Consider the following 71,912-nt stretch of genomic DNA (forward strand, 5'->3'; position numbering starts at 1 on the left):
CAAAATACAACTGGTTGATGTCTAAGTATACATCCAGTAACCCAGCCCTTAACTCCAAAACAAAGCAAACCCGCATGCCTTAAACAATTCTAGTGGTTACGTTTATCCCTTGTCCTGCCATTATTTCCTTCCAAGTAGACCAGTACCATTCCTTTTGGCCTAGTTGATTTGCCACCTTGCCACATCTGCAGCACCAATTCTTCCTTGATTTGCATTTCCCAAAATGCAGCCTGCCACACCTATGGCACAAACGACTCTGTTTCTTGCTGGACCACAACTCTTCGGGTGTCCTCCTCCTTTAGCTCCACGAGTACTCCTGATAGAACTCTTCCTTGAATCGGGTCCACATAATAGCCTCCTCGCTTCCTAATTCCATCACTAGCGAGTTTCGCTTAACGTACCACCATCGCCTTGCTCCTCCAGAGAACTTGTAAGCTGTGTACTTGACTTTTTGCTCCTCAGTGCAATCCATAACTCGTAACAGTTCCCCCAAGTTCGTAAGCCAATCCCTCGCTTCTCCAGAGTTCAGGTTCCCCTTAAACACATGGAAAGGATGCTCATAAAACTCCTTGAAAGAGCAACCCTTGATTCCACTCGGAGTCCCTTCTCCTCGTACGTTGACCAAAGGGTCCACCAGAAGACTTGCCATAGTTTCTAATGCTTGGGTGGCATCCAAAACATTCCTTGTCTTTTCATCGGGTTGGGATGGCCTCTTACCATCATTGCTTCCAATGCCATCATGCAGTGACATCTTTGCAGTCACAACGATCATCAGCCCCTACTTCAAAGCATCACGTCGCGTCTCACTTAAAACGTCAAACCTAATTGCAAACCTATCCTTAGTAAGGGCCTAAGCTACTACCACCTTATCCAATGTCCTAATGTAGATCTAAGCTTAAAACCTTAAGTAACTATCTTAGTGCAAATTAAACCTAATCTCCAAAGTTGCATCATCAAAGCGGTCCTAGTCCTGACTTCAATACCATATCGAATTCCTAAAATCCTCAAGTCCAACATCCTCAAGATCATAGGTATCACAACTATGTGTCCCTTGTATACATTAAATCCATCCTATGCTCTAGTAGATCATCTCCTACAATCCACAAAGCCAAAAGCTCTGATAAATCTAGACCTAATACTTAACAAATCAATTTCTATGATCCGAAGGGCAACTGCTCTGATACTAACTGTAACGCCCTAGAAATTAATTACTTTCACGGTTTGTCTCTCGGCCTTATCCCTAGCAGAACAAGACTCAGGGACCTCTACTCCTCAAAAGAGAGGATACTAAATAGTGGAAACAAAAAGATTCTATAAACATTAATCATTACAACCAGAGCATCTACCAAAGAACATCAAAGTAGCTAAGACTATACATATCATCATCTTTACAAGGGATTCATGCTATAACTTAATATGCAAACATACACCAAAGCTCCTAGGTCTAGAACATAACTCAAAAGTACTGATTACCATGAGTACCCGCCTAAGCTTACAATATGTCCTCAAGCATCTCCTGAGTCGAATCCTCCACAATAACCGGCTGCTTCGCGGTATCCACCTCTGCTAAACTATCTATAACCGCATAGTTGTACATATAGAGAAAAAGGAAAATAATACCAAGGTAAGTCCGACGACTTAGTGAGTATAAATGCACATGGCGTACCCGTCATTAAATGGTAAACTCAATTATTTATGAAACACATGCAACATTATGAGATGACAGTTATCATGGATGTGATATAGATATAATATATGCTTATAATCATGAGTAATAGTAATAGTTCAACTGTATGGTCCACCCGAGATATTACCCATTCTCAGAAAGGTTGGCGCTGTCCCGAGGGACCTGTAATACAACACCTGTGCCTCGGATATTCTACACTACCATCCATCCCATTAGTGCCACGACCGAGTCCTACCTTGGGTGGCATACACCACTAATGATGTCCATCTTATAGTGACCATCCATTAGGGAATGGTTGCGCCTGATCACGAAACCATCAGATCCAAAGCCCACACACACGCACACTTGACCATAAAGTTAACCTGTATAGTAAGTCTATGGCCGCTATCCCGCACGTACCGGTGTACCATGTCATACAATACAATTAATCTTATCAGTATTTTACATGCATAGTTTTACGAGTCTCATCATTATCTTGTTAATCAACATACGTTTCCGCAAAAAAGAGTTCACAGTAGTTCTAAAATGTATTTCATGAGAGTTACAAAATATGCATGTTTGATATATATATATATATATATATATATATATATATATATATAATAGACGTGCAATGCGGGAAAAGTAACAATAAGCATGCATGTGACTACAACAGCTAACCGTAACCGCCTAGGCGGTTAGTAATTTAACCGCCTCCGCTAACCAGGTAGTAGTTAACTGCCTAGGCGGTTAACCGCCCGGTTAGCGGTTAACCGCTTTGAGATAACTGTTTTTTTCTAACCGCTTTTTTAGGCCTTTTTGGGCTTTTTTGGGCTTTTTTTTGACCAATTTTGGGCTAGTTTTGGGCCGGTTTTGGGCTTACTTTAAACTTCTTCTTTTTTTGCTCATTTTTAATTAACTTCTCTAGGAGAAATTTTAAAATTGAATGCATTATGTAGTTAATATCATGAGGAATATTAGATTACGTGAAAAAAAAAAAAAAAAAGGAATAATTGAACTTTATGCTTTCAGAAATTGATTATCATTTTCAATTAACTTATTTGCAAAAAAAAAAAAAAAAAGATACTGTTGTTGACAATCATGCTGGATGCATATTGTCAAAGCATGGTGTCAATATGGAGGAAGAGAGAGAGAAATCTGGACTTTTCAGAGCTTTTGGTTTATGGAGGAAGAAAGAGAACTGCACTGCGTGAGAGAAAGTTGAATTTTTTTTTAGAACTCATAAGTATCCCAGAAGGAAGAAATCTTAGTACGAAGGAGGAAGTATTAAAAAAAATCTTAGTACCTGATTCAAAGAAATCTTAGCAAGCTGCAAATCTTAGTACGGCGTCATGCTATGATGTTCTGTCAGAGGTGAGGCTTGAGAGGCAGAGGCAAGGAGCATAGGAGGCTGAGAAATAGGTTTAGGGTTAGAAAAATTAGAAAGAGAGGAATATATAGAAGTGCAAAACGACGTCGTTTTGCACTTCTATATAATAAAAAGGGTAAAGTCCACCTACCCCTCTCAAACTACCACCCAATTGACAATGTCCCCCCGAAACTTTCAATTGTGATAATGTCTCCTCCAAACTACCAAAACATTGTCAATGTCCCCCCCAAGACTAGCAATAAGACAAAAATGCCCCTATAGATTTCTCAATAAGACAAAAATACCCCTATAAATTTAAAAAAAAAAAATTTATTTTTTTAAAAAACAAAAAATTTTAATTTAAAAATAATATTTAAAAAAAAAACAATTTTTTTAAACAAAAATTTTTAATTTTTTTTAAACGGAAATTTTTATTTAAAAAAAAAAAAAACTATTTTTTTATTTAGTTTTTTTTTAAAAAAAAATTCATTTTATTAAACCAAAATTTTTTTTTTAAACGTAAATTTTTATTTAAATAAAATTATAAAACAAAAATAAAAATAAATAAAAAAACGAAAATTTTCAATTTTTATATATAAAAAAAAAAATTGAAATTTTTTTAATTTTTTTCTTATAAAATTGATTAAAATAAAAAATAAAAAAAATTGGCCAACGTTTGGATTTTTTTTTTTTTTTTGTTAGTTTTAGGTTTTTTCTAGAAGTTTTTAGTTTTAGTTTTTTTTTTTTTTTTAATTTTACTAAGGGTAATTTCGTCATTGGAGGGAACATTGACAATTTTTTGTAGTTTGGGGGGGACATTGTCACAATTGAAAGTTTGGGGGGGACATTGTCAATTGAGTGGTAGTTTGAAGGGGTTATGTGAACTTTCCCCTAATAAAAATATAAAACCGAGGTTTGGGGGAATCGAAACCCGAAATTCTAGGTGAAAAAAAGGCACAATTACCACTATGCTACAACAACTTATTCTGATTTATTATATATATATATATATATATATATATAACAGTTAGCGGGTAGCGGTTAGCGGGTTTCCAAAACCCACTAACTGCTAACCACAACCGCCTAGGCGGTTAGCGGTTTTTCCTAACTGCTTTCAAAGCGGTTAGGCTATTAGCAGTTAGCGGTTATAACGATTAGTAGTTAGTGGTTGCAGTTAGGTGGTTTTAAATTTCACCCCTAATAAAATTCCCTTGAGGCTCAATAACCTCAAATATTGAGAAAAGACCTATCATGAGTTCTAAATCCAACTAAAACGAACTTAGAACATGACAACATAGTGTTGGGAGATAAAGTGGTTATGAAGCTTTTACCAAGAGTACATTAATATACATAGTTGAACACAACTCTGTTGTGCCAAATACTACCTAAATTAATAGATAATATTTAGTATGTTTTACTCGCAAGTGCACAAGATCAAACAATAGTTTAATGCAGCAAGTACGAGATCGATCCCATGGAGATTGTTGATTTTGTTTTAGAAATAATTAAAATACCAAAAATTGTCACGAGATTGATATTGATACTAAGGAAAAGAAATAAAGATAAAGACAAGGTAAATGTAGGGCTTTGATATCCACCACTAATCATACTTAGATAATATAACAATATGCCAATGATCCAATCATATTATGAATACTTAATGTTTGCCAACCTAAGGGTATGGGTGTCTACTCCTTAAGCAATTTCCCTAAAAAATGAATTAGGCATGGGTATCTACTCTAATTCCTTTCTTTCTTAAAGGATTTAGTATGGGTTTTTGCTAAGTTGTTCTTTAAGAAAGCATAAATTTGTGGAAATCGACAAACACATGAGGCCTAGGGCATGGGTGTCTACCCTCGGTTCCCACATTGATTAACCCAAGAACCCGGTGTGGATTTCTTTTGTTACTCTTATTAAACCTAGGACTTGATCATCCAAATTGCTTTAATTAACTAATCCATACCACATGCATATAATGGTCAATCACATACATATGAGGAATTCAAGAAAACAGGAATTAATCAAGTTAAGCAGCACAATATGATTATTACAGAAGCGCCAATATTGAAATATTAAATAAGCATAATTAGGGCTTCAATCTAGCTCTCCTTAAGAGTTAGTTACACATAATTAAAATAAAACTAAAAAGAAAAGGAAAAGAAAGAACCGAAAACCGCTCATAGAAGTAGCCTCCAATTCCTCTCTCCAAAGAGATTCTTCTAAAGGTTTAGAGGTCCTATTTATAGGCTTAAGAATACTCTAGAAAACCTAGAAACCCTAGTAAAATCATAGGGTTTAGTCCTAGTGCAACTAGGACTAGAAAAACCCTAATATGGAAAGCAAAGGGAGTCTGGCCGCAGCTTCTGGAATTCTCCAGCGCACGGGTGCGCTCGATCACAGCCCGTGTGTGCTCGATCGCATCTCTTCGATTGATCGTATGTCTTCTGCGCTCGATCGCAATGCGATAGAGTCTTCTCTTGTGCGCACGCCTCTCTCTTCATGTCTGGACCTCTCTGGAAGTGCGCTCGATCACAGGTCCGCGCTCGATCGCAGAGGACCTACGATCGATCGCACTACCAAAATGCTTTTGCTTGCTTCAAGTCTTCTAGCTTTTTTTCAATTTTATTCTTTAAGTCCGATACTTCCAGGAATGCTTTCTTTTCTTCCAAAAACCTATAAAACAAAGAAAATATAAAAAGGAAGTAAAATAGCACAAACTAACAACACCAAGGAATTAACACATACAAGTTTAAGGGCAAAAATATGAATATTTTGGCACTTAACAAACTCTAGCCCAAAAGCCTATGCTAATGGGCTAAGGTCCACTTATGTATATTAAGCACTTTTTCCTTTTGTATTTTCTCAATGTGGGACACAACACTCACAAGTGCACTCACAACAATCTCCCCCTCACTTGTGAATCTCTTCACATTGACCCAACTCCCCCTCACTTGTGAGTCTTTTTACATTTCCAAGAGTGTCTCACGTCAAGAGTTACGGATGGAGACACAACTCTAAACCCGACGCATCCAGACACCCGTCCTAGGAAAGTAACTATGGCTTTGATACCATTTGTTGGGAGATAAAGCGATTATGGAGTTTTTACCAATAGTACATTAATATACATAAGTGAACACAACTCTAGCCCAAAAGCCTAAGCTAATGGGCAAAGGTCCACTTAGGTATATTAAGCACTCTTTTCTTTTATATTTTTTCAGTGTGGAACACAACACTCACAAGTGCACTCAAGTAGTAGAATATGAGCCACTTGTTCCAACACAGAGGCTATCGGACGACTAGCCAAAGTGGCGTTCCGTGGAACACTTTTGACCGTATGTCCAAGTCTATGGACGTACGTCTGCCCAGAAGGCTCGTACGTCCGCTCAAAAGGTTCAGGTAGAACCCCATTTGGTTCAATTGTCCTCCTATCCTCCCAAACCAATTCTAAAGCTACCAAAAAGATTCATAGGACCTCATATCTCAAAACAACACCTCCATGCAAAAGGAATAAGCCCAACAAGAATTAAACGCTAACCCATGCTTAAACCGAGATTAAGGTAACAATATAACTAGAAGCTACAAACTACCAACTAAGCTAACTATGAAAAGCACTTAAACAACATAACGACTAAGGAACAAGCTAAGCTTAGAAGATTACCTCCTTGAAGCGAAACCTCCAAGAATCACCTCTCCTTCTCCAAGAACTCACAAAATCCTCACAAAACACTCACACACGGGTATCAGGCAGCCTGGGGGCAAGAATGGGCGTGAAAGGGTGAGGGGTAGGGGTATTTATAGGTGAGAAAAAGCAAAGGGCGCTACCAACTATTTTGAAAAGTAGCGGACGTCCAGTACTATTGGAGCGTACATTTGGTACTGTTTACCCAGCGATCCAAAGGCTGTAGCATACGTCCAAGTATTATCCAGGGGTTAACCCAAAAGTAGAGTATGTCCAGTACTATAGGGGCGTATGTCTGTGTACTATTTGCAGAGTACGTCCAGTGGTCCCCAAGCGTACGTCCTCACTTAAAAACAAGAGCATACATACGGTGGTCCCCCTACGTACGTCCTTACTTACAGACAAAAGCGTACGTACATTGGTCCCCAGGCATATGTCTGGTCAAAAAGTCTAAAATTTTTGAAATGCCCTTCTAGTTGTTCCTAGTAACCCAAAGTCCAAATTAGCCCTCTAATTAAGCTACCTAAGCTTAGTTAATTATTTGGGTCACTACAAAACCGTTCTATGCAAAAGCTTGAAATTTGTAGAAGTACGGTAGGCTTGGTGGAGCCCCCCACACATATGGGGGGGAGATTTGTTGGAGTGGTCTCTCTTTATGTGGGGACCAACCCACGTGGACAAACAAAGGCCCTTTTGTTTGCTATATAAAGGAACGTGCAGTGTGCATCCTCATGCGAGGAAAGAAAAAAACAGAGGAGTGTGGCACCGTAAGGAGAGAGAAAAAAAGTAAAATGTTTTTTTCTTAACTGCATCCGTCAGAGATTGAAGAATCGTTTGTGGGCCGATCTTGTTGCAATTTTAGTAGGTTGTTCCTGACGACGAGTGCTACGTATTGACGGGTGTCGATCGTTGGAATTGCTCTCCAGTCACTTGGTTGCTAATACCTACTTGGTGAGATCTTTCTTTATTCTTGTTGGAATCCACTTTATGGTAATGAATTTATATTTAATCCAAGAATGCATTTATTATTGATATGGTGATAACTTCTGGATACTTCTTTAGGGAACAGTAAAAGATTTTACTAGACTAGGTCCCGTAATTCTTACCTTTGCATTGGAGGGTTTTTCACGTAAAAATTTTTATGTCTTGCTTGTGGGTTGCTTGATTATTATTCTGCTACTGTGACTATTTAATTTGCACAAAGAATGGTAAATTAACTCCACTAAGCATCTGAAATTGGTGTCACCCTGAAAAACAAAAAAAAAAAAAAACTTACTCACCAAAGCTTTAGAAAAGTCTCTTCTCAGAAATTATCGATCAACTTAAACTCTCTTATCGATTCCAAAAACCACTAATCAACTCCTTATAGGACATTAAAACAAAAACAAAAACAAACAAGGACTTGATAAAATAAAAAGACACGTGGTACATGGTACATAGTTTTATTGACGGTAGATAAGGATATATCTAACTCTGTGACTAATCTACTTCCTTTGAATAGGTTAAAAAACAAAAGTGGAAATCTAACGACTTCGGCAATTCTGACGTGGGAAACTAGTAGTTGGAAAACCCGCCACAGTGGGAGCTGTTCCCCCCGCGCACGTTAGCACGAACCAGGTTCTCCCAGGCACATAACGTCAACTCTTTGTCTTGTCTTTAAACCGAAGGCTTTCCACATCATCGTCGTCGTCAGTGAGAGCCGGTGCACGTTAGCCAATACCTGTTGGAATCTCTCTGTTTTTTGTACTATGTGAGGGAAAAAAAAAAAAAAGAAAAAAAAAAGCGAATCTGATTATAATCAAACGGTCTCTTCTCCGTCCGGCGATTCCCTTCTTCGTCTCCCCGATCGCTCGGTCAGTTTCCCAAATCTTAATCGGCTTTAATTTCTCCTTTTTTTTTAATTTCTTTTAATCTTTATAATTCCGAATTTCTCTGTCGCCGATCTGATACTTGTTTGTTTTTGTTTTGTGGATTTCTTTTTATGGCTTCGATTTTCTGGTTAGTTAGAAAGTTTTGTCGTCTTCTGATTGGCTGCTGAGAAAGCTGGGGAAACAAGAAATCGAGTTTGTAAATTTTAAGGTTTTCTTTTAAAATTTTACTCAGCTTTCTCAGGAACCAAGCAGAAACTGGATATTTTTACTTTAATATTGGGTTCCAAGGAAAATTTAAAAATAAAAAATAGAAATTAAGAAAGAGAAAAGCTCAACAAAGTGGTTGCAGAAAGCTTTAATTTTAGCTGAATTCATTTAGATTATTGTAATTTTTGAAGTGGCAAATGTTTTGTGTACTTGGAATGAAGATAAAGATGAGAATTGAATGTGTATTGGCTTGTGTACTAGCTTTAGTGAGGCATACCAGGACAAGAAGAGATCAAAGATATGCTGAGGAAAGAATCTGTAGTGAGTGGAAGGAAACTGGTTCCATCATTAGTTGATCTTTGCATTAAGACAACGATTGATAATGTAAGGTACCTTGGTGATGTTGGTGAAACAGATATAAATCTTCTTGATCGAATTTTACCACATTGTACCGTCGAACAATTGACGCACATTGAGAAGTGTTCAGAAGTAAGAAGGCCTGTATTATCTTTGAAATTAAATGTTTATGTTATATTTAAGCAGGAAATTTAAAGTGCATATTTTTTAATTAATTCTGTAGGGAAGGGATCTTAGTCCAGTGACTGACAAGTTGTGGAAGAAATTTTATGAAAAGCAGTTTGGTGCTAAAAACACGGAGCAAGTGGTTGAGAGGATGAGAAAAAGTTCGACGGCATTTAAATGGATACAATTGTATGAGGTGATCATTTATCTTCCTTTCTTTTTCAAATTATCCTTTTTAATAATTTTCATTGTTAGATGCAGTTTTCTTTTGTAGGTAGGTTATTTTTCAGTAATTGATAAGGCAATCAATATTGCAACTTTTGCTAAGCATTATAAAATTTGGGTGATCTACTCTGCCAGGCAAAATTGGAAGACATTGCTGAGCATGAGAAGAAATCTGTTGCTCGACTTAAGCAACTATACAAGAAAGAAGATGCACGTATGTTCTTTCTAATCTCAAATAATCTGTAGAAGATCAATGTTCCTTTCCCCGTTCCCCCCTTTGAATAGAAAAAAAGAAAAAATCTGTAGAAGATCTATGTCGTTTATTTCTATTCTTCCCTGTGATTATATATTAATGTTTTATGTTGCATGCTTTAATGCATGTGATGTATTTCTTAAACTCTTGTATCAGAGTTGCAAATTATATTAGCTTCCTATAATTGCTTTGTCCATGAGGATTCAGCTGTGACCTTGTTGCATTTGTCTTTCCATTATACAAATTGAGTTCTTACATTCCATTACCATAACAATCCTTTCATAATTCATATCCTTCAAGGAGTTTCAGTTTTGCTGTTGTGTACTTTTTATTAAAATCCCAAATATTTCGGGATGAGGTATACTTGAGCTTTTCTCTCAGGTTTAGGTATTTGGAAAAATCCTATGCACCTTCAACCGATGGTTATTGAAATTATTCCACAGGTGGAGCAATTGTACTTAACTCCATTTAGGGCTCTCTATGAACTAGATAACTTGGTCTTAGGGATTAAACAGATGATTCTCTGTTCTTGAACAAGTAACACACGCTGTTGAAATGATAATCCATTTCTTTATTCACTGGGAGTCGGTGGATACAACTGGTAAAATTGAATCCATTCTTAAACCATGCATAAGATTAAGAAAATACCTAATATGGCTCCCTGTGGGATGTTGATGCAAGATAAAACCCACCGATCCTTAGTAGAACCACAAGCAAATTTCTTTTCTACCTCACCTTGTGCACCTAGAGCCTTGAGGCAAGCAGAAATCCATGGAAGTTCACTATGACTTGCCTGCAGAAGAATGAGATAGAAGTTTGATAGGTTAAAAAGAAAAAAATTAGTCCTTGGAAAAGTTCAAATCAGATTTTTGTAATCATCGATTCTGATTTTATTTTTAACTAAAAAAAAATTCTGGGTTTTATCTGTTTTCCATCCATTTTGCTTTATTTTTCTTTAAAGTCCATGAATCGCTCATTCTATGAATTTTTATGCATCATTTACTAGTTAAGGGCACATTTTAATACTTGTGCACAGATGATTTTCTCAAAATCTGTTGGACTTTTTGTAGGAAAACAAAGTCGGCAAGTTCAGCTTTGCACGAAGGTTCCACCTTCAAAAAATAAAAGAAGCTTTTGTGGAGGTAGTCATTCTATTCTGTTCTAGTTTCTTCTGTTGGTGTTGCTGAATGAGTTCAGCAATCTGTTTATTTCCAATCTATCTGTTAACATGCTGAGACTTTGACACTGTAGAGACTGCACTCTAAATTTATGTTTTAGTTAATTTACTTTTGACAATGTTTTAGTTAATTTACTTGTGACAATTCTTTTTAGGCAGTGGACCCGGCCACAATGTTTCAAACGTGAAGAGCAACTTGATGAAGAAGTCAAAAATAGATTTTCTTAACAGGTAGTCTTGTAGGGAAAGTTCCTCTTGAAAAAGTTATAAATCTAAGAAGAAAAAAATAAGGAAAAAAAGAAAAATATATTGGCCTTGTGTGATTTGCTCTCAAGATTTCCCTTTCATGATTTATTGACCTGTTCTTTTGAGCAGTCGTGAGATGAAGAATCTTGCAGCTATGAAGAAAAAGCCCTTACCGAGGAATGAAGGGTAAGAATCTCATTTATTTTAAAATTATGTGTGAGACGCAATTTGTAGATGCTTTCCAATTCTCATTCTATGAATCTATCACTTGTTGTCCCCCACAGTCGTCCCTCGCTCGTAATGAAACCAGCTCAGTTTTCTCGAAAAGATTCTGCCACGACTACCAAGCTTTTCAAGCCTGTAGAGAGAAAATTTTAGAAGCATGCCTTCTGAGTCTTGGCATTGCTGTCTTGGATAGGAATTTTCACTCCAACAATCTGGGGTTCAAATCTTCTTGGCCAGGCAATATCATGTTTTTCTTGCTTTTTTTTTAACCATTCTTACATCCCAATAAACAGTATCTGGTTTGTAGGGTATGTATATTGGGCCCTTTGAGGCAATTATAAAAAATCCTAGGTGGTTGCAAGTTCAATTATATGGAGATATAAAACAGAAGTAAATGATCAAATGACGGGGTGGTATTACGCCCACCACACCTTCCCCCTTTTTTTTTTTTTTTCTTTTTTTTTTTCTCATTTTAAGGTTATGCATATAAACTTGACCCAAAGTCCTAAGAGAAATAATTTACATTAATATATTTTTTTATCTTTTTTTCTATCTCATCCTACAAATTTAATAGAGTAATCATTAAATCACAAATTATATAAATTTCACACAATTTCAATAGTGGATGGTTGAGAGAATGAATTCTATCATTTCCCAAGCCTAAATTTGTAAAATCGAGAAATCATGTACCACTAAGCCTCTTTTAGGTTTGTGTATGTGTTGAAGATCAGTTGGTTCCTAAACTTTCTCATTGTTTTTTTTAGGGAAATTAGGCTACTAATCCCCTCTGTTTTTTTGCCATTTTGACTTTAAAAGCCCAGTTTTCAAATTGATAAATTTACGACTTACGCTCTATTTCGACGTAAAAGGTTTTCTGTCGAAAAATATAGCGAAATCATTTTTCACCTTGAAATATTTTTTGGCTTTTCGCTCATATGGAAAATCAGCTATAGCGGAAAGTGGCTTGAGACTTCCATCGAACATTGCATCGAATATCGGCAACCTTGATGGCGGCGACGAGCAGACTTTGATGGCAGTCAACGGCATAATTCCAGCGAACTTCGTCAGCAGAGGATAATGAAATGTGAGAGAGAGTGTGTGCAAGAAAGAGAAACTCAAACTCAATAAATGGCTTCAAGTTTGTAAAAATGAAACAATTTTATAGATGTTAAAATTTTTCCTGGTCAAATGAAAATGTTTTCAATTTTACCAAAATTTTTGATCATATCTAACACCCAAAAATAGAAAAACATTTTTTTTTTTCATAAATAACTAAAAAAATGCAGTTATGTCCTTCAAATAAAAAAAATAAAAAAATTTAAATAAAAAAAGGGATAAATGATATTTTGGTCCATGTGGTTAGGATTTTTGACAAATAGCTGATTGAGTTTTAAAAAATGATTAATTATTCCTTGGGATAAGCAAAACCAAATAAAGTTTAATTAGTCTTTACAATTTAAAAAGTTGACAGAATCCGTTAATGTGCTATACTAGCACCAATTAGAGTGTGATACACGTCACTTACAAAAAAAAAAAAAAATAGTAAAAAATATTTAAAACAAAATATAATTTTTTTTATTACAAAAACAAAAAAAATAAAATAAAACAAAACAAAACGAAACCATTGTTAGCCGAACCACCCCTGATTCTTTCTCGATTCATTGAGCTGCTATGTTAAAGATTTCATATAACACATAATCGTAATTAGAGCTTCTTGAAGATCACAAAAGAATCCTCACCAATGTATTCATTCATTTGCTGTGTAAGTACAATCTTCCCTTTGGCACTCGGCCTTTCACTACAAAACTCCTTTACATTTTTGTAACACACCAGCTATTGATTTAGGAATTTCTGTATAAATTAAGGATTAATGATTGAAGGATTTGTAAAACAGTGGATTGAAAATGGAATGGAAACGAATTACAGAAAATGATCAATTCGAGTTTGATCAGACTCCTTTACAAGACTAAGGCTAAATTATAAAGAACTACAAACTACAGGTTTCATAAGATACAAGATATTCGATAATGGACTTATACTGACTTTTGGTTTATATACCATTTGTCAAGCCCAAGCTGTTAAGCCCAATTGATTGCAGCTGTCAAGCCCAACTGACTAACAACTGTCCAACCTAACTGACTAACAATTGTCCTGCCCCACTTATAAACCCAGCTCACCACACACCTGTTACAATTGGTATTAGAGCACTTTCTTGGCACTAGAGCTTTGCTTTGACGCATCCAACAGTGAATTGGCACAATGTCATAAATTGTTACAAATGGTAGAGGAATGGCATAAGGAATTTCGCCGGAGCATGGAGGAATATCATGAGAAAGTTCGCTAGAACATGGAGGAATTTCTTGAGGAAAGGCGCAAGTACTGCACTCAAATGAACTATGAATTGGACAATATGCTTAATATTTGTCGAAAACTTGTAAAAGTAGAAGCAAATAGCATGCCAAACCAAAACATTAAAGGGCGTCGACTCACTAACAGCTATCCAGCCCAACTGACTAACAACTGTTCAGCCCAACTTATAAACCCAGCTCACCACACATCTGTTACAATTTTCTTTCTTAGCACTTCTTTGATAATCTTTCTTTGTTTTCATTTTAGTTCATCAATGGCTCAGTTTGAGCAAAAATGGAAAAATGGTTGGGCTGGGTCACGACAGTTGTCATGGGGCATGACCCATCCCCAACCACTACCTTAAGTGTTAAGGTGGCTCACGGTCCTACAGACACCCCAATCTAACTTGAGGGGGTGGCTCCACCTCCTTTGATTGCGATGGCCGTGAACCACCGTGGGTGGTTAGGAGCACAACTTAATTATGGCTAAGTTTTGCCATACATGTACATGCCTAGTCTACTGTTGTGGTTGGGCTGGGTGCCTGCCTAGCCACTTTTTCCCTTTTAGCTCTTTTTTAAAGGTTAAATACTTTATTCACCCTTATGATTTAACTTCTTTATTTTTTTGACTCATACACTTTAGTTTTTATCACAAGAGGTCCCTCTGGTTTGCTTAAAGTCAAAAGTGGTCCCTCTGTCAAAATTTCGTCAAAAATTTGAAGGAACACCACATTATCACCCATCACAGTTTGACACATCCCATATAATTAATTATTTTTTTAAAATTAAAAACATTTAAAAAAATATTAAAAAAATTATAGTTGATTAAATTTTAAAAAAAAAAAAAAAAAATTGGGGGTGGCTACTTTGGCCATTTGGAGGTGGCTGGCCACCCCCTTGGGCATGGGGTGGTTTCGCCACCCCCCAATGGCCAAATGAATTTTTTTTTTTTTTTTTATTCAATTTGCCCAAAGGTGGCCATGGGGTGGTTTGGCCACCCCCAGACCGGTTCTTGGGAGTGGCTGAACCACTCCCAAGGGCCTTCCAGCAAATTAAAAAATTAAAATAAAATAAAATTCAATTGGCCCTTGTAGCCACCCCCAAATTTTATTTTTTATTTTTAATTTAATTAAATATATATTTTTTAATATTTTTAATTTAAAAATTTTAAATTTTTTTTTTAATTAATTAATTATATTGAATACGTGTTAAATCGTGACAGGTACTAATGTGGTGTTCCACCAAATTTTGGATGGAATTTTCATGGAGGGATCATTTCCGTCTTTAGATAAACCAGAGGGACCTCATGTAATGAAAAGTAAACCCTTAGGGGTCAAAAAATTAAGAAGTTAAAACTACAATATGGTGAATAAGGTATTTAACCAATTTTTTAATGTTTTAGTTGAAAGGTATAATTATATTTTTACAGTCATGTTTTAGAGGTCTTGAATTTAGAATGTGACTAAATTTTGGTCTTAAATCTATCAAATTTAAACAAGGGTTTTGAAGTCAAAATAGCATAAAAATAAAAAATAAAAGAGGTTTGTGACCGGATTTCCTTTCCATTTTGTCTGACCACCATTATTATTTATTTGGAGAAACTTCACTTTAACCCCCTGAACTTTCATCTGATTTTACAAATCCTTCATGAACTTTAAATTACTCTAAATTAGAACCATTCTGTTAATTTTAGCCGCTAAAAATACTAAAAAGACAAAAATGTCCTTAATTTTTATTTTTTTAAAAATAAAAAAACGTTTTGGAAGTTGAAATTTTATACAAAAATCAGGGGTATAAACGTCATGTAATGTTTAAAATCTGACGGAAGTGTCCACATTGAGTGTAATTGAAAGTTCAAGGGTTCAAAATAAGATATTTGCAAGTTCAGGAATGGTTTGTAAAATCAAGTGAAAGTTCAGGGAGGGGGCCAAAGTGAAGTTTTCCCTATTTTTTTTTTTTTTCTAATTGAAAAAAGGAAAGAGTTACAAGGAGGGATCATTCTCTCTTAATCCGAATGAAAGATAGTGAATGACAAAAATTTTCTAAACACATAGTGAAAAACAACCCATTTAGCAAGAATTTCGTAAGATATTGCTTTCCAAAATGTACCAGACACACACAACAACACCTGCCCAACTATTTATTTAGATCAACACACAAATTTTATTATTTTCGGTTCATGTCAATAGATACCCAACAGCAATGAGAATTTTAGGAAAAACTACATTTTATCTCCTTAAAGTTTGGAGTGATTTTCAATTTGACCTCCAATATTTCAATTTTTGCAATGTACCCCGCAAATTTCCAAATTTTTTCAATTCGACCAATTTTATCCCAAAATTTTCATATTGTCCCTAATTTTTTTATTTTTTATCGCAAAAAAAATAAAAATTGGTGGTGCAAAAATGACTAGATGGCCAAAGGGGTGGCCCCCGATTTTTTTTATTTTTTATAATTTTTTATAAAAAATAAAAAAAATAATAAATTAGAGGCAATATGAAAAGTTTGGGATAAAATTGGTCAAATTGCAAAAATTTGGAAGTTTGGGGAGATGCATTGCAAAAATTGAAACAGTAAAGGTCAAATTGAAAATCGCTCCAAACTTTAGAGGAGGTAAAATGTACTTTTCCCAGCATTTTATTTTTGATCATGTCATGCTAATAGTCACCGACCTAACTCTCTACTCATCCAAATGGACAGTAGACAAAATTTTTGATTGGGAGTTTACACAAACAAAAATATCGATTCTGATAATTGGTTGTTAAGAAAATTTTTTGTTAACTAATATTCATTTGTCAAAATTTTTGGTCTCCTCCGATGTTCATTTGTCTAAGTTTTTGTCAGTTGGGTATTCATATGAACAACCTCTGCACATTGTGTGATTCATCAAAAATGTCAGTTTTTTCTTTTTTTTTTTTTTTTTTTTTTTAATGACGAGGAACCCCTCTAAAGTATGGCTACTTTGTGTACCCATTCCTGTCGGGTAAACCTCGGACACGAAGCGCACTTTCCACACGAATAGGATAATACTCCGGCTTCGCTAACGGACTGCCACAACGAACTATTTGCACGTAAGAGATTCAAACCTTAGACCTAATGGAATGCCACCAAGACCAAAGCCCTTGCCACTTGAACCAACCCCCTTGAAGGTTCAGAAACTTCATGTTCTCCTATGATAAGAAAAGGCAAAAAGGCAAATTGAAGACCCTTCAACTTGAAAAAGATGAGACAAGATCCTCCATAGAAAATGATAAATTTAATCATTTGATTAATAATACTTTTAACACTCCTCACAATCTCTACTATAATACCATGTTAAATCATATTATTTATTCTAAAAGCGTTAGCTAATTAGAAATTTTAATCATTTGATTAATACTTTAACACTAGCCAAAACAAACTATGATTTTTTGGAATGTATAATTTCTCTAAACCTTAAACCGTTAACATTCTTTGTAACTTGCTGCAAAAGTCTAAAATCTTATATGCTCACAAATTTTTGCTTCTTTTTTACAATTCAACGTTGGTAAAGACACAAGACATCATCAAAATTTACAAAAGTTTCTTTTTCCCCTTTTTCAATACTAATTTTCATAGATGGTTTGCTTGTGTTAAAAAAAATTGTAAGTATCATCAAAATTACCACTAAATCTAAACACTCTTGGTACTAATTATGATTTGATGATTGTAGCCTCAGCAAAAGATAATTGAGTGGATAAAAATCATAATTCTATATTAGTTCATAGAAAGTAAAGTAAGCAGCAAAACTCATAAACCAACCAATCTACTTTCTTCCAGCGTATGTTATAGGTTATACCTATTGAAATTTCCCAGGATGCACCACTGCAATTAATAATGACACCATCCATACATAAAATGACAACTGATTCAATATGCCGTCTTGAAAAAATCAACTCCAGGCAATAAATATTTCAGAACTACCAGTAACAAAATCATATTCAGAAACAATACACAAGAAAAAGAAACATACCTTAAACTTTTATTCAAGACACTCCTCAATTAAATAATACTCGTAATTTTCCACGAAGAACATATAAACTAACCCTCCAAATCAGAAAATGATATCCTCATCCATCTCTCCACCTGCAGATAATAAGTTGTGAGCTGAATTTATTGAAATCCCTTTCTGCAAAGATACCTTCTCCGCAAACTGCTCCTCAGCAAACTGCTTGGCAGCTGCAAGCTGCCTCTCAATTTCCCTCTTCTTATAACCCTGTATCTTCTTTAACCTGAAGAAATCCTCCCTTTCCAGCTCATCCAACTCCGCCTTAATGTAATTTATAGTGTTCTCCAACCTCGGCTTCACAACATTCTCTAGCGCATTAACCCTACGATTAGTGGTCTTGATTGCCTCATCAAGAGTCAGGAATGATGTCTGAAGTGAAGCAAGCTCAACAAGGACCTCGATTGCTTTCACATAAGCCGTACGACAGAGCTGAACTTGTTGTCCACCTCTAGCCAATCCAGTAAGATCATTCTTAGTCTCACCATCAGTAAAATACTCAAACTTGGGGAGCTTCACACCAGCAATATTTTCTTGCTTTGATCGAACTTTAAGAGATGCATTTTGGACATTCTCAAGGACGATGTGCTTGATGTTCTCTCCAGCAACATACTTGGCTTCAGTTAAGGCAAATGAAGAGGTCTTCATGATCTCTCCCATTGATTCTTTTGTGGAGACAATCTTTTTAAGAATCTGACGGAACTGCACAGTTAAAGCATCACTCTTCTTCTTGAGAAGAGCATGACCTCTAGTAGCACCAACAAGGCGAGCTTTAATGACCCCAAGCACTGTCACAGTGGGAACTACATTCAAACGCTGGTTTTGGCCAGACATCTTTCCAAATATCTAAGCCCAAGATTTATAAACAGGTTAAAACATTGAAACAAAGAAAGAAAGAACAAGTAGCTTAGTGCATTAAATATGAATAGAACAAAAATTCCCAACTTTTATTGTTCATTAGAATAATAAACCGAAAACAAAACTGTTTATTTCCTCGAAAACAGTTAGAATAATAAATCCCATCAATGCATATTGCATTAGCAAGCAAAATTTCTAACATTGCTTCTTCTTTTCTTTTTCTTTTTTTTTCTTTTTTTGATGAATAACGATTTATTTAAATTGAAGAAGAAGAAGAAAAGTTGACATAAGTGCCGGAAGACCATGAAATTGGGCATTAAGGCCTCTTTGTCCCAAGCTATAGAATAAAGCTCTGGAAATAAGGACTCATACCAAAGAAACATTTTACCATGACATCTTCTTACTGCAATCACACCATTATAGCATACCTGATTTTGAAACCAAACATTTACAAAGCGCATAGACAAACCCACAATTTATAAGTCCTAATGACGTATTCACAAAGCCGGATATACAGAGACTAAAAGCAAGAAGAAAGTAGTTCCAAAAACAAAAATGTTAGCTAATCGACACGTTAGATTTCTCACTCCCTAGCATGAGCCCTAGCAGAATTACAAAAAAACTGTTAGATCCCACCATTGAAAACTTCTTTTATTTGGATTCATTTTCCTTCCACACAAATTTTCGCAGTAAACAAACAGAAAAAGCTAAATCATGCACAAGAGAAACTGGTTCCAATTGTGGCCATGTCAATCAGGAACTTAAAATCCATAAACAGGAAAGCGTCTAAGAATGTGAGCAAATAACGGTGCCAATTCATTCAGTAAAGGAAGAAAGATTAACACTAATCGAAATATGGGTTCTTCTAAAACCAGTTGTAGATCGGGGTTGAGATTTGGCTCCAATCCTTAAGGAGAAACAATTGAATATAATAGAGTTCGAGTATGAAATGAGAGAGAAACCTGTGATTGGATTCAAGTATCGGAGAAAATGGTGTGGCCGGATCGGAGAGTTGCCCAATCGGGAGTTTTCATACAATGTTGTCTCTGCTATTTTCGATCTTTTGGGCCTTTTTGTGAACCTTCCTCAGCGTACAAAGTAAATCATGTCATATGTTGCACTTGCATCCTCTCTCTCTCTCTCTCTCTCTCTCTCTCATAACACATTAATTAAAAAACTGACTAAATTATTGAGTTGATATTAGAGTTTGGACTAACCATTCTACTTGTTAAAAGATAAAAATAATAATTTATTTTAAGGACGTATACCCTCGTATCAAATCGATTTTTTTTATTAAAAGAAAAATCATTTATTTTTTTTAGAAATTTGTATAAAATTACATTGTTTTACTCCGAAATAAATTAGGACACAAATTTTTTCTAAATTGGTTTGAAGGAAATTTCCTTCAACCTCCTCTAATAAGTGACAAATGTCATTCAACATGTTCGAGTTTCTTAAAAATCAATATTTGAGTTTTTGTGTTAGAAAAATGGTAATAAATAATTGTTAAGAATAGAAACGTGTGAGATATAATACTTGACACTTGTTAAAGTAAGTTTGAGGTAATTTTTGTCCATAAAATTAATATAAAATAAAAATGAGTGGTTCAACCAACGTTAGAGTAATGGGTGGCCCAATTTGGCTTCCAAGATGACCGAATCACCTATTAAGGGCATTTGAGACTGGGTGCTCAAATAGCTCCAAAAAGTTATTTTTAGTTGTGCTTGGCCACCACCACCTTTTTGTAATGGATAGAGTTTTTCTCTAAATTGGGTGTTGGAAGAACTTCTTTCAACTCAATTTATAAAATTGATGTGTCATTTGAACATATGAGATGCACATGTTTTTTAAATAGTAGGGCCAAAGTTGAAATAAATAATATTAAAAACTCATGTGCATCTCACATGTTATTAAAAAATGGACACGTGTCAATTTTATAGATTAGGTTGAAAAAAGTTCTTCCAACCCAATTTGGAGGAAAACTCTGTCCTTTTGTAATCTTTATTTTGTATTTTGGTTTATGTTTTGTTTTAAAGGTAGAATTGTAATTACTTGAGGATTCCATCACAAAAATTGATGGACCGTACCCTAAGAATCTCTAAGATATCTTTTGTACCTTACAGATGGATTTAATATAAGTCTAAGTCCTATAAATTGTCCTTAAGGAGTAGCTCAATCGGCTGGATACTATGTTTCATGAAGTTGAAGTCATTAGTTCGAATGCCCTATTTCCCTCTTGTGAACATTAAAATAATAATAATAATAATAATAATAATAATAGTAATAATAAAAGTGCTATAAATCAATTCAGTAAAAAAGAATAAAATTACTATTCCCTCTAGTACCACAACATTGCTCGACATACTAAAAAAGAAAAGTTTTAAAATATTTTTACTCAAGTTGACCTCATAAATTATCATTTGTCACAGTTAAATCTCCTTGAATTACCTTTTTTTTTTTTGTTGCAAAAACCACCCGCCCTTAGTCACTCGTTAAATCAAATAGATGTTTTAGACATAAAGGACAAAACTACCCTCAAGTAAAAGAATACAAAAGGTAAAACCAAATGAAAAAAATGTAAACTAAGAATTAAATATAAAAAATAATAAAAAAAAACCATAAAAAAAAAACCACAAGATAGTCTTCGAACTACTGCTAAAAAGTTGTTTGGAGGTTACTCGATCACTCCCAAATCAAATGGAGGTGGTCGAACCAACTCTAAGCATGTTTTGAAAGTGGCCGATTTTAACTTAGTGGATTATTTTGCAAAGGAACGATAGTACAAGGCTATTGAATATAATCAACAATAGTTTGTGAGAATATGACTACTAGTAATTTGTGACGATAATGCGTAAATGAGTGGTACTTTGAGAATAAAGGTTTTTAACCCTAAAACATATTATAACCCTAAATTCAAACTATTTTTGCAAAAACACCTTCAATTATCATTTGTGATCTTTAATTCCTTCAAAGTTCCAATCATCCGAAGATCTTATAAAAGCCTATGAGGCAAATTATTTCTAAAAGGGAAGGGAAGTCATAAAACCAAATTCAAAAGATTTGGTACGCTCAAGCAGACTTCTGCTCTTAACCACGCAGTTGCATTGCAAACGTTTAGCAATCTCAAACAACTTTAAATCTTAACAGCATAGTTTTAAACATCGTTTTTCACATCCTAATCACTCGCATCCGCATTTGTGCACACAAAAATAAGAGAAAGGCTTGGTTACATTATCTTGTACATCTCTTTTGCAAATTCACTATTAAATCTGTAAAACTCATATGCGGGTGGGCTCCACATATTTAATGGTAAATTTGCAAATATCTTGTACGGAAATGTACAAAAGAGAATGCAACCAAGCCTTTCTCCACAAATAAACACCATTCCAAATTCCCAACCTGTCTCGTATCATCACTATGACACAGAGGAAACTTCCATTTAATGTTGCGTTGAACACAAGTCAAGTAGTCACCATTTGAGAAAGGAAAAAACAATACCACACCTTTAATCCGTACCAGCAAGTAGAAATAAATTTGTGCAAGGGCATGCTAAAAAAAGCTTATTATTGATTTCAAGCTTGTAACTTAAAAGATGAAATTAATGCATAGAGACACACCAATACACCAATGTTCTTATTTGTGCTGTAATACATTGACCCAGAAACCATTCCACTTCTACTTGTAGGCATCCTTCCGGGAAGAAAGCTGCAAAGAGAGATATATTTATTTCTTACTATAAATATATTTGGAAATTTATCCTTTGTCATGTTTGAATGAACCCCAGATTATGCTTAAATCCCAGATCCAGCCAAACGCCGCCTAGAGGCATTTGAAATAGACACCCGACCAAGCCTGTCTGCCTCTGTCGAAACCATCCTTTCGTTGAGTGGCATATAATGCCGCAGCCATACCCCAGTATAAACCTGAATTGTCACAGAGAGAGAGAGCAAAAGATCATCAAGATATATAATTAAATGCCAAAAACAAAAAACAAAAAAAGTGATCTTCGAATACTAGCATCTACATTTTAATTACTTAAAACCAGAATGAAAAGAAAAGAATATCTGGGGAGCCAACACCAAAACTGTCGGAGCAGAATTTAATATCGGTTTGATTCATCGTACTGTGCAACATATTGGTGTCCTGCTCTTTGTCCCAAAGGACAAAAATAATTCATCTCTGATCTTTCAAGAGCTTTTTGAATCCATTTTCTAGGTATGAGACGGATGCCCTTTCAGCTAGGGAAAGGGGGTCTTTGAAATCCTAGGCTTTATTCCGATTTGTGCTTGGGACAGTAACAATCATAAGAAAGAAGAGCTTCCTGGCTTTGCAAGCAGCAGCAGCAACAAGAAGAAGGCTCCCTCTGTGCTTCATATGAAAAGAAACCCGACTCATCCCACATTGGCATCTACTCTGTCTTCGTCTTTCAGGGGTGGAGGAGGAGGAGGTTCCTCGGACCCACCGCCTGCCATAATTGCAGCTGAAGATGGACCCACTCAAAAGGACAAATGGCAATCGGAGCTCCAACTGATTCTGAGTGGAATAGAGAGGTGGTCACTAGCGGCGGGAAGAGGTGTGCGCTTGGATTGGAAGACTGGGATAGCATGTTATCGGGAATGGCATCAAGATGACCCTTGATGACAGCCTCCTCAAACGCACCAGCTACCTGGCCAATAGCCGGTGGTGGGGTGCTGGTTAGTTATTAGGCTGCGTTTTCTTTAATGTATATATTCTTAATTTATTCTATATTTATTTTTAACAAAAAAAGTATTTTAATGTTTCTACTCAGGGTTCTATTATTGTGTTGTCACCTAACGAAAGAATAGGAATAGCCATTCTATTCCAATTTCTTGTAGTCCTAGTAATACTCATTCATATTTCCAAGTAATTATCATTCTAGTGTACCAAGATACTCATCATTTTGTATTCTAGTGTAGAGCACAACAACGCAAGATACTCATCATTTTGTTGGAGGATCAAAATTCATCACAAAAAGAAAAAATGAAGTGAAAAAAAATTAAGATTGAGGAATTAACCTGTTGTGGTCTCATTATCTTTGTATCAGGATCATCCAGAGACTCTCTCCAGTGTGCCAAGTACCCAGCCATTCGTGGGATTGCAAATAAAACAGGGAAGAACTCCGTTGGAAATCCCATTGCCCTGATTAATGAGAATTTAGTACTTACATACCAGTTATGTGCTCAGACGAAATTCAAGTTACCGTACAGTAAGAGCAGTGAAATCAATGATATTTGGGTGCACCTATATATTAACCCCGAGTAGAAATCAACATTTGGATATAGCTTCCTCTTAACAAAATACTCATCAGATAGTGCAGCCTTCTCCAAAGCAATAGCAACCTACAAATGGCATAAAGTTAAAAGAATGAAAACCATAAAGTTTAGATTGTCATATTCAAGAAATTCTTGGGTAGCAGCATGCTATCGAACACGAAACTGTAACTAAAAATCATCAATAGTGAATTGAAACAGAACAGAATCTAATAATGACTAGAATAAATAAAGTTCATGTCTATGTCATATTCATCATTTAATGCCCGCAAGAACCACAGTTTATATTCATCATATTTATATTGAGTGCCATCACAACTCATGCCATCAGAGTTAAATACCTGATACAGTAATAGATAGTAAGTTCTACACTCCATTAACCTATGAGTTATTTTAATCTCCTTATCTCAATTCTTCATTCATTGAATTCTACCATTTAATTGACTTTGGTATGAGATATTTTAATTGATTTTAATTAAACTTCGGTGTTTTAATCATTGATTTTGATAGCAGCTCTCATAATTTATTAAACGCATTTAATACCAGAACTGTGCTAGGCCTCAGAATAATAGATTGTGAAATGAACAGTAGACATATTCTGTCCTCCACGAAGAAATACAAAACGGAGTAGAAAATCACCTCAATCAGAGGATCCCGGCCAACAATGGAGAACACTTCCTCTGCCAGTTTCTTTATCACCTTTGCCCTTGGATCATAGTTTTTGTACACACGATGCCCAAAACCTGACATCTTGCGCTTCCTGGAGAGATGAAATGGTATAAGAAAATAAATTAAATTTCATAACAAATAAATACCACATTTCATGTAAAGGACGCTATCGCCTTTTAGCGAGATAATTGTGATATAACAATAATTACCTGTTTTTTACACCCTCAATAAACTCTGGAATGTTGTCAACAGTTCCAATCTCACTCAGCATCTTAAGAACAGCCTACAACAAACAAGATAATAAGAAAAGCATACCTACTGGTGGCACAAAACATAATCTGAGCATAACATTTGGAAAAAAGATACCACCTTCTAGCAGGAAAAAGACTATGAGAATGAGATCATGCTGTTAAGTATATACCTCATTAGCTCCACCATGAAGAGGACCATACAATGCTCCAACAGCCCCAGCAAGTGCAGTGTATACATCAACACCACTGCAGAGACAGCAAGGTATGTGAAAAGAGTTTAGTGCTGATTTATTTTGAATGTGCGCTAAGATGCCTACCTTGATGCTAGATGCCGAGCAGCTGCAGTGGAGCAATTCATTTCATGTTCTGCATGCAGTATGAAGAGAATATCTAGAACTCGAGCTAGTCTAGTATTGGGTTTATATGACCTATTGCCTCTGCAAGTTTGTGGAAAGAAAATTTTAGTTAGGTTAGAGGAGGCATAATTCCATATCTCCAAAATAATAATAACTCAGTTGGGAAATATATATATATATATATATATATATATATATAAGGAGTCGGTTCTTTCCATGCTGAAGAACAATGTACTGAAGTCATATTCAATGGAAAGAGGATGATATGACAAGAAGTCAACATCGCATTAGTACTGGCCTCTTAAAATTAAAAAATAAAAAATAAAAAATAAAAAAATCATCGTTCTACAGAGATAATTAGTATGTGATCTACAATATCACTGATAACAAAATATGCCTGAAATACATACAATGAATCTAGCATGTATAAGAAATTCTCTGAATAAGAAAGGTTGCTGGAAGGGAGAACTGGAGGCCTTCCTGCCATCCTCAAATAAGCTGCTGCAGCAATGGTGGGTGCCTGGAAATAAATATTGATTTTGCATAAATTAGTTGGAAAATACAAAATAAGTGTACTGAAAGCCTATAGTAGCCAGCATACTACCAAAAATTTAACTGGGCACGACACGCTTATACAAATTGCAAAATCGAGCATTTATAATTAGTGAAGCACTTTAGCTAAGGCGCAAAGCCAAAAGAAAGTAAAGTGAATAAGCAAACCTTCCCGAGAACACGTGCTATTTGTTTGTCTCTCACTTGTTTCGACTGGTAAAGATCTTGGCCCTGTATCAAGAAGAAAATAATAATCAGCAATGTCAAAAAGCCTCTTGTAAAATCACAAAGTAATAGAATTACCCAATTATTTAGCAAACTCCAGCACAGAATTCATACCACAACAAGGTCACTTAGACAAGGAAACTAAGAGATCAATAAATTTTTAAAGGTGGATGCCACTTGTAACTAAGCTCTTTTTTTATTATTTAAGTACAAAATGAACATCATCTTATGGTAATTGCGGAAGTAACATTTTCAAAAACAGCAAGCATAAGGGGATGCTACTTATCCACATTCTGAATAGCAACACTATACACATGTCAAGAATTGTTAAACTGCATCCCCGACTTCGTGCTTTCTTGTTACTTTTCAATGAAGTAAATCAATCTATCAGTTTATTTGCCCAACCCTGAAGCTGGGAATAAACTTTCACGCTGTGCAATTATCAAGAAAGAATTGCAGGAAAGTAAATCTCAAGAAAAGTGGAACGAAGAAACAATTTAACAATGCCTACTCATAAGAGTACATATGAAACAATACCTCAAACTCAAAATATCGAACTTACTCTAAGAGCAGGATTGGCATCAGGATGAAAGATAGAAAGAGCACTCATTGCGCTGACAAGTACACCCATTGGGTGAGCATCATGAGGCATTGCCTGTATAATATCCTACAAGAAAATTTTAAGAATCCACCTTTCAGTCAAATGAATACGGAAAATTAACATAAAAAGGAAAGCAAATTTATCAGAGCTCTTTCTATCATTGTTCTACAAGCATAGATAAGGCTGTTTCTTGATGATAAAGATAAAGTCGAAGTAATCCATCATAACTCAAAAGCCTCGACTATTTAAGTAATTGGATATCCTAGGACAAACATCTTTTATTGCAAATATATAGCTAGCACCATTCCACAAAAATACAGTTGTGCTAGGGCCTGTTTGGAATTGCGTTTGAAAGGTCTAAAAGTGCTTTTAACATTCAAAAAGTCCATTTGAAGAAAAAAGTACTTGTTTGGTAAAAAAATTAAAACACTTTTAAGGGTTCAAAAAGCCAAAAAAATGGTCAAAACGCACTTTTGGCAAAAACTTAAAAATGAAGCTTTTGCCCAAAAGCACTTTTTGACTTAAAAGCTCTATTTCTCAAATGCAATCCCAAACAAGCTCTTAATCATGTTCCTTTTGCTGAATACAATCTTGGAAACTACAGTGGCAAAAATCATAAAAGTGCACAATGATGTTTCTCATTGTTCCATGCTGATAGGGATGTTTTATGCTTAATCTGATTTGCAAAATTTACTGTAATGCCATGGCACATAATAAATAAAAGATATACATTGAAATTCCTGGAGGTTAAAATAATGTAATATGTAGCCCACGTCATCCATGCGAACAAACATGTAATTTTTATTCAAGCTTTATGTGATTAAAGCTGAGAATCAATAAGTGAGCAGCAAATTAAGTGAGGAGCATCACTCTTCCTAGCTATGGAAAGACAGAAAGAGGAAAAAAAAAATGTATATTATTATGTCCTCTCAAGTAGCAGCGATTTCTATCAGGACATGTGAGGTTCATCAGCTAGCCTTGATCAAAACAGAAGCATACTCCGAGTTATCTGCTAAAACAGCATCATGCTATCTATCTAGAGATAGCTGCGACTGAATCTTTCATAAGATGTGCATACTAGTAAGTTCAAATAATGACCAAAACCAATAAGTCAGATTACCTTTTTTCAAAGTATATGCAATAATAGCCTTTTTTCTGGTTACATAAGAATTTATTGAAAATAAAGAGGAGAACAACTCAAGTACATGGGAAACATGCAAAAGGTCCTCCTAGAAGTTACAATCAAGAACTCATGACTTCAAGAAAATCCAATGAAGCGGAAGTAGGGATACAAGATGTTTCCAAGATGTCACTGCTTTTGTCCATTGTCAAAGCACCTTTTGATTCCATTGGAAAACTCAATTTCGATCAAATTTTATACTAGGCAACACAGATCGGGTAGCCTTCCCCTGCCAAAAGCCGTTGCCTATGATGGAGTGAACCCCATTTCCAAATGGGAAGAGGTACCACTTAACTATAAAGATTAGTCATTCATTCAGGTGGCAAACCATTTTTAGAATCTAACAAGAAAAAAAAAAGAGAGTTTTTAATAAATCATACAAAATGAGTTTTTATGTTATATACAACAAGATGTTGAAAGTGCCGGTCCAACTCAATTGTATTAGCTGGGACAAATAACATGTACATTCCAATTAAAATATTGTATTGTTAAAGGTCTAAACAAAATACAAAACCTCTTCCATAATACATCCAGGTAGGCAAGATAAGAGGCACTCAACTGAGATAAAAAGAACCCCTTGGCCTTGTCTGAAGCACAAGTAGGTGGAAGACACTTTTCTTTTGTTGCTCAGAATAGATTTCAGTAGCTGCCTCACTGGCAGTTAACCTAAGAGCAAATGGAAGCCCATGTGTATAACAGCCCATATCCATCAATAAACAGCAGTGTATTCTATTTTCCAAAAATTCTTTCAGCCACAAGTTGTCAATAGTTTTTCTTTTTCAAAAAAGTCCTTCAACTTCATTAAAAGAGGAGAAGGAGTGGAACCTTAGTACACAAGAAGTATACAAGAGAAACCCCTTAATATAGAACGCAACCCTTACACGAATGGATCACACATGACAGTAAGACTTCTCTTCAAACCTTTTCCTTTTGGAAGGGATCCAACAAATTCTATCCTCACCTCCTTGCCTTATTATGTGAGAATACAACAACTCAAAGAAAGAAGAGACAACTTCCACCTCCCAATCAAGCACTAGTTTGGTAAAGAAAAGATGGGACGATTCAGGTGAGATCCAATGTAGATCCTGTCAGTCAGATACGGTCTATATATATCATATATATTTAGCCATAATTAGTCTTTCTAGTTATGGTATGTTCTTGTATTATAGCTATAGTATATTGTAATTAATAGGTAGATGTTAGTTACCTTATTTGTTTCCCTAGTTTGCTGTAATCACTGAGATACAGCCTGTAATTACCTAGACAATTTCTATATAAGACGAGCAACCCTCACATTGAGAGGTATTCAGTACAATTGACATGGTATCAAAGCCATCATCTAAATTAGGGCTGTTTTCAGTTACCTGTTGAGGGCCGTAGGAATTGTCAATCTTGGGTTGGGACTGGGTCGTTTTTGTGGCGGTCGATAATTTCAGGGGAGTTGTCGATCATTCTGGTGGGTTCTAAACTGCTGTTTGGCAGTTTCTTGGTTTGTGGAGGATCCTTGGTGGCTGTCGGCAAGGTCTGTGGTGGTCGTTGACAGGTTCTGTGCAGTCTTGGAGCGTTCCCGGCGATCTGTGGTGGTTGTCGGCAGATTCTGTGCGACTTGGGCTGTCGGCATGGTGTTATCGGCGACTTGGGCTGTCGGGGTGGTACAGTCGGCGTGGTGCAGTCGGCGTGGTGTTTCCGGCGAGTTGGGCTATCGGAGATTTGGGCTGTCGGCGTGGTGCGGTGAGCGTGGAGTTTCCGGCGAGTTGGGCTGTCGAGATTTCTGCTTGTGGTGCTGTTGATTTGAGTTGCTGAAATTGTGTTTTTGGGCTTGGGCGTTGTTGGGCTTGGACTTGCTGATTTGAGTTGCTAAAATTGTGTTTTTGGGCTTGGGTGTTGTTGGGCTTGGACTTGCTGGGCTGATTGGCTTAGACTTGCTGAGTTGCTAGTAACTTTGGGCTTGCTGGGCTTGGGCTTTGTTGCTGGTCAGGGTTGCAGATTGCTGTTTGATTTGAGTGGACTTGGGCTTGCTGTCCAACAGATCTGGTGGGCCTGTTACTTCTTTATCAGGTTGTCTAATTTCTAATTTTTTGATTTCATTATGTCTTCTAGCGAGACTTTTGGGGTCCGTTTTATTGGAAAAAATTATTCTACTTGGGAATTCCAATTTCAATTATTTGTTACGGGAAAAGAGTTATGGGGCCATATTGACGGTAGTGATCCAGCTCCTACGGAAGCTAAGGATTTGGCTAAGTGGAAGGTCAAGGATGCACGTGTGATGTCTTGGATCTTAGGGGCTGTTGATCCTCTTATTGTGCTCAATCTGAGGCCCTATAAGACTGCGAAGACTATGTGGGAGTATTTGCTGAAGGTTTATCATCAGGACAATACCGCACGCCGTTTTTCAGCTGGAATATGAGATTGCTAATTACACTCAAGGCAATCTCTCCATTCCGGAGTATTTTTCTGGTTTTCAGAATTTGTGGGAAGAATTTTCTGATATGGTTTATGCAAAGGTACCTGCTGCATCTCTCTCTACTGTTCAGGCTGTTCATAAACAGAGCAAGAGAGATCAATTCCTGATGAAATTACGCCCTGAATTTGAGGTTACTCGCTCAAATTTAATGAATCGGGATCCTTCGCCATCTTTGGATGTTTGTTTTGGAGAATTACTCCGTGAGGAGCAGCGTCTTCTCACGCAGGCTACGTTCCAGCACGATTCCAACCCAAATCCAGTAGCCTATGCAGCCTATGGGAATTGGAAGAGTAAGAAGCAAGCTCGCGTTTCTAAATCATCTACTGAATCCAAATACCGAGCAATGTCTGCTGCTTGTTCTGAGATTGTCTGGCTTCGTGGGCTTTTGGCTGAGCTTGGTTTTTCTCAAACTGATTCTACTCCTCTTCATGCTGATAATACTAGTGTCATTCAAATAGCTGCTAATCCTGTTTATCATGAACGTACGAAGCATATTGAGGTAGATTGTCATTTTATTCGGGAAGCCTTAGACACTCGTGTTATCTCTCTTCCTCATGTTTCCACTGATCTCCAGATAGCTGACGTCTTCACAAAGGCTATGACACGACAACGTCATCAGTTCCTTGTGGGCAAATTGATGCTTCTTGATCGACCAGCATCAATTTGAGGGAGGGTGTCAGTCAGATACGGTCTATATATATCATATATATTTAGCCATAATTAGTCTTTCTAGTTATGGTATGTTCTTGTATTATAGCTATAGTATATTGTAATTAATAGGTAGATGTTAGTTACCTTATTTGTTTCCCTAGTTTGCTGTAATCATTGAGATACAGCCTGTAATTACCTAGACAATTTCTATATAAGACGAGCAACCCTCACATTGAGAGGTATTCAGTACAATTGACAGATCCAACTTTCTATTCACTCATGGATTCCAGGCGGTCCGAGGGGGACCACCATGGCTCCTCTCTTCTCAAGAATCCATACATCCCTTATCATAATATATGGACAACTATGTCACATCCCGATATTTCTCTTCTTTAATCTTGTAAATAAATTCTTGTAAATAAATTCGAGTGTTACGCTAAAATAATCTCACACAGCAGAAAAACTGTAATTATCAATACAAAACAATACCGTTAAAATACTTTTTCTTTATACAAAAATACCCAAAACTATGCCGAACAAGACATTTATACAAATCTACTCCACTATCTAAACTCTAGACAAACTTCACCAACTTGAAATCTCTGTATATCTCAAAAATGAATCTCTAATCACAACAGCATAATTACCTTGACTTTCTATTCCTACAAGCACTACAAAAATTGTGAAATAGTGAGTCAATTGATTCCCGATAATATAAATCATTGTTAAAGCATTTATATCAAAGGCCAAACATTTTATAAAATAACAAAGATCTATATTATTGAATATCAATATCTCTCAGTAAGTAAGAATACTTACTTTGGGTTACAGGAATGAATCATCAAAGGTAAATACTTATTAAAACTCATTCTGCTGCAATTGATCATTAGCCATAAATTTCTAAAACATTGACTCTCTCTCTCTTGCCCAAACTCTCTTTCTTGCCTTCTCTCCCTCAATCTCCTTCTCTGATTATCTCAATCTCTCTACGTGGTTATAAAGGAAAAGAAAGATAAAAATATTGAAAGTGGGTAGGGAGTTGTACGTGTGTGAGAGGAAGAAGGTTAAAAGAGAGAAAAAAATAGGAAGTGGGTTGGATTTCACTCCAATTTATTAAAAACAAATCTAATAAAATCCTAACTTCCATTAATAACTTGAATCCAATGAATATCACTCAAAAAATTAATCAAGATATAACCTCTCATATAAAATCAAACATCATGATATAATAACCTCAAATCAATATTCATTCCTATAATATTCATAAGATCTAATAAATTCCTCGAGAATAAATATCATACCTAATATCATCAAATAAATATCTCCAAAATAGGACTTTCAAAATCTGGGGATATTTTTTTTTTTATAAGTAATGTTGTATATATAACAAAAAAAGAAAAATGCAAAGCGCCTCTAAGTACATAAGAAAGTATACATAGGTAGCCCAACACAAGCCCGAAAACACAACCCAAGAAGACCCAACCCAAAAAACCCAACAAGAAGCCGCAGCCAAACAGAACCCTAAAAGAGAACCCAAAACAAAAGCCCACAATAACCTAGCACCAGCCCTAAAAACCCAAAACCCCTACTGCACCTCAAGAGGAAAAGAGAAATCATTTTTAGTCCCAAAACAACCCCGTCGGCGCTGGCATTTCTCCGAAGAAAGTCTTCGACCTCTAGCCTCAAAATTGATGGAGCACTCCAAATTCTTGAGCTCCCTCTTTCCCTTAACCTTTATAGGCTCTCACTCCGCTTCAACCTTCGAAAAAATATTCCAAAGGCTTTTCTCGTCACCACCACACGTCAACCCCACAAAGGAGGCAAACTTCGCCGCACCAAGCACCACCTCGGAATAGCCCTCTGCCCCCTTCTCCGAAGTATCCGCCACAACCTCGGCCAGCAACTCCTTGTTCTTATGCAGTTGTTTAGCTACCTTCTCCTTCACTCTCCAGGCATACACCAGTTGAGACTTAGAAACAAAGGAAGCCGCCCCGTTGGAAGGAGTAGACATAACTGTAGAACAGACCTACATGTCTACAACCGTAGAAGATGCCTCCTTCACTACAGGCAGAGCAGGAGAAGCGAGTCTAGACCCTAAGAACCCCCTTCGGAGCAACCCTTTCGCAGAAACAGAGACCACTGGAGGGACAGAGACCACTGAAGCAGCAGGAGAAACAAAAAGATCCCGAACCCTGGACAAAGTACATACCAGAGTAGAATGCTAGACCTGGACAGTCTCCAGCAACAATGCAGCCTCCAAAGAAGAACCATATCCCAACGCAGTCTCCCACCAACGCCTTATCCAATCCAACGTCCACAAGAGAAAGCGGCGTCGGAGCCAACACAAGAACCTTAGGTGAATTGGGGATCAACAGAGAAGCCACCTGTGTAGACACAGCCTTACCCACAGAAGGAACCCCAGAAGGCAACTTGAAGGCTGCACTCACATCAACCACCTCAAATCAATATTCATTCCTATAATATTCATAAGATCTAATAAATTCCTCAAGAATAAATATCATTATCTAATATCATCAAATAAATATCTCTAAAATAAGACTCTTAAATTCTGGGGCGCTACAAACTATCTCTCGAGCACTGGTTTAGGTTTGGCCTCAGTGGAAAAATAAAACAAAGCACCTAACAACGTGTCTTTCATAGACCAAGAACTCCGAGATCACCCTTCATTTTGGGGTGATGGAGGGATTGTACCATTCGAGCTTTTTTTTTTTTTACATTTTTACCGCAGGTCTAGAGAAAGTTGCAATCAATAAGTTTTTCTTAGTCCTCCTTTCCAAAAGGAAGAAATTGAAATTCTTTTTCCTTTCAGCAGGGACTAGGAGATTGGATTTAGCCATAAAAAGAATGCTTGGCTGATAAATAACTCAGTTCTTGGTCTTCAACCCCCTTAGTCACTACGAACGCCCCTGAGTAGTGCAATGTCCAATGAAGATTTCCATTTCGGAATTGCATATGATCTGCTACCCACACATCCTTACATCATGTAATACTAAACAAGTCCAAATAAGAAATATTCAAGGATTGTTCCCCACACCACAAATCATGCCAAAATCTCACCTTGGATCCATCTCCCACCTCATACCGAACAAATTTAGATATAACTTCCCACCCCCTCCTTGCACATTTCCACACTCCCACTCCAAAGGGCCTCGCAACCTCCTCATAACACCAATCTCCCCTCAAATTATCAAACTTAGTTTCCACCACTGATTTCCACAAAGACTCCCACTCCATAGCCACTTTTTTAGAATAGCTTAGTTAAATTGAATCATATTTTTTACCCCCAATCCTCCTGATTTTATCGAAGTAAAAAATTTCAACCACTTCACTAAATGAAACTTAAACTCATCGCGAAGTCCACCCTACAGAAAATCCCTATGAAGTTTTTCAAGTCTAGTAGTCACACCTACCGAAATAGGGAATAGAGAAATAAAATGTCAGCATATTGGCTAGAGTACTTTTCTTTCAAAATCAACCCACCTCCCTTAGATAAAGTCTCTTCCAGCCCGCCAAACGATGTTCCACTTTCTCAATAATGCCATTCTAAATAGTAGAAGCATTGTGAGAAGCTCCTAAAGAAAGACCCAAATACTTCATCGGCAAACAAGCCACTCTGCAACCTAGAATACTAGCCAAACCCTCTACATCACCTACACCACCTACAAGAACTATCTCTAATTTGGACAAATTAACCTTCATCTCATGTCGGCTTCAAAACATAAGATACACTGCAGATGACGAAGTTGTTCACAATTAGCCTCACAAGAAATCAAAGTATCATTTGAAACAATAAATGCAAAATTATAATCTCTTCATTATCCCTCGACTTCACTGAAAATCCTAATAAAAGTCCTTTGCCCACTATAACAGACATCATTATACTCGGTGCCTACAAAACAACCACAAACAATAATGGAGACAACGAATTCCTCTATCTTAATCCACGCAAGGTGCTAAAGAAACTAGAAGGAGAACCATTAATGAGAATGGAAAACCACATCATAAACATGCAATGCACTATCCAATCTCACCATCTCTCCCCAAAGCCACATCTCAACAACAAATATAACAGAAACTCCCAATTAACATGATCATAAGCCTTCTCCAAATCCGATGTACACAACACTCCAAGTTCCCTAGATCCAATCCGACTATCCAAACATTCATTAGCCGCCAGAAAACAATTGTTTGTAGAAATGCACAATATGTTCCCGTATTTATGTAGAGTCCAAGATTGGGAGATGGATTTGGTTTCTCCTTTCTTTGATCGATTGTACTCTTGCAAGATTTCCATAGGCATTGTAGATCGTATTTGTTGGTCTTCGTTCAAGAAGGGCAAGTTTGAGGTTAAGTCGCTCTTCAAGGCCTTGTCCAATTTTAACCATAAGGTGTTTCCTTGGAAGAGCATTTGGCGTACTAAGGTGCCTTTGCGAGTGGCTTTTTTCGGGTGGACTGTGGCCCTAGGCAAAATTTTGACTCACAATACTTTGCGTAAGAGGAACCTAGTGGTAGTGGAGTGGTGTTGTATATGCAAGAAGACCGGAGAGTCAGTCGATCATCTTCTTCTCCACTGTGAGCTCGCAAGTGCTCTTTGGTATACAATTTTTAATCAGTTTGGGTTGCATTGGGTCATGCCTTGCAGGGTGAGGGACTTGTTCGATAGCTGGTGGTCGGGAGGACGTTCTCGAAGCGCGGCTGTGTGGAAGATGATCCCTCTGTGTCTTATGTGGTGTATATGGAATGAAAGAAATGCTAGATGTTGAGACTTCCACTAGGACTATAGAAGAATTGACTCATCTTTTCTTCTTTACTCGACTCTTGGACGGCCGCTTGGCTAGCTCCTTTAGTGATTAGTTTCTTTGACTTTCTTTTTCATTTCTCTCCCTCTTAGGCACTCTCTTTTTATACTTCTCATGTATGTGGGTTGCGCCCCTTTGCGCTTTTTATATATCATTATTACTTATAAAAAAAAAACAACTAAGACTCCCCTGAGTTATTTCTTCTATGCGGATTAGCCACTCAATGAAAGAATTTAGTTTATTTTTTATTTTTTATGAATAATTAGAATTTTATTGAAAAAAAGGTAAGCATTCATACACGAAGAGTACACAAGAGAGCTGAGGCCCTAGTTGCTACTACAATCTAGAAAACAGATCAGATCTACCAGATTTCCATAGGGAAAGTTAGGAACATATGCAATAGCCCAATCCAAAAGAGATCTCAAAAAAGAAGATTTAAGGAGAAGCACATGGGTCTCGCTATCCTCAAAGAGACCTTGATTCATTTCGACCCAAATGCTCCACACCAAGAGAGTTGTAGGATGTTACTAGGCATGACCCAAGAGATCCCAAAGCTGGTAAACATTAAGTGCCAAATGTCAGCGGTATACTCACAATGGATGAGAAGATGATTAATAGTTTCCTCATCCGTTTTACAAAGGCAACACTTGTTAACTAATTGGAATCCCTGCCTTCTGAGATTATCCACCGTGAGAATTCTACACAAAGCCGCCGCCCATAAGAAAACAATGTGAGGAGGGGCCTTCACCTTCCAGATACTTTTCCAAGGGAATGAACTATGGTCACCTGATTGTAGTATAGCATAGTAACTCTTCATCGCAAAGCCGTGGCGGCTAGAGGAAGTCCACACCATACCATCCACTTCCCGAAAGAATTTAGTATTTGTATCTCCCTCACTCGACAAAAAGGTCTTTGACTTCTGCCTACAACACACTTCTTGAAGAAGGATAATCCTCTCCCACTCTCTAGAAAAATCTTCCTTCCTCAACCTTTCATCCTCAGTTAAAGATCTTCCCGCTGCAATCATATTCAGCTCACAAATACCGTTCACCATCTCCTTCTTCTGCTTCCCTACATTACCAAAAACCTCCTCATTTCATTTCTTTAAATCTGATTTTAATGCCCACAACGTTTTCACCTGCACCACAAAACCCTTTTGACTTTAGCCGTATATTCTCAAAATTTAAATACCTATTAACCTTGCTCACCACACCACAATCAAACATCAAAGGAAAGTGATTGACTGAATTCTACGAAGATGTCTCTAAGATACATTGAAAAAATGTTCTTCCCAATATGTAGATAGAAGGAACCTATCAATTCTAGACCATGCCTGAGAATCACAATTATTAGACCAAGTACAGTTCCCCCTACCAACTGAATGTCCATGAGGCCCTGAACAAAAATGAATTTTGAAAAATCTAACATCGCTTGTGACCATCTAGGATTGCCTAATCTTTCACAAGGGAACCAAACTACATTAAAATCACTCCCAATACACCACAACAGCTCCCACCAACTCATTGCGCCAACCAACTCATCCCAAAGACATTTTTTGTCCCCATCATCATTAGGACCATACACACCTGCAAATGCCCATTCAAAATTCTCAATAAGATTTCTAAAAGAACATGCTGCCATAAAATTTCCTACACATTCCTCAATCTTCTCCACCATCCACCTATCCCACATTAAAAAAATACCTCATGACACCTATCTCGAACCCAAATATGACCAGTCCACATGTTGACAGCCCCCATAAACTACAAATCACCTCCCTAGAAATATACTCCATTTTTGTCTCTTGTAAACAAAGGATATTTGCCTTCCAATCTCTAAAAGGACCTCTAATCCTCCACTTTCTTTCTCATTTTCATTCAAGCCTCTCACATTCCACGATACAATCTTAGGTTTCATAATGAACAATTTTTTTTTTTATAAGTAATTTCATATCATTAATAAAGCGCATAGGGCCGCAACCCTAATACATTGGGAGTATACAAGAGAACCCCTAATAGGAGGAAGAAGAATATAAATTCCAAAAATCTACAAAAGTATAAACATTCAAGCTATGATGTGTCGCTATCCATATATGTAAGGTGTTAAGCATATGCTTCTGCAACTCTAACATTGATGTCTCTATGTCTTATAAGAGTTGAGCATTCCTCCCACGCCAAAGACACCACATTAAACACAATGGAACCAACCTCCATACTTCCTTAGCTACTGCACCCAATCAAACCACCCCAACTTGTCAACAAATCCATGATCCGTCTCGGCATAACCCACTCTACCCCAAACAATTTAAGAATGTAACTCCAGAGTTCTCTTGCGACTTCGCAGTGAAGCAATAGGTGGTCAATGGACTCCCCACTCTTCTTACACATACAACACCACTCAACCACCACATTATTCCTCTTTCGCAGATTATCATGCGTCAAAAGTTTCCCTAAGATTGCTGTCCCCACTCTTCATAATGAACAATTAACACCCCTCCACTTCCCTTTCACACTATTTAGTGACCTCCATTAATATTATAATTTATTGAACACACTAATCTCTTTAATTCACGGTTTCCTCTATTAGCTAACTTTTTTTTGATAAGTAATAAGAAGTTTTATTAAAAAGCGTAAAGGCGCCCCAAGGTACACTACCCACACCATTTTGATGTCGACTAGCTTCAATCGCAGCGAACAAAGCCAACAATTTTTTTTTTTGATAAGTAATAATGCATTAAAGAGCGCAGAGGGGCGCAACCCAAGTACACAGGAAGTATACAAGAGAGCGACTAAGTATGAGAGAAAGAAGAAGAGAACATAAAGAGAAAATCAGGAAAAGTGATCACTAAAGGAGCAAGCCAGCCTGCAGTCCATGTGAATAAAGTGTACAAAAAGAAATGAGAAAGGTCCTCAATGTTCCTCGACAAATCCTCGAAGCATCTCGCATTCCTTTCCTTCCAAAGGCACCAAAGAAGACAAAGGGGAGCCATCTTCCAAACCACGGCACTACTCGTTCTACCGCCCATCCACCAACTAGCAAACATCTCCTTGACGCTTCTAGGCATAACCCAATTCATGTTAAAGCGAGAGAAGATAACATCCCACAACTTACGCGCTACCCCACAATGAAGAAAAAGATGATCCACGGACTCCCCATCCGCCTCACACATCCAACAACGATTAATCACAACAATGCCTCTCTTCCAAACATTATCCAATGTGAGAGGTTTCCCAAGGGCGGCCAACAATTGATCAACAGAACCTTCACATTCAAGCCCCACTACACAACAAAAAAAATTTAAACTCTCAACCACCCTGTTTGAAGACATTGAATAAGGCACTATTTGTTCCTCAACTACAGCAAGTGAAGAATATTCAGCGGCACACTTCCTTTACTCTCCTCATCTGAACAAGTTACCACAGCCAAAGATGGATAAGTCACATCCCCACAAGAGAACAAACCTTTATCCACCTCAACCCGTCTCAAAACCTCCTCCCCACTCTCCAAAAGCGCCAGGGGGGGTCCCAAAACATAAATTCATAACGGTACCTTCACCTTTTTGTCCACCATCTACCACCTGATGAAAATATTGATCACCCAAGTGAGATGACCTTCTGAACTGAAGAACTCTCCATATGCATCCCCATTTCCAAGGATCCATTCACCCCTAAACCTTTCAATTCATTGATACCTCCTGAACCACATTCAGATGCAATACCCGATCAACTCCCATGCAACAACAACCCACTCTCCTGCCGTAGAACTCCTTCCCCCCGGCATCAAATATTCCTTTGGTCTTGCCCATGTAAGACCCAAACATTTCGACTACTTCCGTTATCATCTGAACAATTGTCTTGTATGTGTAAGACCCAAACATTTTGACTACAAAGTATTGTAGCTTTTATTATATGTTGAGTACATACCATTTCCATTTGATTTTGATTTCTACTTAACTTATACCAAAAAAAGGAAGAAATATAAGATATTTGTCAACTCCAAACATAGATTCAATATTCCAGGCCTAGAATTAGTCATCAGATTTCAATAATAAAGAAAAAAAAAGCACACCAAAATTCCCTGCGGTACAGCTGAATGCTGAGAAACAGCAAATTCCCAATCTGCTAGCTGACTTTCAGAAGGCAAATTCCCATACACTGAAAGAAAGAAAGAAGCAAATTCAGATACAGAAAATTCATCAATAAAGTAGATGTAAGCTGCAAGTAAACACACAATGAGATGACCATTTAATAACCACAGATAAGCACACTAACAATAATTTTTTGAGGATTCAACAGAATTCTATAATAAATACATTTAATCCTTACATATTGTCAGGTATAATTATCACTATAATAGACTTGCATTTAAGAAAGTACAGCATATCACATGCATCTCAACATATTGGCATATTTTTTTTAAAAAAATAAAAGTGCAAATTAATTGGTAATGCTTAGAGCATCTCCAACAGTTTCTTTAAAGCTCTTATGTTGGCTAAATATGATATGATGCCTTTTTCACCTTCTGCAGATTATCTCCCTATCATGTAAAATACATTTTTTGCTACAGTGATTGTAGATTATCACTGTAGCAAAATGTTCCAATTTTTGTAACATTTCTCTCTCATCTCTGTCAGTCCCTCATCTCCCTCATCTGACCAGTAGAGAGTCCCTTCTCCAACCAGAGAACCAACCGTTGAACACCCCAAGTAGATCCAACGTGCGGCTATTTCCAAACCCAAACCCAAACCCAAACCCAATAACATAATTTCCAAACCCAAAAGCAGCCATTGACATAGCATGATTCGGCCATCCCCTTCCAAAAAAGATCCACTGTCTCTCACATAGATCCATTTAGATCCTTAGATATCTCAGCAAGACAGCAAGTTTGATGGGTCAAAATATTTTCTCAAGAATGATACACCAGTTTGATTTTTCATTAACTTGATCAACAATTACTGCATTGTCCATACCAGATGCTAACCCAGGCTTGAGCTTTTGGACCCATGACTCGAATTGGTTTTTCAAAGGGGTTTTAGTTCCAGGATTGGGGTTCTGTAATGGAGGAGTTGGGGTTCGGGGGAGTGTGTGCGAGCAAGGAGGACAGGGAACAGTAGAAGAGAGAGAGAGGAGGGTGGATTTCGGGATGAGGTGGAGAGAGGAGACAGGTAGGAATGGAGGAAAAAGGAGGGTGGGCTCTTGGATTCTCTTGTTAAACCATAAAAGCAAGAGGAAGAGCTCTGGGTGGCTTAACTGGATGGCATGACTGTAAATATAGTGGTGAGAAAGAGTACAGGAGGAAGAAAGATTGAGATTAATAAAAAAAGAATGAGAACTAATAGTTAAAGGAAAGTAGAGAAGATAATAGATAATTTGTTGGTGTGTATAGAATAAGTAGTAGCTAAAGTAAAGAATTGCAGTTTTTGGTTAGGAATTTTAGACAACGCTGTTGGAGATGCTCTTATAGTGGCAGTAATTAGAGAGAGAGAGAGAGAGAGAGAGAGAGAGAGAGGATTAAGACAATCAACCCACTTCAATCAGCTTTTCACAGTTACTTTCAAACTCTTATATTGGTTACTTTATAAAACCTCATTCTCTCTCCCAGTCTTTCTCACTCAACCTGCAACTCACCTAAAATGTGACCAGGTCTGAAATCACCAATATGCTTAAATTAGATTTCGTTATGCTAGAGTTTCCCTCTTTTCTCTCACCACGCAAATTAAAGATTCATAACAGATTTCCTATGACTTCCTCAAATCTATTCAAGGGTTCTGCCTTCTGCCCTTAGATTGTCCACCATTGTAACCGGCTCTGATACCAAACTGAGAACTAGGTTACATCCGCTCAAGAGTCTCCAATATATTCTGCCATGCAATCAGGGGTTTCTTCGCCAATGGATGTTGCATAGATAGCCCTTACTAAGGAACCTTTTATTAAAAAAGTTAACATAGGTTCTAGCGAACTAATATACATATGACACCCATGACTGTTATTAGTAACCAGTACATTTTAGGAAAATTCCACAGAGAACTTACTTAATAGGTAGGCCACTTCCAAAAAGGTGCTACTTTCAGCCAACTCTTCAATCGGGTAGCCTCTATACCTAAGGATACCCTCATCGCCATCAATATAACAAATCGATGACCGAACAGGAGCTGTATTCAGATAGCCTGGGTCATAAAGTTTGAGCCCCTTGTCATTCTTTCCCGTTGTAATCTGTATATCCAAAAGAGTAAATCCACAATTTAAAATAACAAGAGAGAGAGAGAGAGAGAGAGAGAGATCCGTACACCCAATGTCAACCCAACAAAGGTACAATGCAAAGAGTCACATTAAAGAAACACATATATTTCTCATTTTATCATCTTAACTTACATTAAAAATCATAGGTAATTAATTGAAACTTTAAATCATATCAGTCACAAATGCAAACGAAAAAAAAAAAAAAAAGAAACTAAACTTTATATTCTAATCATACCTTACATTTTCTCAACAGCCGAAAAGACCACAAATAAGAATTACCAACCAGAAACACGGGAAAATTAGAACACTTCAATCAACCCCAAATCAAAACAAACCCAAATGAACCCCAACAAGCTCAAAATTTAAATTTAAATTACTGATCCGCAGAACCAGTAATCGAAAACCCAATACCAATTCTCATCTTTATTTCTACTTTCAAAAATTTCCCCAGCACCCACAACTCAGAGCAACAAAAATATATATATAACTCAACAAACAAACTCAAATCAAAACGAAAACCCAGACCATAAACAAGCATCACTCCACAAAATTGAACAAAACAAATAGATAAACAGAGAAACCCAAACCCAAATCAAAACAAAAACCAAAGCAGACATATTTAGGCAATTAAATCACAAATAAAGAAAAAATTAATCTTCATACGTAAACATGCATACATACCTTCTTCAACTCAGTGGCTTTGACAGTGCCTTCCTCAGACACCGGGACCTGGTACTTCTTACCGGTCCTCTCGTCGACGATAGTCAGCGAGCCTCTGAGGTTCCCGGGTGGGGCGACCACGGTCTGAGCCGAGAGGCAGTTTGGCTCGAGAGCTGGCGCGACCTCGATGCACTCAGTGGACGCTGCCAGGTGCGCAGTCAGCACGGCCAAACGACCCCGCGCCACCACCGCCGATAACTCTGTCACGCTTGACATCCTCTCTCTCTCTGTCTTTCGTTTGTTTGTTGGGGCCGGGAAGGCTATGAAGAAGATCGATTGACCAAAATGACGTGCAGTTATGTCACAAACCGCACTTGATCCGGGTCCACTGTGACACGTCGATGTGTTTATCTCGGGAAGCTCAACATCAACATGATATTCCCGTATAGAGATAGATAGGATAATGGTCTGACGTCGTTTATCTCACGCTTTCGATTTCCAACAAATTTCTTTCTTGTACTTCTCATATAAAAATTAAATTAAAAAATTTATATTATCAAATTTTTAGAAAGTCCCATTTAAAACTACTATTTAAACATCAAACTCTAAATAAATTTCTCTATTTGGTTAAATATTATTATTTTATTAATTTTAAGGGTTAAATACTAAATTATTTCCTGGGGTTTCACAACTTTATTTTTTCCCCCTTGGGGTTTCATTTTTATCACAGGAGGTCCCTGTGGTTTTGATAAGTGACCAAATTAGTCCATCCGTTAGTTGACCGTTAGTTGACTGTACGGACTGACACGTGGACCAATCAGACGTCGACACGTGGCACATATATTAATTTTTTTTTTAAATTAAAAAAAATGTTTTTTTTTAAATTAAAAAAATATATTAAAAAAAAAAAAAAAAAAATCGGACGAAACAGGGGGTGGCTCGGCCACCCCCTTGGCAATTTGGGGGTGGCTCGGCCACCCCCTTTGGCCATGGGGGTGGCCAGGCCACCCCCATCTGGCCGGATGGGGGTGGCCGGCCACCCCCTTGGGCTCCAAGGGGGTGGCCGAAACTACCCCCGGTACCCACTGGGGGTGGCTCGGCCACCCCCAAGGCTCCATGGGGGTGGCCGAGCCACCCCCAGTGGGTACCGGGGCCACCCCCTTGGAGCCCAAGGGGGTGGCCGAGCCACCCCTGGTGCCCAGGGGGTGGCTCGGCCACCCCCATCCGGCCAGGCCACCCCCATGGACAAAGGGGGTGGCCAAGCCACCCCCAAATTGCCAAGGGGGTGGCCAGCCACCCCCTGTTTCGTCCGATTTTTCTTTTTTTTTTTTTCTTTTTTTTTAATATATTTTTTTTAATTTAAAAAAAAAAAAAAACATTTTTTTTTAATTAAAAAAATTAATATATGTGCCACATGTCGACGTCTGATTGGTCCACGTGTCAGTCTAACGGTCAACTAACGGATGGACTAATTTGGTCACTTATCAAAACCACAGGGACCTCCTGTGATAAAAATGAAACCCCAGGGGGGAAAAATAAAGTTAGGAAACCCTAGGGGGTTTTGGAGTATTTAACCCTAATTTTAAACTGATTAAGAAAAGAAAGGTTAAAAATAAAATTAAAAAATTATATAACTTTAACAATTTAGCTCTTAGAATATAGGAAACATCAATGATAAAAGTTAGATATAAAATAGAGAAAAAAAAATTTATTAAATGAGTGTCTTCAAGATATTTGTTAAATTTTTAGAAAAAAGCTAAATATAAAGAGCCTATTGTGAATGTTCTTAACCGTGTTTGGTTGTAAGTTATTTTATTCGAGAGAAAAAAAAAAAAATACTTCATAAATAAATTGGAAGGAAATATGGGTAGCATTTATCCTAAAATATCAAAAGATATTGAAAAACATGGCATTTATAAAATCAACTGTTAGTTATTGTAGAAAATTCTAAAGAGAACGAGTGTTGGAATGAATGAGTAACTAATTAATAACCAAAATTGGTTAAGAAAAGGTAAAAGCTCATTTTTTACCGAGTTGGAGCCAATAGCTTAAAGCCTTAAACCCAGGAAAACAAAAATATTACAATTATTTGCCAAGCCGAATTCATTCAGCACCCCCAAAGGAAAAATTAAAAGTAGAAAATTATTTATTTTCATATTTACTGTTTTCTGTACCAAAAGCAATGAAATTTACACTAATATCATCAGATAGGGACCATCTTCCTGTCAAGGGGTTGTACACAAATCCAGCCATCTCTCTGACCTGTACAAAGCCAACCAAACAAGCAGCAAACAATTTTTACTAAAATGTGCAGGGGTTAAAATTATTAATGAAATTCATGGAGAAACCATAACGTATTAAACTATTTTACATACACTAATATTGGCACGTTGAAGGATCAGGACTAGTTCTTCGGGAGTGAGAAAACTTGACCACTCATGTGTACCTCTGGGAAGCTGTAAAATAACAAGTTTATTGTCCCTAAGATGCGTGAATATATAAGAGGGAAACATGACATATTCCTTAGAGGTTGCCTTCTAATTTCTGGTGCAGGTCCCTTCTACTCATTCTTATCAAATTATCAACAAAAGCTAGTGGGGAATCTGAAAGGTAATTAAAATGAAACAAAACCCATACAATTTACAATCTTCCTTGTGCATCCATTATTTCCACACACAAACGAAACGACGTTGGAAAGAACCATGGTGTACATTCTTCAATTCTTTCGTTTTTGGTCAGACACTTCCATAGATGTGAAATTCTTTGAAGATGCAAATTATTTGTTAGAATCTTGACTAGTCAAAATCTAAATAGAGCATTGTACAACAGTGTAAGAGGTGCTAAAAGGCTAATTAACAAGCTATATTTGAGAGAAGTATACCCAACGGAGGAGGTACTCTGCTGCAACAATGGCAGTTGCATAGGATTTCATAGAACGGTTAATTGTTGATATCACAGCAGCTCCATCAGGAACAGCTAATGCCGCTAGAGACTTGCAGAATTCAGCAGGATCTGCTACGTGCTCAATTACCTTAAGAAAAATTCCAATTGCACACAAATTGGATATGGGTTGAAAATAGGAACACAATTTAGAAACATATTCAATGCAAGTCCAAAACAGTCTAAATACACTCTGAGAAGCAAGCACGAGTAAAAGCATACTTTCAAAGTTAAAGCATGAGAAAAACAACCCAAAATTTCAAGAATACTAGTAAACCTTCGATAAAGTTTCCATCAACCATAACAAAATACTCCATATTCAATTTCACAATAAGTTACTTTTTTTTTTTTTTGATAAATAAGTGATTCATTGAAAAGCACAGAGAAGCGCAACCCTAGTACCCAGGAAGTATACAAAGAAAGGTCCAACTAAAGGCAAAAAGAGGAACATAAAAATAAAAATTGAGACAATGAAAATTGAGGCACACTAAAAGCATCCAAGGGATCAAAGTTTGAATAAACAACTTTTTGTGCTCTTCCATTGACTTTTCTTGATCTTCAAAACATTTCCATTATGCTCTCGCCAAATAATTCATAGTACGCATAGTGGTGCAATTCGCCATACCTCCTTAGCTGAAATATTACCTCGTTGACCGCACTAACATGCTAACAATTCTACCACTCCAGGCATGACCCATGTAACAGCAAAAAGAGAGAAAATGTAACACCCCACTCCATTGACACACAAATTGTCCGTTTTTGGCTCCCCCAAACCAAACTTCCAAGAGGTCACCCATCCTGGTACTTCTCGCATAAACTCGCTTAATTGCGAAGTTCTGATGGGATCATGACCATCTCGTATTTAAAACGCATTATCATGAAGGGTATAAAGTATATATATAAACACATCTTCATCTCCATACCCAGGCGATGTAGGACGCCACAAAAAACCATACTCCATAAAGCTTGAGCCGCTTCACTGTGAAGGAGAAGATGATTTACAAACTCACCATTGTGCTTGCACATACAACACCATCCCACCACAATGATACCTATTTACACAAACTATCCAAGGTCAAAATCTTTCCAAGAGTCGCCGTCCGCACAAAGAAACTAACTCTCAATAGAACTTTTACTTTCCATATACTCATCCATAGGAAAGAGGAAGTCACATCTGTCCCCGAAGAAGAAAGCTTACGAAAAAAGACCTAACCTCAAAGATATGTCATTTAGAAGGAGTCCACCGCATGCAATCCGACACCCCCATGTGACTACGGAAAGCATATAACTTCCCAAAAAAGGCCATCACCACCTCTACCTCCCAATCCTGGACCGCCCGTAAAAAAGGAACATTCCACTGTATAACACCATTGGCCAGCTGCATATGATCCCTAACCCATGCCTCCTTGTTACCCGCAATTTGAAATAATGCAGGAAAGGCTTCCTTCAAGTACTGATCCCCGCACCAAATATTATGCCAAAATCTAATGTGGGAGCCATTTCTTACTCCAAAGCTAATAAATCTCAAGAAAACTTCTCACCCTCTCCGAATATGTTTCCACACCCCAACTCCATGCCCTCCACCATCTTGGTACACCATCCACCCTTCATGCACCCATGCTTGACTTCTACAACCAACCTCCAATACGCTTCCCTTTCTGTTGCATATCTCATAACCATTTACCCAATAAAGCGAGATTAAAAGTGCACAAGTTTCAAATTCATAAACCACCATCTTGCATGGAAGAACAAATTTGAGCCCAATTTCACAGTCAATTACTTACATTATCCTTTAAGGAAAATCCAAATTTAAATGATGTGATTTATGCTCTCTATTCGGCATCTACAGAGGACTTCCACACTGAAGGAATGCAATTTCATGATGGAGCATTGAATCTTTATGCTTGCTTTCTACTTTGTTATATTGTCTTTTAGTTTTTGGGCTATAAGTGTGCTCCTATTTCTTTTGCACAAATAAATGATCATGTTACTAGCTTGTGACTTTTATTAAGCTTCAAGGTCAAATTAAAAGGCTGTGTATCAGGGATTAGTCTCATAGGGTATCTTAAAAGTGTAGTATTTTTTTTTTTTTTTTTTTTTATAGGTAACATCAATTTATACAAAAGTGCAAAGGAGCGCAACTCATGTACACAAGAAGTATACAATAGAGCCCACATATGCAATAGCTATTAAGTTGAAAATGAAGCATATAAGTCTAAAAATTCCACAAGCGTTACAGCTTGCGACGAATGCCACATTACTCTCCATGAGAACAGTGTTTGGAGTACCCTTTTCTTTAACTCTATGAGTCCAAGTTCCCAGTCCTCAAAACTCCATGCATTCCTTTCTCTCCATAAGCACCACATTACACATAAAGGAGTCATTCTCCAAATTTGCAAAACTGTAGGATTACCCCTTTGTCCTCTCCAATTTCCCAAACATTCCTTCATCCTACCCGGCATCACCCACGTAACACCAAACAACTGAAAAACCATGTTCCATAACTCTATAGCAACCTCACAATGCAATAATAAATGATCAATTGATTCACCACTATGCTTGCACATACAACACACTCCGTCACTATAATGTTCTTACATAAATTGTCTAATGTTAATATTTTCCCCAGCACCGCTGTCCACACAAAAAAAGCCACTCTCGGAGGAGCTTTACTCTTCCAAATACTCTCCCAAGGACCAACCACCGGAGCCGAATTAACCCTTACCTGATATACAGTTACCTGAATTAACTCTTAAAAGTGTAGTATATATAGTCTTTCAAGAGTTTTTGCAACGGACTCCACGATATACAACTAAAATTTCAGATTTCTATTCTCATTTTCTTTAAACCCAGAAACTCAAAAAGTTTGAGTCCAAATTCAATCCTTTTGTATGGCCAAATAATAACTCAATCCTCTCGCTATTTGTCTAGAGTTTTCTATTGCTTTAATGTTTGATCTACCTCTAATATCATCAAGCTCAATATAAATAAGGCTTTTGAAGTTCTTGTAAGGGGTCTTGACATCAAATTAAAATCTCAGATTTGAATGTTTAAATCTCTTGAACCACAGAAACTCATAAATTTTGAGTTCCAACCTCAGTCGTCTTGTATCCCCCCAAAAGAAACCAACGCCCGGGGCTCCCCCAAAAGAAAAAAGAAAAAAGGGAAAACAATTTCAACCTCTTAATAGTATTCACATTTTTGCATTGCTTTATTGTTCTTCTGACTTGGAACATCTATTATTGTCTCTTCTTTGGACAAAAAAAAACATGTTACTGCATCAACTGGCTAGCCAGCTAAGGCCTTTTTGCCATGTCTTTTGTGCAGGGGTTAGCTGTAGCCCACACAAGCCAAACCATAGAAACTAATCAGTCAACCCCTAAACAAAGTTGATTCAACCATCAGCCTAAGTTGATTTCATCACGTACATTGTCCCCTTGTTACAGTTTCTAATGTTATATTGGTCCATAATTTGATGCATTGAAGCTTAGTGGAGCATGATGTAATGCTTAAATTACATCAACTATTCTGACCTTGACTTCACCATTTGAGGCAATCTACTGTGTTTGTTATAAATACATGTGAAAAAACTAAAAATACAAAGTTGTACAACTTTTGTTTCAAAGATTCACAATGCAATAATGATATCAATCAATAGATTTGAGGAGGTATATGTGTCCAAGAGAACACTTATCTTCTTAACATGTATGGTAGCCAAAATGTACTTCAAATCAACCTTTTCATTATTTGAGTTGGTTAAGCACAAAAGCATTACTCCTCATAGTTTCCCACAAAAGTTTCTTAAAAACTATGAGATGCTCATTACAATTAGTAAATGATGGGGAGAAGTCCAAGATTATATGGAAAAAGTAGAAAATGCATATAAGATAGCAACCAATCATTTGGCCTTACCACAATCATAGCAGGGTAGGTAAATCATAAAAGAACACCTAATCGCTTACATACATCCCAATATGCAATATCAACCAAAAAGAAGTGAAAGGGCCAAGTAGAAAGAACTAAATTGTGAATGCTGACCTGATTTTACATCCAACAGGAAAATAGTAAATCCATCATATAAATGAACGTAGGGATAAATAACTAAATAATATTTTATACATTCAAGCACACAGCAATCACAACATCAAACTTACTTTCTTCTTCTAAAAAATAGTAAATCTATCATATAATACATAGGGGATCCACAATTCGTATGTATAAAGAACTAGATAATAATATTTTTTTTTTCATGCATATACAGACAAAGGCAGAGAGAGAGAGAGAACATACTTCTAGAGCAATCACAGCATCAAACTTTCTTTCTTCTTCTACCAGCGTTTCTACCAATAAAATCAAATTTAGAAAAGCTTTCTACCATATTTCAGTAACAAGACACAACCAAAAAATGTCAATTATGCTACCTAGTCCTCACATATGGGCCAATTAGTCCCTTTGCAAAGGGATGTAACCATCCATTGTAAAAGATGCAATAGCTTACATGCAGAGAAGTAATGCATTTTGAAAGCAAAATAGGAATGATATACCTTAAAAATATGACCTACAGAAGAAATAAACAAGGTTGGCATGTACCAGCTGTTGTGCAACAGTATTCAATAGTCGATGTCACTGGATCCAAATCCTGTGCAGAAAGGTAATGTTAAAAACTTTCCAGACACTTAAGTCTAAAACAATCTACAAGAACAAACAAATATAATCTTTTAAATACCACAAACAAATATAATCTTTTAAAGACCAAACTTGTAATTTACTACAATGATGCTCAGAGACACAATTCATTTAAATCCAAGATGTACTACCACCATAGCTGGCTACTCTAGAGGCTATGGTGGAAACCTTAACCTCTCTTCAAAAGTATCACAACTATGCTAATTACGTAAAATAACTCCATTATACATTTACTACAGAACTAACTGCTCCGGTGACTGATTTATACAATGAAGATGCACAATTTCTCTCTAACTCCCTCTCTCCCTAAGCAAATATGGAATAGTGTGAAGGCATCAATGATTTGTTACTTTTCAAATCCGAGTCCACCTATGGACACAAAAATCAGCAATCTTTGGCCACGACGATGAAAAAAAAAAAAAAAAAAAAAAACCGAAAGCCCAAAACAAATCTGAACCAATTCTTAACAACAAAAAATGCGAAAGAGTTCTCTCCCAGACAGAAAATATACTAGCATCTAGTGACCCTTTGCTTTTCAAATTCATCTCTACATATGGATACTAAGAAATCAAAGTCTAAATCATAGAATGACCATACAGCATGTAGACGTGCAATCTTGATATTTTTCTCCACAGCATCAACTCCTGTTACTGTAGCTCCCATTCGAGCTAAAGGCTGAACAGGCAAAAGAGAATAGTAAATACGAGGAAAATATCACATATAGTTTTTTTTTTTTTTTCTCAAAAAAAAAAAAAAAAAAAAAAAAGCTGAAATCTATTACCAGTATACACAAACTTAAGCAATGTAATGAAGCATAATATTGCATTAACTAATACAGTTACATCCTTATATTATTAGCACACAATTATATTTGCATTCTAACTGTTGTCTACTTCCTGACCACAATGGTAATTAGGTCTAGAAATTTAATTGTGTATGATGTAGAAATTCTAGCAGAAACCCTCTAGACAGACAAACAGAAAAGAATATGAAAGTAATATTTTATAATTTTAAGGTATGCAAAAAAGATTTATAAAATTTTATGGTCTGCAATGATATATGAAAATGATGGAAATCTCTCTCTCCTGCCAATGCATATAGGCGCGTCCTGACATTCCTCATCAGTTGGTTGGTTTTTCCAGAAATGGCATCAACCTATTTTTTCTTTTCTGGTAAATAGCAATGGGGAATTCAAGTTGGTTCTATGTTGAAACTAAGTCACTCGAGCTTTCGACAAAGGAGGGGTTTTCTGTTTTACTCTATCTCTCTCTCTCTTTTGTCGGTGCGTGTAGACGTGTCCCAACATTCCTCATCGGTCGGTTGGTTTTTCCAGCAATGGCATCAACCTAGCTTTTCTTTTCTGGTAAATAGCGATGGGGTATTCAAGTTGGTTCTATGTTGAAGCTAAGTCACTCGAGTTTTCGACAAAGGAGGGGTTTTCTGTTTTACAAATTGTTGAAAGGAGTAAGGGTGTTTCTTGAGTAATATAGTTGGGTAAGGTTAGTGTGGCGTGGTTGTTGACTACAGAGGCTTTGACTCAAGGGGAGGGGTTGAAGGAGTTTGTGAAATCCTCCAGCGTTGGTAACAAAGCATTCATTACCCGGAGATGTTATAACAGTCATGGTTGTTTTCTGGCTCTTGAGGAAGATGCAGGTGGTGGTCAGAGGTTTTATTTTCATATCTGAAGGAAGAGAAGGGAAGGATTGGAAAAGTTGCACCCACAAGTTGCAGAAGGCTTAAGCTCTTTTCCATTCGTCCTTTGACACTGGGTTCAGAATATTGCCTTCCCGAAAGCTTTACAGTGGTCTTCATTCGTTCGGAATGGGTGGTAGTACATCAGCATTAGCGAGAAAGGCTTCGGCTAAGGCTGCTGGAAAAGGTCGTATGCGGTTTTGGTAGGGTCAGGGCAGACTCTGACAACTGCCAGAGCACCTAAGGGAAATGTTGGTTTCAAATGTTAGAGAACCGAGGGGATGGGGTGTTAGCGGTAGGGGAGCGCCTAGGGTAATTTCTGGGTATCCCAAGTTTCAAGCCGACACAATCAGTTTGAAGGATCCTAGGGGAGATTTGGGTGCAAACCTAGATTCCTTTACGGTCCAATTGGGTGCGGTACCATAAAGGAAGTATGGAGGCTGGTTCCGATGTGTTTAGTGTGGTGTCTTTGGAGTTAGAGAAATGCTTAGCACTTTGACGACGAGGAGACATCGATGACAGAGTTGCAAAAGACTGGTGAACACGTTACATATTTGGATATCAGCACATCATAGCTTATTTGGTTCGAATTTTGCAAATTTTGACTTTATGTTCTTTTCTTTCTTCATCTTAAGAGGTTCTCTTGTATACTCCTTGTGTACTAAGATTACGCCCCTCTACGCCTAATTTATGATATGACCTTACTTACCAAAAAAAAAAAAAGCTAGTCATTTTGATGGAGCAGATGTGACTAGCATTTTCCTTGGGTCGTACAACTAATGAGTAAATTCCATCTAGTCGGTTAGTTTAAGATTTGTACTCTAATTTTCTCATGCAGTCTGAAGGCTAGAAACCAGCTATTGTTTAACTGAGCTCTCTTAGGGAAGTGATTATGGCGTTTTGCCACAGAGAGGGAGGCTTTGTTGAGATCTGTAGTAGAAATTAAATATGACAACATGTGGGGAGGTGGTGTTCCAATGCGGTTTCTAGGTCCTTCGGGATTGGGGTGTGGAAAAAATTAGGAGGGGAGGAAGGATTTCTCTAAATTTGTTAGATTTGAGGCGGGAGATGGGCCTAAGATTAGGTTTTGGCATGATCCATGGTGTGGGATTTACACCTTGAAGGCAGCTTTCCCAGAATTTAGTATTGCTTAGTGTAAGAAGACTTCAGTGTTAGAACATGTGCAGTTTTCTAACACTTTCCAGTAATGGATTAGTTGCATGTGCAAGAAGAGTGAGGAAACATTGATCATCTTTTGCTTCATTGCGAAGTGGCTAGAGATTTGTGGGTATCAATTTTCCTTCTTTTTGAGAGAGTGAGTCATGCCCCAACGGGTGGTGGAACTATTAGCTAGTTGGATAGGTCAGTTTGGTAGCCACTACAATATAGAAGTTTGAAGGACTGCTCATTTATGCTTACTGTGGTATGTTTGGAGCAAACGCAATGTTAGAAATTTTGAAAGTTGTGAGAGAATGGTGATTTTTTTTTTTTTTATGAATGAGAATGGTAATAGAGTTAAAAGCTATTATGTTCAAACCTCTTAATGATTGGATGTCTGCTCACAACAATTATCGCTGTTTAATTTTCTAGGATTTTTGGATTTGTGTTCTTCTTATTCTCCCTAATGGGTGTCTCTCTTGTATACTTTCTATATACTTGGGTTACGCCTTTTTGTGCTTTCTAATAAAATGGAATTACTAATAAGAAAATAATTTTATGGTCAGCAATAAGAAAATGTCTCAATCCAAATATATATGCCATGGATGGGAAGCAGATATTTCCTAACATTTTGGGCCCATTTCACTTTGTAGTTCATCCATATACTGCTTTAAAATAACTGCAACTAAATTGTTCTTTTCAAACGGATGGTGGACATTCTTTTTATGGGCAAATGCAATGCACGCACCTATACAGGATTAAACCCCCGACCTGACCCACCACCCCTTTTTTATGGGAGAGGAGACGCCATTTGGTTCAAAGACCATTGGCATACAATTTAATAAGCATTTGATTCCTTTTCACTTGACTTCTCTAGTGCACAAGAATAGTGCATCACAGTCTTGTAATTAAATGGTAGTTTTTTGTGCCATTGTAAACATCACATTATTATTCTGTGTGTGAAGGTAACAGACATATGGTTCTTTTTTACTTATCAAAAAAAGAACCATATGAAAGCAACCAATATGACGATGCTAAAGTTAATGAGTGCTAAAATAACAAAAAAATAAAAGAAGATAAGAAAGAAAAGATAAATAGGGAACTGCATTGGCCAGAAACTAAAGTGATGCCGATTAAGGACAAGATGGAAAGTGGTTAAAATGGTTCATCATCTACAGTTGGAGACTAGTAAATGCACCAATATGGTAATTTGACAAGGGATACATGCTAGCAGGACAAGAGAATATTGAAAAGAATATACAATGAAAGGTGATGAAAGACATGATGGCATATGATTTGAAGGGTAACATGATCCCGGGTATCAAGTGCATAGAAGGGGAACATTCTTCTAACCGATTTTTATGTATTTAAGTATTTTAGAGCTTTCTTATATCAAGTTGAGTAAAAAATGCACCATATGACCTAAACTTTGACTTCTAAGGCATACACACACAAAAGGAAATGTCGGAATGTAGGATTCTTTTTTTTTTTTTTTTTTTTTTTGTGCGGGGAAGGGGGGGGGGGGGGGGGGGTTAAGCATGAATTGTATGAACGGAAAGCAATATACAACAAATTTTAGGGCCTCGATAAAAAGTTATGGATCTAAATAGTCCCTACCAATAACAAATTTTGGGATGGTACTTGTAGCTAAAAATGATCTCCAACCAAAATACACTTGAGAAATTAAAATATTTGTAGAATACCTCTGAGAGAATTCCACCTCCACAACCAACATCAACTATTTTTAGTCCTTCAAAAGGCCTAGCACTGTTAGGATCCTTTCTGAAATGAGGAAAACTAATCAGAATCTATAGATTACGCAAGAGAAGAAATTTTTATTGTGTGCCTATGTGTCAGTAGTCTAAGTTTACAACAACAATAACAAAGAAGAAAGAGTGAAGAAAGCAGGCAAAATTTACCCAAAATGACGACAAAGAGTGGAGCGAATGAAAGCAAGTCTTGTAGGATTCATCACATGCAATGGTTTAAACGGACCTTCAGAATCCCACCTAATCATAACAATGCATCAAATACTTCTTTATATACTTACTAGTCAAAGCTTCAAAGTTCTAATTTCTTTCAATTTCCCACATTTTCTCTCACCAGACAAACAGACATTAACACGCAAATGAAATTATAAATAAATTAGTAAGTTTAAAAGCTGACCAGGTTTCGGCAATGGAAGCGAATTTAACGAGTTCGAGCTCTTTCAAAGACGATAGAGACGGAGTAGAACCTCTTCCCATTCCGGTGTCGTTTATGGTGTTATTGTGGGACTGAGGCATCTCTAGCGGTGGGGGTGAAGAAGAATCCGAGAAGGGCCTAAGGTTGAGGAGCGCTCGAGTGGCTCGTGTAGGGTTTGAGCAAATGCGGGTGTTGGAGGAATATATGACTCGGAGATGGCTATGGCTCAGGAGCTTGGAAGCCATGGCTGAGATGAGCCAAGGGACTAGGGAGAGCGGAGACAGAGAGAATGGAAGAGTTTGAGTCGTTTACAAAAGGAAACAGAGCTTCATTTGTGTCCAATTCATCTCGTAGCGAACTTTGGCAAGTCTTCAATTAATAAATAATTCAAGTATGTTAGAAAAAGCATTAACAATTACTCAAGTATTAACAATTTAACAACTGCAACAGATCAAAATTAGCAACTGAAAAAGAATTCCAGCAATATCAAAATTAACAAAACAAAATTTAGAGGAAGCAACTATGAATAAGAATTAAGAAACCGTGCAAATTCCAAAAGTCTGCCTCAAGAATTAAGAAAGTGATTAAAAAAGGCTAGATTTGTAAATGAGCATCTTTATACAAAACCAAAATTTGTAATATTTTATTACAAATTAAAATTAAATAAGTTCTAAACAGATTGGATATCAAAACCAACAGCAGATAATTATGGGGAGAAAGGATCAGCCAAACAAACACATCCAAAAATATTTACACATTTTTCTGGGCAACCAAACAAACACATCAAACGGCAAAACCCCAAACCTCCCACCACCCAAGAAGAAACGGAGAAAAAAAAAACCCACAAATCTTATCACCTCCTCCGCCTCCAATCCGCGGCGTACTGCGAGAGTGAAAGGACCTCCGAGAGCGGCGTGGACAGCAGGGTTGGCAGCGGCAAGTTCCTGGAAACCGGGCACGTCAGCCAGGCGTCGAGGTGTGTGGTTGCTGCGGTGGTGGTGGTGGTTGTTGTTGGGGGCACTGGGGGAGTGGTAGGAGCGGCAACAGAGATAAATATTAACGGTTTGATTCGCTTTACCAAAAGCTTATCCCATGTGGCTGTCTCTACTTAGATCTGGTGTTCTTGTTCAATATGATCCATTGACTATATATATGTTTTCAACATTTAATACTACTCGTCAAATTAGATCAAACAAGGCAAGCTTACGGTGTCTCTGTTACACCATATGCATACTTCTTAGTAAGCGCTTGATAGCTGTCATCCATTAATATCATCCAACGGCTATTAGATCATCACTACATTTTGGACGGCTACGATTACACTTATACACCATATACATATCATTTTGGACTGCTATTAGATCAAATTCAAATTTAGCTACATTAAATTCAATAAAAATTCAAAATTTAGGAATTAGGAATAAAAATTGTGTTATGTAGTATTATTTAGGGTTAGTTTGTTATTTCAATTTCAATAATTACGATTTTAAAAATTATGTTTTTTTCAATCGCATATTTTTTTCTTCTTCTTATTTTAGATTAAGTATTTGTTAAATTACAACGTAAAATGCTTTATGTCACACACGCACACACACTAATCACTATTATCATATTACATATAGTATTAACTGTATTATTTAGTTAATATGTTAAATTGTTAATGCTTAACACGGTCCAATATATAATGTCAATATTAATATATATTGTATCTTATATGTAAACATTTATATACTTATATAGTTATAGGATTGTATTATTATCTAATTTATATGGGTAATGAGTCAATGTTAATTGTTATAACTTATATACTTATATTATATGTTCTCATTATCACGATTCATGATATATGATTTAAATTCAAATTGTTAAGTTTTTACTTATCGTAAATTGTGATTATAATGTATAAATTATAAAAAACACATTAGTTACTTAATTGTTAATCGTTTAATCTAATAGTAATACTCAAACTCTAAGTAATAAATTCATACGATCTAATGGTCATACACTCATACTTAAATTTTGTGATCATATTATCTCACAATTAATATTAATATTATCTTAGATTTAAGATCATGTAATACATCATATATGTTTTATAAGAATAAAGTATATAATTATAATGTATTAATTAAATAATACAATAACTTATGCAGATATACCATATGATTATATAATGATTAATGATTATGTGATATACCGTATACGATTCCAATTTTCAAAGTATAAACTATCTAATAACTTGTACGGTTGTACTATATATATATATATATATATATATATATATATATATATATATATATATTTCTTATATATTTTTATATTAATATATACATATATATAATATATATACACACATATGCATAAATAACCAAAAAACAAAGGTATATAATATATTTGTTATTATTGAGTAAATGAATAATGTTGATTATATATTGTTATTTGTTACTTAATAAAAATTATACGAGCCGAGCTTAATAAGCGAGGCGAGCCTTATACGAGCTTAGCCGAGTCGAGCAGAGCTTGCTTCGTTTAATAATCGAGCCAGGATTTGTGTTCACGAAACGCTTTATTTAATATTCGAGTCAAGTACGAGCCGAGCCCGAGCTTGCTTCCAAGACGCTTCGCTCACTTAACAGCCCTACTTGGGGGTGCTTTGGCCACCCCCAATGTAGTGACCAAAATACTTAACTAAGGCTAAGATAGCTTGGTTAGAGGGCTAATTGGACTTTTGGGTCACTAGGGACAACTGGAGGGTCATTTTGGGAATTTTGGACCTTTTGGCCAAACACTCGTGTGGGGGAGCACGCGAACGTTCGCCTACAAACAGTACACGAATGTTCGTGTAGGGACCGGCCAAACATTCGTTGACTTTTGGTTGACCAATGGATATTACCCGAGCGTACGACTGCAACCCTAAAATCGCCGGGTAAACAATACGCAAACGTTCAACACTGTATTACCAAACGTTCGCTGCTTTTTAGAACTGCTCCTGCAAAGCTCACAACTTTTTCTACCTATAAATATCCCTCCCCACTCGACCCCTAAGCTTGATTTTCGCCCTTATTGCCCTCTAGAACTACTACTTGAGTGTTTTTGTGAGTTGTGAGAATTCTTGAAGGAGGAGGAGAGATTCCTAGGAGGCCTTACTTCGAGAAGGTAACCTTTTAAGCTTAGTTTGTTCCTTACGAAGTTGTTATATCACTTTTCCTAGATAGCTTAGTTGTTGGTTTGAGCTTCTGGTTAGGTTGTTGTCTTTAATCTTGGTTTAAGCTTGGGTTAACATTTCATTCTTGTTGAACGTATTTCTTTATGCACGGAGTTGTTGTTTTGGGTTAGGAGGTGTTAAAAACCCCTTTGTAGCCTTAGAACCAATTTAGAAAGGCTTAGGAGAACATTGGACCAAATGAGGTTCTACCTGAACCCTCTGGTCGAACGTTCGGCCTAGAGCCCGATCACTCTCCCAAGAGCACTTCAAGGAATGCCCCTTTGGCCAGACATTCAATAGCTCCTGTTTTTACGTTCTAGGTTCGTTTTAGTTTAGACTTAGGACTAATAGTAGGCTTTTTACAGATTTGGAGAACCCGGACCTCTTGGAGGATTTTTTTCGAGGATTTATACGATCCGAGTGAGTACAAACTCACATAATATTAGCCATTTATTTTCCTGCATTGCACGACTATTTTGTGTACCAATCATGCATTTTTACAACTTTCATGAAACACATTTTGCTGCATTATGAACTCTATTATTTATGAAAATGTGCTACTTAACATGATAATGAGAAGATGAGATTTGTTTTGCATGCATGTAAAATATGGACAAGACTAATTACATTGCATGACATGGTACACCAATATGTGCAGGATAACAGCCATGGGCTTATTATACATGTTAACTCTATGGTCATATATGTGTGTGGATGTGATATATGGGCCTTGGATCCAATGGTTATTTCGTGACTAGCACAGCTTTAACGGGCAGGTCACTATAGGACGTACATCATTAGTAGCGTAAGCCACCTGAGGTGGGACTTGGTCGGGCTGCTAGTATTATGGATTGTAGCGTACAATGGTCGGGGGACCGACATTGTATTACAGGTCCCTCAGGATAGCACCAACCATGCTGAGAATGCGTAATATCTCGGGTAGACCATACAGTTGAACTATAATTGATTCACATGATTATAGCATATACTATACCTATATTGCATTCGTGGATAACTGTCATACTTAAAATGTTGCATACTTTACCAAACAGAATTCATCACTAAATGGCATAAGTACAGTGTGCATTTTTACTCACTAAGTCGTTGGACTTACCCCTTTATTTTTCTCTCTCCATTATGTATAATTGCGCAGTTTAGTTAGCATAGAGGAGGATGCCTACGAACAGCAAGCTGATGGTGGCCAGGGACCTGATTCAGGTCATTTTTAGGACATGGACCCGGTATGGCTTAAGTCCATGTGGGACGATGGCGGAACCATACAAGCAGAGATGATAGAGATTATTATCATGCTAGCACTACTTAAACTTAGGCGTTGATTTTGTTATCTTATGTTCAAACAATTATTTTGGTTTGTAACCTATTTTGATGATGGGTCTTTGACCAGTACATTTGGAAAATCTATTTATGTTATGATGTTTTACCGTTACTCTGGTTGTTATGATTATGGTATTTAGTTATTGCTTTCTTATTCATGTTGTTGAAAGTCTTCTACTGTATTTTCTCTCTTAGGAGAGGTTAGGATCCCTGAGTCTTATTTTGTAAGGGGCAAGGCTGGGAGACAAACCATGGAATCAATTACCAGTTAATTGATTTCTACAGGGCGTTACACCCAACTTGCAAAATGAGGGTGGCGGAAACCACCCCTAAGGTTGTGGGGGGTGGCTCGGCTACCCTCGTTTGGCCTAGGGTGGTTTTGACCACCATGGTTCGGCCACCCTAAGAGGCCAATTAAAAAAAAAAAATAGGGTTGGCCCTTGGGGGTGGCCGAAACCACCCCCATCACTACAAAAAAACGGCCATTTCTTCACGTGCTAAACAGTAATATTTTTTTGGCACGTCAGTAAATGCTGACGTGTTAAAAGTAGAACGTCAACAAATTATTTACTGACGTGTTAAAATGTACCCGTCAATAATTCCTGACGTGTTGATTTCAACACGTCAGCATTTTCTGACGTGCTGTTTTCAACACGTCAGTAAATTTGAGCCAAATTTAGTCTAACATTATTTTAAAATTAATAAATAATTGATTGATTATTTATTGACGTGTCAAATACTAACACGTCAAGAATTGTTGACGTGTCAAAGTGACACGTCAAGAATTTTTGACGTGTCAAAGTGACACGTCAAGAATTCTTGACGTGTCAAAATGACACGTCCAGAATTGTTGACGTGCCAAAATGACACGTCAATAAATGTAATATATATATATATATATATGATCCCAACATTATCAGGGTAATTTAATATTGTACAGTATGATCGAATCCCAATTAACATTCAATAAAATTAATTTTTAGAAAACAAGCACCGACCAGTACTTTAATATATACTTTTCTTCACGTGGCATGTACCGTAACCCATTCTATTTGAACATTCAAAACTAAAAAAAAAAAAAAAAAATTTCCAGCGGTTAGCCATGTTTTACTCGAGATACCGTATATATATATATATATATATATATATATATATAGCAAAACCATGCAAAAGGATATTTATATAACATGAATTTAACGTGCATGCATGGTTCAAATTAGACTAAAGGATATATATATATATATATATATATATATATATATATATATATATATATGTATAACATGCATTTTTCTCGATCTCGTTCATTTAATTATGAGATACCAAATTTGGTATTTCATTAATTAAAATAATTAAAGTAACAATATTGGTGATCGATGATATTACAGTTTTGACAAACACACACACGCACACACACACACACACACACACACACACACACACATATATATATATATATATATATATATATATATCATGCACGCTATATATCAATTTGGTTTTAGCCATGCACATTAAAATGAAATTGTTGTTTGTAAGATTAACTGCACTATTCATATACATCAAATATAGCCTCCTTTTTTGCAAAGCTAGCCTCCAACAATGGAATAATATGACGGAATTATTGAGAAGATATGAGGAGGGGTCGGGCCAAAAACTAAACTCCTCTAAGATAGCTATCTTTTTTAGCCGGAATACAGCCGGGGAGGATAAAAGAAAAATTTTGGAAGCATCTGGGGTTCCTGCTACGCGACGATTTGACAAATATTTGGGCCTACCTTCTCTTGTTGGTAAGTCACGGACAATGGCTTTTAAGAATATTATTGACAGGGTGAAGAGACGACTTCAAGATTGGAAGTTGAAATTTCTTTCCCAAGCTGGAAAGGAGGTACTTCTTAAGGCGGTTATTCAAGCTGTTCCGACGTACAGTATGAGTGTCTTTCTTCTACCAAAAACTCTTTGTTCGGAGATTAATTCTCTAATGCAAAGGTTTTGGTGGGGCCAACAGGAGAAGGAAAATCGGATCCATTGGATGAGTTGGAAGCGTATGGGTGACTCCAAGTTGCGGGGGGGCCTTGGCTTTAGGGACTTTTTATGCTTCAACAAAGCCCTTTTAGCGAAACAGTGTTGGAGATTATGGAGGTCTCCGGATAGTCTTGTAGCTCGCATCATGAAGGGTAAGTATTACCCAAATGAGGCGTTTTTGGATGCCAAATTAAGGAGCAATCCTTCCTTTGCGTGGAGAAGTATCCAAAGTGCAATTGGCTTGTTGAAAGAAGGGCTAATATGGAGAATTGGAAATGGGCAAACTACAAGGATTTGGGAAGACAAATGGCTACCTCAGCCCTCTACTTATAAGGTGTACTCTTCTCCTGCGATTTTGGACGGGCAAGCTACTGTTAATGCGCTTTTCCATGAAGATACAGGGGAGTGGAACCAACGGCTGTTGGAACAAGTTTTTACACCACAAGAGATTAAGCTGATCAATTCAATACCGCTCAGTAGCTCAAACCAACCGGACCAGTTGGTATGGCGGGGATCAGACAAGGGCTGCTTTATGGTTAAAAGTGCTTATTTTATGCAGAAAGATATTGAAGCTTACTCTCAAGCGGGTGGTTCACTTCGAAAGGGGGAGAGTGATGTTTGGCGGACTTTATGGAAGTTACCTGTTCCTAATGGAGAGAAGATGTTTCTCTGGCGGGCTTGCCACAATATCCTCCCCACCAGGGACAACTTAAAACACAGAAAAATCACCAACGACCCTTCGTGCCCCCTTTGCGGTAAGGACATTGAAACCCTCTCCCACATTTTGTGGGCCTGCCCATCAGCCATGGATGTATGGGGGAGTGGATTGAGGCTATTCCAAAAGAGATATTACAGCGGCCTTAGCTTCTTCCAAATTACAGAGGACGTTATCCAGAAGGGGAAGGAGGAGGAGCTTTGTCTTTTTATAGGGATCGCAAGAAGACTATGGTTACGGCGTAATGAGGTAATTCAAGGTGGATCTTTCTTGCACCCTAATCGTGTTTATCAAATGGCTGTGAAGTCCCTGGAGGAGTATAAGCAGGCACAACAAAGGGAGAATCAGAACAGAGAGCAGCCTGGGATTGGTACTTCATTGACCTGGAGGGCCCCTCCTCGGGGATGGCTTAAAGTTAATTGGGACGCTGCACTGGATGTGACACGTGGACGAATGGGGTTTGGGGCTGTTGTGAGAAATCATACAGGGCAGACATTAGCTTCGATCTGCCATGTCCGGGAAGGGTACTTTACTCCACAAGTTGCAGAGGCCAAGGCGGCAGCTTTTGCCATCAACTTCTGCCATCAGGAGGCTTTTCAGCCGCTAGTAGTGGAAGGGGATGCCAAGACTGTCGTGGAGGAGGTGACTTCGGGGGAACCAAGCTGGAGTAAGGTGGGGCATCTTGTGGAAGATATTCGATCCTTTCTCCTCTTGTTCACTCAGTGGCGTATGGTTTTTGTCCGACGTGAGTCTAATATGGCAGCCCATAGGCTGGCCAAGTGGGCTGTATCTAATAATGAATCTTGTAAGTGGAATGGCACACCACCTGTATGGCTTCACGATTTGATTAGAGAGGAGTCTTCGGCTCCTACTCTTGATTGATTAATGAGAAGTTCTCTTTTTTACTCAAAAAAAAAAAAAAAAAAAAAAAAACCAAATACATGAGAACTCAAATGAAATACAAAAGAGGAAAACATAAATTATATTAGTATTAATATAATTAATACTATATATATATATATATATATATATATATATATATATATATATATATATATTTCCTGACGCGCCACATAGGCGCGTCAGGAGTTTCTGACGGGCCACATAGGCACGTCAGGAGTGTGCCTTGGGAAGGCCAGCGCCTGCTGGCCGTCCCATCGCACGCACCTACCCCTGATATTTTTTTTTTTTTTTTGATTTTCCCTCCTGCAACTTCATCCCCCACGTACACCCAGCTCGTCTCTCTTCTCTTCCGCCTGGCGCCAGCCCTGCTTTTCTTCTTCTGCATATCTCCTCTCTCACTCTCCTCTCTCTCTCACTCTTCCTCATTTTCTACCTTCTCCTACATTTTCTTCGGCCGTGATCAGCTCTATCTCTCTGCCGGAGCGCCGTACGTACCACTCTCTCTAGTTAACTCACTCCCCGTCGCCGGCCGCCGCCTCCACTTCGCCGTTGCCGTCTCCGGCGATTCTCCGGCCGAATCTGCTCCGCCAATCTCCTCCATCTCACCTGCAAGTATATATATATATATATATATATATGTTTTTTTTTCTTTTTTTTTTTGTTTTATTTTATATATACTATTGTTTTTTATTATTGCAGATTAATATATATATATGCATATATTGTGGTGTTTTATGTTGTTATATTTGATATATACTATTGTTTTATTATTGCAGAATATATATATGCATATATTGTGTTGTTCTATATTGTTTTATTTTATATAGTTTTTAGGTAATATATATATATTGCAGACTATATAAAATATATACATTATGTTGTATATTGCAGAATTTTATGTTTGATTTTGTCATATATTCGCATGATGTTTCAGTAATAATGTATGGGATTGAGTATTTGTGAGCTTGTAATTGATGTTAATTTTTTTTTTTTTTTTTTTTTTTTTTATGTCAGGAATATCTATTAATTAATTACTTATTGTACGTTAAAAATATAGATGCATGCAAAATGATGTTTCTTATGCTAGGTAGGTTTTTCTTTGTAAATATAATTGCTTTTTAAATGTGGCTATGTTTTTTTTTTTTTTTTTTTTCTTTTGGTAGGTTTGTTTAAATGAAAAGGTTGGCTTATTCCTGATGAATTTATAACACATTACGTCAATTTTAATCTATCATTCATTTCAATATATATCGTTTGACCTTCTAATTAAGTACGTGTAGTGCGTGGTGACATATAATATTTATAGAGATTTAATTTAAGTCTTTGTTTAATTAGTATTCATAGTTAATGTGTTTTTTAATATTCTTTTAACCGTAACGTTATGGATTAATGTGTATTACGAAATATATTACGAAAACATACACCATATTTTCAAGACACTCAAAATTCTTTTAACGTTTATACATGTCATATTAAAAATAAATAAATACACCAAACAAAAGAGTTGTATTACCCATATATGCATGTCATCACCTAGTAATTCATGCCAAAGGCTAACGACATTTAAGCTATATTTATTGTATTTAGGGTCCTCGTAACGAACCTAGCTCGGTAGATGTACTAGAACAACCTTATAAGTTATAACCTAGCTATAATTAATTTGTTTAGGGTCCCCACCAAAGAAAATGCTTAAATTTTGGATCAAGTATTTTTTTTTTTAATTTGGTTTTTGTAGATTAATTATAATTGATAAGGGTTATAAATACACCCTTCAGTACGGATGAATGTAGATACGCATCTACATGAATATGTATATATTTTTGGATATAAACAATTTAACCCTATATGAGAATATATAGGTTTATATTTCTAATGTGGTTCAAATATTTAGGTATCGGTTTATATGTTTATATACATGCATGTGCTTGAAAGTAGGTATACAATTTGTAAGTCTTATGTATTTATTCCTAACTCATGTACGTAGATAAAAATGGACAAGAGTTGGATGACAAAGTCTAGGGGTACAAGGGAATACAGAGATGGGTGTAGATTGTTTGTTGAGTTTGCAGTTAGTAACTGTAGAACTCCTGATGGATTCATCTATTGCCCGTGTAAGGTTTGTCGAAATAACCGGCGCCACCCGCCGGGTTTCGTATTCGATCACTTGACAGGGGGAAAATGAATGATGCCGGAATACACACATTGGGTTTATCACGGTGAGAAGCATGTACAGGGTCTTCAAACCGGGTCTAATTCTAATCGCCCGACCTCAGATGCGGGTGCAAGCGCAAATCAGGGTGGAGACATGCACGGGATGTTGCGTGATTTATTCGGCATGCACGAAGTACTCGGGGAAGACAATTGTGAGCCTCAGGCCGTGGTGCAAGGGGGGAAGGAAATTGTGACCGAAGAAGCCGCTGAGGGCGATGCACTAAAGTACTACAACCTACTTAAAAAGGTGGAGAAACCACTTCATACTGGGACAAAACATAGCAAACTAAGTGCGACTGTTCACCTGTACAACTTGAAGTGCGTTGGTGGACTTAGTAACTCGATTTTCTTGGCTTTCCTAGAGTTCATCAATCAGTTGTTGCCTGAGAGTAATGAAACTCTGCCAGTTAATACGTATGAGACGAAAAGGTTTTTACGAGACATGGGGCTAGGGTATGACAAGATTTCGGCGTGCCGTAATGACTGTATGCTATTTTGGAAGGGCAATAAAGAGTTGGATTCATGTACCGTATGTGGAGAATCTAAATGGATTGAAGCAATTAATTTAGATGAGGACGGTCAACCCATATCGTCGGGCAAGAAACGTCTTGTGAAGGTGTTGCGGTGGTTTCCACTCATACCACGACTACAGAGGTTGTTTATGTCAGAACATACAGCATGCTTTATGAGGTGGCATGCAGAAGGCCGCACTAACGACGACGTATTGAGGCATCCAGCCGACGGCGAAGCATGGAAGTCATTCGACAACTTACATCAGGAGTTTTCATCGGACAGCAGGAATGTAAGGTTCGGACTAACCTCGGATGGATTTAATCCTTTTGGGAACATGACCACATCTCACAGCACTTGGCCTGTAATGGTTGTGCCCTACAACCTGCCTCCTTGGATGTGCATGAAACATACATCTTTTATACTATCATTGATTATCCCGGGCCCAAGTTCACCTGGAATGGATATAGATGTTTACCTTCAGCCCTTAATTGAAGAGTTACAAGAACTATGGAATGTAAGGGTACGCACATATGACGTCTTCAAGAAAAATAATTTTGTTATGCGAGCGCAGTTGATGTGGACAATTAATGACTTCCCAGCATACGCAGATTTGTCTGGATGGTCTACTAAGGGTGAGAAGGCATGTCCTTGCTGTATGAACTCGACAAGGTCGAAATGGTTAAAACATGGCCATAAGTGGTGTTATATGGGGCACAGGCGATACTTGCCCATGGATCATCCGTGGAGGCGGAACAAAAGAACATTTGACGGCACCGTAGAGCTAGAATGTGCCCCTGATGTACTAAGTGGAGATGAAGTCATAAGCCAATTAGAAGGGATGATGTTTGGGGATGAGAACGCCGGTCAGGCAAGGCAGGCTGAGAAAGAAAAAGGAAAGAAGCAGAAGACAAATACTTTTAATGTGGTGTGGAAGAAGAAAAATATTTTTTTTAGGTTGCCGTATTGGAAAGATAATTTATTGCGGCATAATCTTGATGTTATGCATATAGAAAAAAACATGATGGACAACATACTTGGTACAATACTGGACATTCCAGGAAAAACAAAGGACAACCTCGGCGCTCGCTTAGATTTGCAAGAAATGGGTTTGAGACGTACACTTCATCCATTTGTGGACCCGCATAATGGTAAGACCTATATTCAACAAGCTACCCACACGATGTCCAAGGATGATAAAACACATTTTCTGAAAGTGCTACGAAATGTAAGGGTGCCTGACGGATTTGCTTCGAACATTTCTCGTTGTATACGACTTAAGGACCGTACGATATCGGGGTTAAAGAGTCATGACAGTCATGTATTAATGCAGCAGCTTCTACCTATTGCATTGCGTGGATCACTTCCAAGCAACGTGGTTAGACCTCTTGTTGAGATGTCCACATTCTTCAGGTGCCTATGTTCAACAACATTGACTGAACAAGATATTAACTGACTACAGCGTGACGTCTGTATCACGTTGTGCAAGATGGAACAGGTTTTTTCCCCTAACTTTTTTACGAGTATGGTTCATGTGATCGTGCATCTTATCCGTGAATGCCGACTCGGTGGACCAGTACAATATAGATGGATGTATCCGGCAGAAAGGTAAAATGTGTTTGTGGATATTTTTGCATTTTTTGGTTTAAGGTGCTAATACAGGTCAAGTACTAACTAAACTAAAAATATGTATTGGTTCATTTTTAGGAGCCTTAGAGTATTCAAATCTAATGTGTGCAACAAAGTGGCTCCTGAGAGCTGCATTGCAGAGGGCTACATAGCAACTGAGTTGGTGACGTTTTGTTCGAGATATTTAGAGAACACACCAACCTTTCACAATAGGATACAAAGAAATCCGGATGGTTCGAAGAGAAATGGAACACGAGTCCGGCTCGACCGAATCACAATGACACAGATACACCGGTATATTATGTTCAACTTGGACGAGTTTCATCAATTGCGGACGTAAGTCGAGATCTTTTGCCCGCACCTTGCATGCTCAATGAACATGTGACAGTACTGTTCGTATTGAATTATAATTAACATAATTTCGAATTGTAGGATGCACATGGATACGCTTAGGCGATCATGCAATAGGGGACGAACAACAGAGGCTCAGTTGGAAACCCAACATTATGACTTGTTTTGCGAGTGGTACCGTGACTACGTAAGAATGATGTCATGTTTACCTAAAGCAATTGACGGAGTTATTTGCGTGCTATGTTTTTTAAAATCAACTAAAGTTAGTAACCGTGCGTTTTCATTGTACGTAATATAATCACAGGTCGATCGATTGGACGAGCGATCTAGGAAGGAACTTGGTGACAAAATGGTCATGCATTGTAGAGGGCCGAGGGAGGCAGCAGTCAGATACAATAGATATGTGGTTAACGGCAAACTATTTCACACTATTGTATCTGATGCCAGAAAGAGGACCCAGAACAACGGGGTGTGTGTGCCGACTCTTGATGGCGACACGTACTACGGGAAGTTAACGAAAATACTTGAGGTTGAGTATTACGATAGGACTAAGTACGTGATGTTTAGGTGTGATTGGGCAGACAACACCAAGGACAAGGGGTACAAGGTGGATGAGTATGGTATAGTACTTGTCAACTTCAAAAACCTTGTACACACGGGAGAACTAGTTTCTGATGAGCCGTATGTGCTAACTTCACAAGTTGACCAGGTATTTTACGTACAAGATGATAGGTGCCCAGATTGGGCTTGCGTAGTAACGACCAAACCTAGAAACATATATGACGTTGGTCAGGGTGACGGACATCCAAATTCATGTGCCAATTACCACGAGTGTGAGCCTCTCATACTACCCAGAAATTTTGATCACGATATACTAGATCATATCGAATACGTCAGACACGACTTAGATCTAACCGATGTATATATATTTGTATAGTTAATTTTATATGTATGTTTAGATTGGTAGTTGGTCACTACATGCACATTACATCAACACACTTAATTAATCTGTGCATATGCTAAAATCTGATATATATCTCATGTACCATTATGAGTCATGCATACTTAAGGTAGTGAATATTTCATACATTTTATACCAAATTAATTGGGTTTGTGGTGTTTTTTCACAAAAAAACTTGTTGTGCAAATTTATTTAACTCGCAAGTGCACGAATCGATTGTAATTTAATGGATTGCAAGTGCGAGGTCGATCCCACAGATAATTGTATTTTTGAAAGAGCAATTTATATCTAAACTAATTAAATCCTAATCTAGTTCCAAAAGGGTTTTGATTTTTGAGTTTTGAAAATTAAAGGATAAACATAAACTAAATAAAATAAGTAAATCTAAGGATAAAGGTACTAAGGTTTGGGAATTCACACTCACCAAATTATAACAACATACTTTATGTTCATCAATATTAATCCGAAGTTCTCACAAATTAAATCATAGATATGTTTTACTATGCTTCAAAGAATTAATCAAAATCATCCCATGTATCCATTCATTGACCAAATCACAAAAGGAATCCAAATTCAATTGAAACACCAGATGTATCCGTAGAACAAATCACAAGGGATATCCAATTTTTGTGAGTTAAAAGCTAAGCAATCAATCATATGAAATTATCTCAAATCATCACATGTATCCTTGAATCACAAGAGATATCCAAGAATCACTCCACACAATTGATTAGAAGTAAAACAATTGAAATATAAAACCCAATAAAATCAAAATAATAAAAACTTACATAAAAGTATTGATGTTCTTCATCGGTGAGGATTTATCCCCAACCTTAGTTGGGAATTTAGCTCCACATAAAAATAAAATCTAAACCTAAACCTAAACCTAAAGAAAAACTAAACAAAAGAATTTTGCTCTCTGGGATTGTGTATATTTTCTTGAATGCAAAGAAGTCTACTTATAAGCTTAGAGAAGTCCTAGAAGCCCAAGTAAACCTAGATAATTCGGAGGTCTGTCTCCCAGTCAAAATAGAAGTCTGAAATCGGAATAGGATTCGTCCAGATTTGTATCCTTTAATTGCAGGGCGATTTTGACATAGTAACTGTACGAATTACGAAAATCCTATTTCACAACAAATTGTAGTATTTTGAGCTAGCTTTCCAATGCCGTTTGAATGACTTCAATCCGATATTTGAACGGAGAGTTATAGTCAAAATACTAGGACATGTGCAGAATCTGAATTTGAATCCGATCCGAAATCTTATCCAATCTGAACTTTAATCTGATTTAACCTTTTCTTGGATTTGGTTAGACTTAACCACACAATCTAGGTCTTCTCAAAGTATGCTTTCTTCGAAACTTCGCATTTTTCCCTTTAAAGCTGTAGTTTTTCTTCAACGACCTACAAAATACTAAAAACACAAAACTAACACAAAATATTAAATAACGACACAGCTAAAGGATTAACTAATGTAAATACAGGGGTCCAAATATGCAATATTTGGCACTTATCAAACACCCCCAACTTACATTTTGCTAGTCCCTTAGCAAAACAAAACAAAAAATAAAATGAAAGCAAGAAACATAAATCCTCTTTCGTGGGAGAGACGATTGCATTTAGCATATGCAACAAGCCTTTTAAACCCCTAGGCATCCCTAGTGGACGAGTGAAGTCTCGTGAGGGCTTAACAGGAATGATACCCACAAACATTGTGTACTATGTTGTTAACAAGAAAGAAGTTTCACATAAACCCTGGTTCTTATTCATGAGCAAACTTAAAAAGACAAACACCATCATAACAGTCAAAAGGAAATCCAAAATCAAATTACTCATAAATGGACAATTGAGACCTCATATGTTCTAAAAAGTGTAAAGTGTAATTAGCATACAATCATGAAGCTTTCAGTTTAAACTCAAGGTAAGTTCCATAAAATTTGTAAAAATCTCTATCAAATGATACAACCAAGGCAAGATATGCATTTTTTTTTTTTTTTTTTTTTATAGGCTCTGTAATGTCTAACTCCCTTAAGCTTTCTAATTGACTCATGTAACAAGTATTAGGCCAATGACTCCCAAGCCAGGTGACTTTAGGGCACTAGATGTAGAACATCCCTAAGGGCATATTAACTTAAGTCAAAAAGGCTACGAAGTCAGATTAGCCATATCATAAATCAACATTGAACTTCACACCTTTTGACGCGAACACTCAATGCTTAATGAGGCAAGAGGTCCGGTTACTCAATGAAAAACTCAACATGATCTTTCTTTTTTTTTTTTTATTTATTTTATATCTTGCAAGCCAATGGTTATTCATCAATAGGTCATCCAACAAATCTCAAAGAGAACAAGCTTAAGCTCAAACATCATACCTCACAGAAAACATGCTAATGTGCTCATAAAAATTTATTTCAAAACAAGTGAAATCTCTTTTACCCAAAAATAAGTCAAAGGACTCAAACTTCTAATGACATAATGATGATGTTCAACCCTTTAAGCAAGCTAATGAAATGCAAATCACAGTTATAGTTTAACTCAAACTTGACAACAACATAGCACAATTTTTTTTTTTTTTTTTTTCAAATTTTTTAACACAAAATGACAAATAAAAATAAACAAATAAAAACAAAAATAAATAGACAAAGTGTTTTTCCATACCCCCAAACTTGAATTACACATTGCCCTCAATGTGTAGTATAGAAATACATTACCGGAAATAAAGAAATCTGAGTGTGAACAAGGCTAGGGCGTCCCCCAAACTTAAACACCAAAACACCTG

General features: G+C 37.0%; 5 protein-coding genes and 1 pseudogene across 9 annotated transcripts; 3 read left to right on the forward strand and 3 right to left on the reverse strand.

Moving 5' to 3' along the window:
- Positions 1-8,291: 8,291 nt before the first annotated feature.
- On the forward strand, positions 8,292-11,849 carry LOC132182581 (transcription elongation factor B polypeptide). Its single transcript, XM_059595866.2, has 8 exons — positions 8,292-8,567; positions 9,054-9,281; positions 9,373-9,510; positions 9,675-9,753; positions 10,863-10,934; positions 11,125-11,200; positions 11,345-11,401; positions 11,500-11,849. Exons 2-8 carry the CDS (start codon positions 9,093-9,095, stop codon positions 11,591-11,593), a joined length of 705 nt encoding a protein of 234 aa, XP_059451849.1. The 5' UTR covers positions 8,292-8,567; positions 9,054-9,092; the 3' UTR covers positions 11,594-11,849.
- Positions 11,850-17,656: 5,807 nt separating this feature from the next.
- LOC132181404 (V-type proton ATPase subunit D) lies at positions 17,657-19,813 on the reverse strand. Of its 2 annotated transcripts, none has more exons than XM_088516626.1 (2): positions 19,633-19,813; positions 17,657-18,600 (listed from the first exon to the last, which is right to left on the reverse strand). In XM_088516626.1, the coding sequence occupies exon 2, from the start codon at positions 18,470-18,472 to the stop codon at positions 17,861-17,863; it is 612 nt and encodes a 203-aa protein (XP_088372752.1). In that variant the 5' UTR covers positions 18,473-18,600; positions 19,633-19,813; the 3' UTR covers positions 17,657-17,860. The 2 variants fall into 2 exon arrangements, with proteins under 2 accessions (XP_088372752.1, XP_059450592.1); XM_059594609.2 differs by having other exon boundaries at positions 17,657-18,658.
- Positions 19,814-22,217: 2,404 nt separating this feature from the next.
- On the reverse strand, positions 22,218-42,980 carry CSY3 (citrate synthase 3). The gene is made up of 13 exons (XM_088516414.1): positions 42,651-42,980; positions 41,762-41,942; positions 39,799-39,884; positions 26,577-26,681; positions 25,958-26,020; positions 25,648-25,757; positions 25,199-25,318; positions 25,052-25,127; positions 24,840-24,913; positions 24,601-24,721; positions 23,933-24,030; positions 23,707-23,830; positions 22,218-22,593 (listed from the first exon to the last, which is right to left on the reverse strand). The coding sequence occupies exons 1-13, from the start codon at positions 42,903-42,905 to the stop codon at positions 22,462-22,464; spliced, it is 1,545 nt and encodes a 514-aa protein (XP_088372540.1). The 5' UTR covers positions 42,906-42,980; the 3' UTR covers positions 22,218-22,461.
- LOC148585810 (uncharacterized) lies at positions 29,094-31,020 on the forward strand (annotated as a pseudogene).
- A 1,563-nt stretch (positions 42,981-44,543) lies between the features above and the next one.
- COQ3 (coenzyme Q 3) lies at positions 44,544-56,364 on the reverse strand. 4 transcript variants are annotated; one of them, XM_088516555.1, is made up of 10 exons: positions 56,147-56,363; positions 55,272-55,658; positions 55,025-55,114; positions 54,809-54,887; positions 50,853-50,930; positions 50,160-50,208; positions 49,860-49,909; positions 45,511-45,660; positions 45,005-45,085; positions 44,544-44,891 (listed from the first exon to the last, which is right to left on the reverse strand). In XM_088516555.1, the coding sequence occupies exons 2-10, from the start codon at positions 55,532-55,534 to the stop codon at positions 44,772-44,774; spliced, it is 960 nt and encodes a 319-aa protein (XP_088372681.1). In that variant the 5' UTR covers positions 55,535-55,658; positions 56,147-56,363; the 3' UTR covers positions 44,544-44,771. The 4 variants fall into 4 exon arrangements, 3 of the variants coding, with proteins under 3 accessions (XP_088372681.1, XP_059449935.2, XP_088372682.1); XM_059593952.2 differs by having other exon boundaries at positions 56,135-56,363; XR_015912114.1 differs by lacking the exon at positions 44,544-44,891 and adding an exon at positions 45,267-45,390 and having other exon boundaries at positions 45,003-45,085; positions 56,147-56,364.
- An 11,735-nt stretch (positions 56,365-68,099) lies between these two features.
- Positions 68,100-69,110, forward strand: LOC148585811 (uncharacterized). Its single transcript, XM_088516770.1, has 3 exons — positions 68,100-68,158; positions 68,255-68,360; positions 68,478-69,110. Exons 1-3 carry the CDS (start codon positions 68,100-68,102, stop codon positions 69,108-69,110), a joined length of 798 nt encoding a protein of 265 aa, XP_088372896.1.
- Positions 69,111-71,912: the final 2,802 nt, after the last annotated feature.

This window comes from Corylus avellana, chromosome 5 (assembly GCF_965113065.1).
Source record: "Corylus avellana chromosome 5, dhCorAvel1.hap1.2, whole genome shotgun sequence".
NCBI lineage: Eukaryota > Viridiplantae > Streptophyta > Magnoliopsida > Fagales > Betulaceae > Corylus > Corylus avellana.

Bases quoted from the DNA above. Each gene is read 5' to 3' on its own strand.
- LOC132182581 (XM_059595866.2), top strand. From the start codon at position 9,093: ATGCTGAGGAAAGAATCTGTAGTGAGTGGAAGGAAACTGGTTCCATCA. The intron at 9,282-9,372 runs GTAAGAAGGCCT...TTAATTCTGTAG, and splicing joins ACATTGAGAAGTGTTCAGAA to GGAAGGGATCTTAGTCCAGT. The intron at 9,511-9,674 runs GTGATCATTTAT...CTACTCTGCCAG, and splicing joins AATGGATACAATTGTATGAG to GCAAAATTGGAAGACATTGC.
- LOC132181404 (XM_059594609.2), bottom strand. From the start codon at position 18,646: ATGTCTGGCCAAAACCAGCGTTTGAATGTAGTTCCCACTGTGACAGTG.
- CSY3 (XM_088516414.1), bottom strand. From the start codon at position 42,905: ATGTCAAGCGTGACAGAGTTATCGGCGGTGGTGGCGCGGGGTCGTTTG. The intron at 26,021-26,576 runs GTAAGTTCGATA...TTCTTGATACAG, and splicing joins ATGCCAATCCTGCTCTTAGA to GGCCAAGATCTTTACCAGTC. The intron at 25,319-25,647 runs GTATGTATTTCA...ACAAACTTGCAG, and splicing joins TTATACATGCTAGATTCATT to AGGCAATAGGTCATATAAAC.
- COQ3 (XM_088516555.1), bottom strand. From the start codon at position 55,534: ATGGCTTCCAAGCTCCTGAGCCATAGCCATCTCCGAGTCATATATTCC. The intron at 54,888-55,024 runs GTAAATTTTGCC...TCCTCATTTCAG, and splicing joins ACTCTTTGTCGTCATTTTGG to AAAGGATCCTAACAGTGCTA. The intron at 44,892-45,004 runs GTATGTAAAATA...GGCTTTGTACAG, and splicing joins TTCAACGTGCCAATATTAGT to GTCAGAGAGATGGCTGGATT.
- LOC148585811 (XM_088516770.1), top strand. From the start codon at position 68,100: ATGACACAGATACACCGGTATATTATGTTCAACTTGGACGAGTTTCAT. The intron at 68,159-68,254 runs GTAAGTCGAGAT...TTCGAATTGTAG, and splicing joins GAGTTTCATCAATTGCGGAC to GATGCACATGGATACGCTTA. The intron at 68,361-68,477 runs GTAAGAATGATG...ATATAATCACAG, and splicing joins GCGAGTGGTACCGTGACTAC to GTCGATCGATTGGACGAGCG.